This window comes from Ustilaginoidea virens, chromosome 6 (assembly GCF_000687475.1).
Source record: "Ustilaginoidea virens chromosome 6, complete sequence".
In the NCBI taxonomy this organism is placed as follows: Eukaryota; Fungi; Ascomycota; class Sordariomycetes; order Hypocreales; family Clavicipitaceae; genus Ustilaginoidea; species Ustilaginoidea virens.
This window is the reverse complement of record NC_057321.1, coordinates 471,617-543,705: the sequence shown is the minus strand read 5'-3', so window position 1 is coordinate 543,705 and position 72,089 is coordinate 471,617. Positions and strand designations below refer to the sequence as shown.

The 72,089-nt window shown below is 43.2% G+C and overlaps 8 protein-coding genes across 8 annotated transcripts; 3 read left to right on the top strand and 5 right to left on the bottom strand.

The window, feature by feature from the left end:
* Positions 1 to 19,655: 19,655 nt before the first annotated feature.
* On the top strand, positions 19,656 to 21,066 carry UV8b_07124 (uncharacterized protein; the record flags this gene model as incomplete). Its single annotated transcript, XM_043144621.1, has 3 exons — positions 19,656 to 19,679; positions 19,793 to 20,023; positions 20,134 to 21,066. The coding sequence occupies 3 exons, from the start codon at positions 19,656 to 19,658 to the stop codon at positions 21,064 to 21,066; spliced, it is 1,188 nt and encodes a 395-aa protein (XP_043000556.1).
* Positions 21,067 to 21,548: 482 nt separating this feature from the next.
* UV8b_07123 (uncharacterized protein) lies at positions 21,549 to 22,472 on the bottom strand (the record flags this gene model as incomplete). The annotated part of the gene is made up of 1 exon (XM_043144620.1): positions 21,549 to 22,472. One exon carries the CDS (start codon positions 22,470 to 22,472, stop codon positions 21,549 to 21,551), a length of 924 nt encoding a protein of 307 aa, XP_043000555.1.
* A 937-nt stretch (positions 22,473 to 23,409) lies between these two features.
* UV8b_07122 (uncharacterized protein) lies at positions 23,410 to 24,366 on the bottom strand (the record flags this gene model as incomplete). The annotated part of the gene is made up of 1 exon (XM_043144619.1): positions 23,410 to 24,366. One exon carries the CDS (start codon positions 24,364 to 24,366, stop codon positions 23,410 to 23,412), a length of 957 nt encoding a protein of 318 aa, XP_043000554.1.
* Positions 24,367 to 25,379: 1,013 nt separating this feature from the next.
* UV8b_07121 (uncharacterized protein) lies at positions 25,380 to 27,129 on the bottom strand (the record flags this gene model as incomplete). The annotated part of the gene is made up of 2 exons (XM_043144618.1): positions 25,380 to 26,916; positions 27,002 to 27,129. The coding sequence occupies 2 exons, from the start codon at positions 27,127 to 27,129 to the stop codon at positions 25,380 to 25,382; spliced, it is 1,665 nt and encodes a 554-aa protein (XP_043000553.1).
* A 1,907-nt stretch (positions 27,130 to 29,036) lies between these two features.
* Positions 29,037 to 33,192, top strand: UV8b_07120 (uncharacterized protein; the record flags this gene model as incomplete). The annotated part of the gene is made up of 3 exons (XM_043144617.1): positions 29,037 to 29,305; positions 29,394 to 31,636; positions 31,712 to 33,192. 3 exons carry the CDS (start codon positions 29,037 to 29,039, stop codon positions 33,190 to 33,192), a joined length of 3,993 nt encoding a protein of 1,330 aa, XP_043000552.1.
* A 354-nt stretch (positions 33,193 to 33,546) lies between these two features.
* On the bottom strand, positions 33,547 to 34,792 carry UV8b_07119 (uncharacterized protein; the record flags this gene model as incomplete). Its single annotated transcript, XM_043144616.1, has 2 exons — positions 33,547 to 34,340; positions 34,420 to 34,792. 2 exons carry the CDS (start codon positions 34,790 to 34,792, stop codon positions 33,547 to 33,549), a joined length of 1,167 nt encoding a protein of 388 aa, XP_043000551.1.
* Positions 34,793 to 35,009: 217 nt separating this feature from the next.
* Positions 35,010 to 36,239, top strand: UV8b_07118 (uncharacterized protein; the record flags this gene model as incomplete). The annotated part of the gene is made up of 1 exon (XM_043144615.1): positions 35,010 to 36,239. One exon carries the CDS (start codon positions 35,010 to 35,012, stop codon positions 36,237 to 36,239), a length of 1,230 nt encoding a protein of 409 aa, XP_043000550.1.
* A 172-nt stretch (positions 36,240 to 36,411) lies between these two features.
* UV8b_07117 (uncharacterized protein) lies at positions 36,412 to 38,038 on the bottom strand (the record flags this gene model as incomplete). The annotated part of the gene is made up of 3 exons (XM_043144614.1): positions 36,412 to 37,307; positions 37,374 to 37,457; positions 37,519 to 38,038. The coding sequence occupies 3 exons, from the start codon at positions 38,036 to 38,038 to the stop codon at positions 36,412 to 36,414; spliced, it is 1,500 nt and encodes a 499-aa protein (XP_043000549.1).
* Positions 38,039 to 72,089: the final 34,051 nt, after the last annotated feature.

Genomic DNA, 72,089 nt, shown 5'->3' with positions numbered 1-72,089 from the left:
CACCTACTGGGCTTAATTAGGCTACCACCTGTGCTGATGACTGGTCTGTTTCCAGTATAGTATTAAAAGTAGGTAAAATGCTTTTTATCGTTAATAATATACACCGTAGAACCAGTATTGTAGAGCAAAGAATCTATTGGCGTTTTCCCACCGGATTGTGCACTATAGCTAGTAGCTAGAAATTGCATATATTTGCGGTCCTGGAAGGAAGAATAGGCTGTCTTACTGGGTGTAAGACTTAGAGTATTATAATTCCCTAGTACGAAGGAATCAATAGTCTTTTCCTTTTCGTCGGTCTTTTGTAGGGTATCTGCTTTATTAGCTGAATCTTTCTTTTCTTTCTTCTTCTTATTTTCCGGCTTACCTTATATGGCTGAAGAAGACCCTTGTTGGGTAGAAGACCCCTGTTTCTTTTTATTGGCGTTAGTGGTAGTATTTTTACCACCCTTGCTAGTGTTGTTACTAGCTGGCTTGCTACTATTGTTAGTAGCGGCACCCTTGACCTTTGCGAGGTAGGTAATAGCCCTTACTACTAATAATCCTTTAATGCGTTGTTCTTCCAGTAAATCAACTATATAAAATTGCAGGTTAATATTTGATGTATTTCCCTAAGTATAGGCGATTCTCATCATTATGCGGTGCCGTTCTGCCTACTGAAAAAAGACCCCTTCTACAGCATGTAAATACTAGCTAATTTGGTCGAAAGGTTGTATATAGGAGCCTAAAATTTGCAGCCTAGATAGGTAGCTATTAAAGGAGGCGTTAAAAGATTCTAAGGTACCCTTATAGCCTGTAAAATTTAGTTGATGGAAGGCAGGGTATAGGTGGGTCCGCTATATGTCTGATAAGTAAGAATACTGTTTGGTGAATAACGTAAAGGCTGACTCTGGGTCAGTGCACTAGTTGATAGCGGCAGCTGGTCCTTCTATGCAACTATTCTTAATAAGTAATAGTAAAAGTGCTTGCTCTGAATCGTTGAATTTGCTAGCAATAGAAGGTTCTTCGATAAATTTAGCGATATTAAGTGCCCTAAGTTGAATCATAAGGGCCTATTTCTATTGGTCGAAGTTAGATGCCCCCCTTAGCTTTTGGGATTCCTGGAATCTATTGGCTATTTTGGCTAGTTCCTTAATAGCTATAGCGCTAACTTAGCTGCTAATGCTAGATGGAACCGGCAGGGGTTGCTGCTAGGCTTTAGGTAGTAATAGTGGGTTATTTCCTTTACCCACAGGGGTTTGGAAGGTATCTACATCCATCATATCCTGGGATGGTGGGCTAGCAGCAGGCTTGATTAGTCTATCCACTAAGGTACCCACCTTATCAGCCAAAAAATCAATTTTAGAGTTCATTCGATTAAATTTATGACTAAATTCTTTTCTTATTTCCTGTTGGTCTTCCTTAAGCTAGGCAATTTCCTAGTCATTATCAGATTCTTCTACCTCTGCCGTATTAGGGACTTGGTAGCCTGGGTTATTGGCGGTAGGAACGTTCTGACTAGCTATTATAGGAAGAGAAAAGGTGCCGGAAAGTCTTAAAAATACGAAGAAAATCAAGACTGAAAATCTAGAAAAAAAAATCTAGAAGAAAGCTGCGTTAAGGAATAACCTTAGAAAATCCTATTGCAAAAAGGATGTATTGCAGCTTAGTGTGGTAGCTAGGTTCCTAAATCTGGGATGATCAGTCCCTTGTTAGTAGATTTCTGGAAGGTTAGCTGCTAAATGCGTTAAAATCCTAAGTTAGCGTAAAAAAGTCTTAAGCTAGAAGCCTTGAGACACCGGGCTCATAACCTATTGCAAAATGGTGATTCAGAACACTGTTGGAAATGTACTGGATACCGATAGTGGCGTATAAGGCGTTGCAGAATAAAACAAAGAGCTGGTTAAAGATTTAAAGCGCACAAGAGGTTGACCAGAGCAAAGATGTCAGGGAAATCTGATTCTAATTGTTGGTGACTATTCTAGCTAGAAAGAGGGAATTTTGGGCATATTTCTACCATCTTAAAAAAATGGTTGAAAATAATGAAAAACCGCAAAAATAGCGAAAAACCCGACGAAAAGTCGGTCTGCCCAACCGTGCCCAGTCTGTGCCCAATATCCTACCCAATGCCTACCCAACCAAGCCCAGTGGCTTGTAGCGGTGTGCCGGATGCCCTACAACAGCCTGCCGTACGGGCCGGAAGCCCTATACCGGTGTGCCGTACGGGCCGGAAGCCCTATACCGGTGTGCCGTAAAGGCGCGGTGTAGCGGGTGACTGTATGTAGAAGGCCGAAAGTGCTGATTTGCCCATTTGGTAATCCCGTAGAAATGCGCCGCCTATTGTGGGCCCTGTGGCCCACTGTGACCGGCCGCTGTGGCCGGATGTGGGTCGCTGTACCGGTGCCGTGACCGGCGCTGTGGCCCACTGTAATCGGCGTTGTGGGGCGCTGTGCCCCACCATAGCGCCTGGTATAGCCACCGCGATATCTCAACGCAGAAACGTCGTATGGTGGCGAGACCAGTACCAAAATACAGCTAAAAAGGCGCTGATTTCAATAATGATAATAGTGAAGCTGACGTTATGGAAATCGACCAACCTTCTACCCCTATAAAATATAAGGGTAAAGAGCCTATTTATACAACGCCACCAACAACTATTACTAACTAAATTAGTGATGGGGCTATTAAAGAATTAGCTAAGACTGCCAACCGTTTTAAAGAGTCCCAAAAGCTAAAAAGCCCCTATAATTTCGACCAGTGGAAGCAGGCCCTTACTATACAACTTCGGGCCTTTAAAATAGCTAATTTTGTCAACGATCCCTCTATAGCAAGGCATTTTGATGAGTCTGAGCAGGCACTTTTACTACTAATGCTAAAGAATAGCTGTGGTGAAGAAGCTGCAGAGGCTATAGACTGGTATAATGACCCAGAGGAAGCTTACCTTTTGCTAGTGGCCCAGTACTGCCACTCACCAGAAGTACAGCGGGCACACTTATACCCTACCTTTCACACCCTTATACTTACCGGTTATAAAGGCACTTTAGAGGCTTTTAACAGCGAATTTAATAGCTATATTTCTCGCCTCAGAATCCTAGGTTCTAAGATCGACTCTTTCGACCAAGTAAACCAGTATCTTTAGGCTGTAGAGGGGGTATTTACCCGCTGGACGGAACGCCAACGCTCTATAATTAGGGCTTATAGCGCCCAAGGTGTTATTAACAGCAGCAAATTTAACCTCCAGTATTTTATGGTTGACCTACTAGAAGAACAGCATTCTAAAGGGTCTTCTAAGGTGGCTGCTAATAACCCTAAGCAGCTTAAGGCTTCCAAGGACCCTAAGAAAGGGTCTGCTAATGCCGCTTCTACTAATAATAGCAAGAATAATTCTACTAATAATAGGAAAAAGAAGCAGCAACAGAAGAAGAAACAAGACTCCAGCAATAATCAGCAAGATGTCGAGGCCTTTATTATAGGCAATTATAATACCTAGGATACTAATATATCCTATTCCTCTTCTTCTACCACTATATCTACTGATAACCAGCCTTTAGCTATAAGCTATAGTGCTAAATCAGGCGGTAGGACCCCTAAGGATGCCCTCCTTTACGATATAGGTTCCACTTATCATATTGTTAATGATAAGAAGTATTTCACTACTTTTCACCATTTTGAGAAGAATGATAAGCCTGTAATTACTACTGGTGGTGGCCCTATTTCCCCTACTGGTTGGGGCACAGCACGATTTACTGTGCTACAGGGCGTTAATCCTACCAAATGGGGTATTATAGAGCTCAAGAATGCACTATATATTCCTGCCTTAGATATTAACATCATTAGCGGTGTAAAGCACTATACCGCTAAAGGGGTACTAATTAAAAATCAGCTTTAGTCAGCAAGCCGTAAATGCATCGGCATTTTTAACTTCGAAAAATACGGCTTTTTCCTTCCACAGAAAGGAATAAATACACCACTACTGCATCAACCTTGCAGCCACTATACTAATAGTATAGTAGTAGAGGTCCCCAGCCCTACTAACCCTACTGATTATAGTGATCCTGAGGATACCACTATTACCCCCGTTCCTACTACTGCGACTAGTAAGGAACCTGTAGAGGCTACTAGCCCTATTACCCAACCTTCCGCTATTACGACTAGCGAAGACCCTGTAGAGGTTACTAACCCTACTCCTACTCCTATAGCTACTGATATAGAATATCAGAAGCTATTACAATTAGCCGGCATTTGGCATGTACGGCTAGGGCATATAGGTATTCAGCTGCTTAAAAAGACCTGTACTAATACCCCTGGTCTACCTAACCTTAATAAGGTTAAAGATGCTGATTTTCGCTGTCTAGCCTGTATATAGGCTAAGAAGGTTAGAAGACCTTCTAAAGATACGATACCTAATCCAGCTAAATGCCTGGATATTATAGAAGGTGATACTTTTGCTATATCACCCACACCATACAATAAACGACCTGTTGCCCTTATATTAGTGGACAGAAAATCCCGATTCCATTGGCTTTACTTACTGCCTAATAGGGAAGGCACTATTGTTTTTAAAGCATTACAGAGCTTTATACAGAGCCTACAGGTCAGATATGGTAAAACGCCTGTTGAATTCCACTATAATGGTGGAAATGAAATTAACAAAATGCTTAGTGATTGGCTTATCGAACAGGGTATAGCTTTTAATACCTCTTGCCCTTATATTCACGAACAAAACGGCCTAGCTGAGCGCTCTATTAGGGTTATAGCTGATAGGCTACGTGCTACTATGGCCTGGTCAAGGCTACCATCTAACCTCTGGTCCGCTGTAATTACTGGCGTTGTTATGCTAGTAAATATAACAGCAGTTACTAATAGACCTTCTAGCCCCTATCAAGAGCTACTAAAGGATTACGACCAGATAACACCGGAGCACTACCCTGACCTTATTAACCTTAGGGCTATTAGAGCAGCTATTGAAGTGCTTATACCACACGAAAAGCGTGTAAAAAGCCGCAAATTAGCGCCCTGTACCGAGCCTGGTAGGCTCCTTGCCACTCTAGGTAATAATACTTACCTAGTCTACCTTCTAAAGAAGAAGGTTATTACTAAAACAACTTTTATTACCTTTATTCATCAAAATGAAGGTATAGGCCCTATTTCTATTGGCCTAGAAGGAGACTTTCACAGAGGGCAAAATACAGGTTCAGAGGGGGTATCTAGCAGAGAACCTGCTATTTTACTGGATGACCTTGAAAGCATGCCGGACCCTACTAACCTTACTAATATTACTAATACTAATGTTATACCGGATGACCTAGAAAGCATGCCGGACCCTACTAATTTTACCAGCGTTACTAACACTAATGCTACCTTGGATAACCGTCCTATAATACAGTCCCCGGCTACTGCAAAGGATGACCTTATAGATATCCTTACTAGCCTTAATCCTACCGACCTTGCTGGCCCTGCTGGCCCTGCTAATCCTACCGACCTTACTGGCCCTACTGGCCTAGCTGGCCCTACCGACCCTACTGGCCCTACCGACTTATTCCCTTAGGAAGGTAATATCTTATACCACCTGATATGGGATTCCTGCTATACAGCTAAGCGTAAGCTAGCTAAAAAGGCCCCCGATGGTACGCCTAATAGCTGGAAGGATGTGCTATGAAGCCCTGAAAAAGACCTTTGGATAAAGGCATTATTTAAGGAATTTGAGCAGCTATTGGATACTAAAGTCTTCCAATTTATTCCTAAGTCTAGCGTTCCTATTGATAGGAAAATTATACGCAATAGGCCTGTTTTTCGGGTTAAAAAGGATGCTAATAATCAGCCTATAAAATATAAGGCTAGATTAGTTATTAAGGGCTTTATGCAAGTCGAAGGAAAGGATTTTCAGCATACTTATGCTTCTACCTCTATTCCACCTACCTGGAGGGTTATACTGGCTTTGGCTGCTAGTAATAACTGGGAAATAGAGCAAATTGACTTTATAGGTGCCTTTCTGAATAGCGAGCTTTCTGAGACTATTTATATGGATATCCCTGACGGATTTCTTGAATTTACAGAAAGCCTACTAACTAATAGCGATAGCAAGCTTTGGTCTGATATTCAGCGATAACGGCTACTAACTTTGCTTAAAGAAGTTGGATTTAACTCTTCTATTAAGCAAGCTATCTTACTAAAGAAGGCCCTATACGGGCTAAAACAAGCACCCCGCGAATGGCAACACCGGCTTAAAGACCTAATTTCTAGTGAAGGTTTTTTACCTTTAGCTTCTGATGCTGCCGTCTTTTATAATAAGCAAACCAGCACCTTTATCGTTACCTATGTTGACGATTGCCTATTAGTTGGTCCAAATATAACTTATATTAACCAGCTAAAAAGGAAATTTTATAAGGTCTATGCTATAGAAGACCGCGGTCCGGCTTCCTTCTTCCTAGGCGTATAAATCATACGAAATAGGAAGGAAGGTCTATTGTGGCTACACCAAGCCTAATTTATAGCAGAGGTCTTAGCTAAATTCGGCTTACAGGATACTAAACCTCAGCTTATTCCACTTCAACCAGGGATTCTAAATGAATCTAGTGGAAAAGATCTTAGCCCTACTGATCAGAGCCTTTATCAGAGCCTTACTGGCACTATAATGTGGCTTATGATGATGATTAGGCCCGACCTAGCATTTCCTATCCAATACCTTTCTCGGTTTATATCGAAAGCAACTAATATGCATCTAAATGCTGCAAAAGGCAGCTTTAGTTACCTTAAAGGCACTGAGAACCTAGCTATTTGCTTTAGTGCTACTAAAAGCAACCAACAGCCTATTATAGCCGCTTATTCTGATAGCGACTTTGCTGGCTGTAAAGAAACCTCTAAATCTACTGGAGGCTTCCTAACTACTATTAATAGTGGTCCTATTAGCTGGCGTTCTAAGCGAGCCTCTTTAGTAGTGCTATCTACTTTAGAAGCTGAATCTGATGTATTACTTGAGACTATCCGCGAGGTACAGTGGCTTTCTAACCTTTGTAAGGAGCTGGAAATTGATATTGTACGCCCTATACCGCTATACTGCGATAACCAGGGCTCCATTTCGAATTCTAACGACCCTAATCAGCATGCTCGCACTAAGCATACGCTATTAAAATTCCGGTATATTAGGGAGCAAGCCCAGCTGGGCTTGGTTAAAATTACCTACTTACCTACTAATAGTATGCCTGCTGATGGTCTTACGAAGCCACTGCCGGGCCCTAAATTTACTAGGTTCCGCGAGTTACTAGGTCTTAGGGCCTGCTAACTTATACTAACTTATATTAACTTACTAAGGTTTTTCCTATGTTTTTCCTTAGCACTTTTATTGCATTTTCTTTCACTATCCTTTATACGACGATTAGCTTGCTATTACAGTAGCTAATCAGAGGGGGTGTTAAAATCCTATAGTAGCCTACTAGGCTGCTGGCCTTATGCCCTACTGGCCTACTAACCTTCTGGCCCTTATACCGCCTCTTGGACTTATGGTAGTATTACCTTAGGCCTTTGCCTTTTACCTTAAGGATTTTCAGTGGATTATTTACTGTATATCAAGTAAGGTAGGCCTTGTTGAAAAGGTGTGGCATTGCTAAATTAGCGTGGTTGCCTACTAGCGTGGTGGCGGCCTACTAGCGTGGTGTGGCATTGCTAAATTAGCGTGGTTGCCTACTAGCGTGGTGGCGGCCTACTAGCGTGGTGTGGCATTGCTAAATTAGCGTGGTGGCCTACTAGCGTGGTGGCTAGTCCACTAGTGTGGTAGTTAGTCACTAGCGTGGTGACTAATTACTAGTGCGGTGGTTAGGGTGGTTGGAAAGGTCGGATATAGCGGGGTTGCTGACGTATCATAGCGAGCATTACGGGGAGCCCTCTTACTGGCTTCCCTGGATGCCTGGGCCCACCCCTCCTTCGTGTATATATAGGATAGCTTTCCCCCTTCTTTCTAGATAGCAGAAGGGCAGCATAATCGAGTCTGTTAATGCACTATATGCCTCTTAACTTCCACCTTCCCTGCGTTTCTGGTTATCTTATATTTGCCTTGCCTTTACACTTGCCTTGCTTTATAGCACTTGTATAGTCTTAGGACTTAGTGAAGAATCTAGTATTTATACTAAGATTAAGTCACAGGTCGCAGACAGTCTTGTGCCATCTAGCTAGCTAGTAAGGCTTTGCTTTATAGTGACCTTGAGAATTGCAATAAGTTTGATCTAAAGGTCGATAGATAAATCATTTCGTTAAATAATGCACCTAATCTCCCTATTTATAACCTTCGAATATTCTTTTTTCATAGTAGCAATAAATTCCTTGCGCTTAGGGTGCTTTTTAAGCTCCTTCTATATCGCCGGCTCTTTAGGCATATTCGTAATATATAATGCCTCTATTATAGCCAAAGGCTTCGCAATAGAAGCTGCGAATATATTATAAGTATTTCCTTTAAGCTTTATAAAGAATATATTATTAAAAAAAGTAATCGGCTCGAGTTTATCGTTAGGCTTAAGCGAAAATAGTAGGGATAGCAGTATCGCTTAAGCGATAGCTTCTTTAGGGTAATCTATAACCTTAAGATTAATTTCTATTAGTTAAGGGGTATTATTAGTAGCTTTATTTTATACCTCTAATGCCTATTTAATAATAGGATTATTAGTAAAGATATTTTCAATCGAATTCCCGGATAATATAAGTTTAAAGTCGTTAATAATAGGTATTTCTTTAATATTACCAATAAGGCTATTTAGGGCCTCTTTCTATTATTTAGAAATCGGTAAATAGTATTTATCTTAATAAAAAATAGTCTTATCGAATATAATATAGCTAGAATTAAACTAATAGCTTCTTTTTAACGAAGGCACCTAAATTAGGTACTAAATAGTCGAGATATAGCCTGCTAAATACCCAATATAAACTCTTTAATTAAGCTTTAGACCTTTTTGTAATATCCTATTGCGAGTTATTATAAAAGCCTTATATCTATAGGCGTAGAGGTAGTGAATTTATAGATGAATATCTACTAGTAGGTATTTCTAGGCGGGCTTATTATTATAGAGCTAAAGTTAAAGCATTTAAAAAGGTAATTTCTAGTTATCATAAGGTCTTTCCGACTTCCTAAGGCTTCGATTTAGCAAATATACCGCTACTTTAGCTATAATAGGCTATAACTCCTTAGGAAAGCCTACTTATATATTAAGAAGGGCTATCTTCGTCTTTAATACCCCCCTAAAATATTTAGTATAACCGTTCTAATATTAGTAATTAGGGCTTAAATTTCGAATTATAATACCTTTCTGTTTAGCTTCTTCCCAACTATTACTAATCTAAAGTGCTATTTTGTTATTAGAGATAACTATCGCGATCGCTATATCGTATAGGCATAAAACTTAATTCTCGAAGATTAGCTAATATCTAGATAGGTTAGTCTTTCTAAATATTATAAAAATATATTTTATTCCTATAAATCGGCAGGTAAATAACGCTATATATTTATCACTATTAAAAGCAGTAGCTTATAGAAATAAATCGAAAAAGACTACTTTAAAGGGTTCCTAAAATATCGAAAGCTTATAAGATAACTATAATATCTACTTTACGATTTTTATATTGCTATAAACCTTATAATTCGAAGCTTCTTTTTCCTTAGGTATCTATAATATATCCTTAAAGATATAATCTATCGAATCCCGACCTAGATGCCTAAAATACATATGCTAAATAGCATAAGGCGTTTTTATTAAAGTTTTAGGCTAGCGGCTATCTCTTTAAGCTAAATAGGCTTTATCAATATTTAAGGCTTTATTTTGAGCCCTTATAATAAATTTATCTATAGGTATATCGTTTCCGCTACTTTAGTAGAGGATATAGGGCCTTTTTTCTACCTAAGAAACTTAAAAAATAACTTCTTATTAACTATTTTTCCGTAGGTAAATCTTATCGACTTTATTATTCTAAAATAATCCCTTATTTCTTATCTTTTTTATAGTAAGAAGATTCACTATAATTATTAGATTATATAGAATATCGGTAAAGGTAATAGCCCTTCTATCCTATAATATAATTCGAATAGAGCTAATACTAAAGACTTTTAAAATACTATTATAAGCATTATAAATAAGGTGCTCGTCGATATTATACTTAATATTAGTAAACCACTTTATATCGTTAAAAATATACGTTAAAGCGCTACTATCGAGTATAATATAAGACTTTAAAAGACCTAAATTATCTAGATAAATTCCTATAGAAAGGATAGATATTATAAATACCTTATCTTCCTTTTCTTTCTCTATTAATCTATCTTTTTCCTTATTGTTATTGTCGGAATCGCTGTCGCAAGGTGCCCAATTGGGCACAATTGGGCACATTGCGACGGATGTGCCGCGCATACCCGTTGCGCACGATGTGGCCACTTTTGCCCCTTTACCCCTGAGCCCGGTAGGGCACGCGGGCAGCCCGGCCCGACTGCGCCGATGCACGTGATAACAGCATACGCACAAAAAGGCCACATCGTGTAATTACCCTCTTTTACTTCCTTTCTTTCCTTTTAGATAGTCAGTCATTAGTAAAGCAATCAAATCCTTTACTTAGTGACCTCACGGTATATAATACCACGCGCGCAACCCTACGTATAACTAGGTACCCCGAGTTTATATCAATACTAATCAGTGGTGATAACCACCACTCACAGGATAATTACATCCCGCAAAGAACGGTACATCATAAATCAGCAAGATTACTCTCAAAGAGACGATTTCCGTTGCAAATCATACTAATCAGGAAGGCAGATAACCTATTCCGTTAAACGGTTACACTGCCAACTAATTAGAAGAACGATATAGACCTCTTCTACCTCCGTTTATTACAAAGGAAGAAAATATACTAATTATCACGATCTTTAAAGATACCCTTAGTATATATAGGAGGCGGCTAACTTATTCTGTTGAACGGTCACCTGCTTACTATAGGAGGCAAATAACCTATTCCGTTGAACGGTTATCTTGCCAACTAACCCCTTCTTTTCTTTCCTTTACCTTTACCAGTAAAGGCCGATCTTACACTCCTTACAACACATCCCCCCTCTCAAACCCTCCTCTTAATACTATAGCACGATCACGATCATTAATATTACAACCAGCACTGCCTAAAAGGTTACAGCGATTTGCCCCCTTACTCGATAACAATTAGGCTACTGCGATAGAGCCAATTACCCCTAATGCCACCACTATAGCATTACATAACCGCCTGGCCTTCTTAATCTATACCTATAAGAAGGATTGTATCATTAACGACAACCTATAGGAACTATTCCACGAAGACTATAGTGAATGGGATGAACAACTATTCAACCGCGTTAATCCTCTATTCCTACGCGAATTCCGCACATACCTACGGGATTACGGCGTATATATCAGAACATTAGGCTCCATCACAATACCTACCTTAATGGAATACCTTCAATAATAATAGAACCCTAAATAACCTCAAGAAGAGATCGACCGTCAATTAGGGCGTAAGATATTCTAGTCACGCCTCAACCCTTATAGGGAAGCATTAGTACCTATCGGCAATTTCGACTAGGAAATCATAGGCTTACGGAATTTATTACAAGCACCTACTACAGTAAGGCCCTCAAGAAGATCCTCACAAGCTTCAATAATAAAGGACTTCATAACACCAAGGGTAGCATAATCACAGTCATAACAACCCATCATCCCCCCCTCTACATCAAAAAAGCCCCTTGCCCCTACCCCTACTAATAAAGAAAAGGGCCGGTCTTAACAACCAAAAGGGAAGACGCCTATTTACAATAGGCCGCCATTCGAAACAAGGGAAAACTTCTATCATTAATAATAATATACAACAGCCGACGAAGATTATAGCCCGACCGATTAAATATTACACCCTAGGGGTTATACCCCTAGCCGGGCTAGCCGAGGCGGCTATCTTAATGCCCCTCGAGGTCATAGCATGCCCAATAGAGGTCAGGTCATAGGCCCCAATAATATGCTTCCTTCTACAGAAGACCCTAATAATACCCTCCAAGCCAACGCCGCCACCGCCCGTAATACCAGATATCGGGCCCAAACGCCTCATCCGATAATGCCAAAAATAGGCACAGCACCCGGCCCTTCCCGTCAATATCGCCCTACCTAGGCCGATAAACGGACCGTCTTAACGGGAGGACCGGTAAACCTAGACCGACCCGGGTTATAGGATAACCCCGCCAGAGATCCCGCCAGCCTACCGCAAAGCTACCGACAAGCTATTCCGGAATACCCTCCGGAAGATCATACCCGGAAAGCCTACACAGAGGCCGGGTTTAACCAAGAAGATCATTCCCAAACCGGGTTTAATAATATATCTAAAAAGATATCCGACCTCTTATGCAGCTATCGTATAGAGGATAGATATAGCGGCAAAATAGATAATTTTATTATACCAAAAGTCATCTCTTTCAAGAGCAAATGCCGCCTATTAGGATTACCCGACTACGCATTCGCCAGAGCTTTTCAAATTATACTAATCGGCAATACTGAGACCTATTACTTTAATAACATCAAACGCATTCGCGATACCCTTACTTTTAACGATATAATCCATAAAGTTAAAAGCTATTTCGAAAATAAGAGTATAAAGCAATTCTATTTGCACCATTAGAATAGAATAACGCTCCAATTAATTATCGCAAAACATCCCAATAAGTTAAAGCTAGAATGCCTTAATATCCTATTGGAAGAACTTTAACGCCTATATCGTGGTCTTTTTCCCCCTTTTACAGCTAATATAAAGCTTCATCGGCAAATGCTTAACGCTATAAGGGATACCCCTAAGTATAGCCAGGCCTTATATCGTTATACCCCTATATTCGAAGGCCTTACTGCTGACCTACGGCAATCCCTTTCTATCTATAAGACTACCCATATAACTTAATAGCATTATTTCCTTCAATAATAGCCTTAGCAATATCAGGATGTTAAAGATATTGATATCGCTAATAATATAGCGTTATTCACAGATCGTAGATATAGTCAATCCTACAACCGGTATTAATACCCCCAATAATACAGACCCCCTCAACGGCAATAATAAAATCGCGCCTTTCTAGCTAGGCCCTATTAAAAAAGATGCTTCGTTTGCAATAAATTAAGATATTAGTCATCCAACTATACTAATAAAAAGCAATAAGAATCAAAAGCATAATGGCTAAAGAACCGCTCTAACCAGACCATTCCTAATAACAAGAAATTCCACGTTTTCCTACAGGAATACAAAAGGACCGCCGACTAAGCCCTTAAAAATGCCGATTTTAATAATATCGTTAAAGATATTAAAGTCATAATAGCAGGGGTTACATATTAGGATACAGAGGACGCTATCGCACCATAATTTATAGCCACTTAGTATTTCTTAGCCCCTATATAAATAGAACCGCTACCTTCTTCATCTATCGAGACATTATAAGCCTTATAAGATGAATTATGCCGATATACCTTCTTATAAATTGATCCCTTCCGAATACCCTCACCAGACCGTAATTCTATCTTTCTAGAAGAAGAATACTATAATAACCACACCTTCCGCAGAATCTTACTGGATACCGGCGCTTCCGGCCTATTAATAGTAGGCCTAGGTCAAGCAAAGGCCTTAATAAGATTAATAAAGACCCTAACTATCGAGACAACTAATAAAAAGCATACGGTAAACTTCGGCGCAGGCTCCGCTACCTCTTCCGGTATACTAAATGTCCTAACGATATTCGGTAATATCCCCTTCTACATTCTTAATAGCAGCACCCCCTTCCTATATTCTATCACGGATATAGATAAGATAGGCGTAAAGCTTAATAACATTAATAACCTATTAATCTAAGGGGATATTAAGGTCCTAATTATCAGGAAATAAGGACATCTATAGTAGACTCTTAATGCTATAAATACTACAGCCTTCTATCTATCGTTATAGGAAATCTATTAGCTATATCGTCGATTCGGGCACCCTTCTATCAATAGGCTTACCAAATTGCTTTAGCGGGCTAGTTATAATAATATTAATCGCAACATCATCGAAAGCATCACCTATATGTGCCATTAATGCCAAATGAACGCAAAGGCACCCAGCCGATTTAAATTCACACTTAAGGATAATAATACCAGCTAATTCAACTATAAAATTATTATCGATATCCTTCATATTAATAATCGGCCGGTATTACACATTATAGATGCCGCGATAAGCTTCCAGGCAGCTAGATTTCTTAATCCACAAAAGCAGAAGGCCCACAATATTTAGAATGCCCTTAAGGAATACTAAATTAATACCTACCTTGGCCTACCGGATTAGATAGTCCACGATGCCAGACCAAACTTTACTTCTGCTGAATTCCGTTATAATGCCCGGCTTTTATCTATCAATATAGATGAAATTCCTATAGAAGCCCACAATAGCATTAGCAAGGTCGAAAGATATTACGCCCTATTACGCCGAGCCTATACTATTATTGACAACGAAGTAGGCGACCTAATAATAAAGGAACAGAAATTACAGCTTACTATAAAGGCTATTAATAATTCCGCTAGACCCAACAGTCTAGTACCTATGTTATTGGTCTTTAGGGCATATCCTCGACTTATAGACGATTCACCTCCTAGCTTACTAGTATCACAATGCGCCTTAACATTACGAAAGGCCACTAATGAAGCTAGGAAATGCCTCGCTAAGCGACAAGTTCACAATACCCTTACCCAACGGAACGGCCCAAATACGTGGCCTATCTACCGACTACCCCTATAGTCCGACGTACGGGTATAGAGAGAAAAGGGTGGATAGCATAGGCCGTACCGGCTAATTAGCCTCGATAGTAAGACCTACATCATACAAATGCCATATGGCCCCATTAAGTTCCAATCAATAGTTATTAAACCTTATAACCACGACCTTAATAGTAATCCTACTGCCGATAATCCTAAAGATATCGTCTATAACGAAGGCCTGGCCCGCCCTAGTAGGCTAAAGGTTAGGATCCCGGCTACAGCCGCACCTCCAGCCGCAATATCATCGCCAACCCCTAACCCAGCCAGGATACCGGCATTACGGCCAGTATCACCATCACTAGCAAGGGTAGTATCCAACGTCATAATTAATAAGGACTAAAAAGAAGCTCTCATCAACACTATAGCTTCTAATACCGTCATTAATATATCTTTCCTAACCGCAAAAGAGCAAGCCGACCTATAGCTTACTAGTTAATTACGCCGGGAAGGAAAGATTATAATCTTAGGAGACCCCTTCGAATAGTCTGACCATACAAAGGTAGAAGCATTATAAGCCCGCGATATATTCCGATTTATTACCTTTAATATCGGCAAATATAGAGCCTAACGTCTATTTAACTCATATATAGTATAAGAGATTAAGGGTAAAGGCACGGATACGCCGTATAAGAAGTCACGACTCATCATATAAGGTCATAGTAATAATAAAAAGCAATTGATATTGACTCAGTCCCCTATAATCCAACGGGCTAATCAACGGTTACTTATATTATTAGCCCTATCACTATAACGTTCTCACGGCTTATTTCTCTAGATACGTGATATCACATAGGCTTATATGCAGTCATCCACCACCCTTAACAGATCGATTATCGCCAAGCTACCTAAGCAGATAGCGCATCAATACCCCGATAATACGATCATAAAAGTGGTAAAGCTATTATACGGAATAGCTAAGGCAGGCACCCACTAGTAGGCGACATACTTCCGGCACTATCGCGAGAAGTTAGGCATAACCATATCCACCTATGACCCCTGTTTGCTAATATCTGCCGGTAATAACCGTACTGACGTTCCTGACCGCACTAACGATACTAATGTTCCTGACCGTACTAGCGATACTATATGCTTCAGTATCGTAGGTATGCAGACTGATGATACCCTCGGCCTAAGTAATAATGCCTTCTTCTAATGGGAAGAATTAGAACTTACTAAAATAGGCTTCAATACCAAGCCCAAGACGAAGCTATCACTAACCGTACCCTTAATATTCAACGGATATATCCTCATAGTTGATCAGACTAATAGCACAATAATATTATGCCAAAAAGGTTAAAGCAAGAAGATCGCGACTATCGATAAGAATACGCCTACAGCCCAGCGTAATTATATCGAATAACGCGCTTGCGGTGCTTATGTAGCTATAGTCTGCCAGCCCGAAGCATCTTTTAACCTATCTATCGCGGCATAATACTAGCAACCTAACCCTAACGATATCGCGAGGTTGAATAAGCGCCTTTAATGGCAATGCGATAACCAGGATCGTGGCTTATGGTATATCAATCTAGCCCTTACTATAGCTAAACTCTTTATATTTATTGACGGATCCTTTGCCAATAATAAAGATTTAAGCTCCCAGATTAGTTACGTGATTGTGCTAGGGAACGAGGCAGATACAGCGGATAATACCTTCAACCTAATAGGTAATATCATTACTTATAGCTCTACAAAGAGTAAGCGTATAATACGTAGCGCACTCGCTTCAGAGCTGTATAGTATGGTACAAGGGGTTGATATCGCATATGCGATAGGCACGACCCTCAATATAATTACCAGCAGGTTGGGACTACCAAGGATTTCTATAGTAGTATGCATAGATTCTTTTTCGTTATACGAATGCCTTATTAAGCTAGGCACCACGAAAGAGAAGAGGCTTATGATAGATATTATAGCCTTGCGATAGTCATACAAGCGCCGGGAAATCTATAAAATTTGCTGGATTAATGGGAATAATAACCTCGCCGATGCAATAACTAAGGGAACGCCAAATAAAGCCCTTAAGACCTTCGTCGACCAAAATAGGGCTGTTATACGTGTGGAAGGGTGGGTAAAGAGGCCGGTCAATATCTGACTGCATTTAGAAGGTATTAGTGATGTCATATATGGCAAGTGGGTGGATTTCCTTATGTTCAATACTGCATTTGCTGTTTTTACTGCGTTTACTGTTCCCCCTTTGTTTTGGCTGCGATATTCAATATACCGGCTGTACGGTATAAGCCTGTACAAGCCGGCCGCGCGGCGCGATAGCATTATCGGCGGCACAACCTGCCGAGACCGCGCCGCACTTTTCTTTCTATATGTGCGCCTTATATCCTAGCGATTCCGATATTTGCTTCTATAAAAAGAGAAGCTGCCAGTATCGGAATCGCTGTCGTAAGGTGCCCAATTGGGCACAATTAGGCATATTGCGACGGATGTGCCGCGCACACCCATTGCGCACGATGTGGCCACTTTTGCCCCTTTACCCCTGAGCCCGGTAGGGCACGCGGGCAGCCCGGCCCGACTGCGCCGATGCACGTGACAACGGCATACGCACAAAAAGGCCACATCGTATAATTACCCTCTTTTGCTTCCTTTCTTTCCTTTTAGATAGTCAGTCATTAGTAAAGCAATCAAATCCTTTACTTGGTGACCTCACGGTACATGATACCACGCGCGCAACCCTACGTATAACTGGGTACCCCGAGTTTATATCAACAGTTATTATTATTGCTTTTACCTTTGCCCTTACCCTTATATTTATCTTAAAAGGCCTTAAATGCATTTTATACCTTTTTAGATTCCTTTTTTATCTTTTTATATATAGCTTCCTAGCTTTTCTTATTAATCCTATCTTTTAAGTAATTTAAAGCCATCGATAGAGTTAATATCTAATAATTCTTATAATAAGGCCTTTTTACTATATAGGGCTTACTATAGTATTTATAGGTCTTTTTCTCTACTAAAGATAAAGCTAAAGTATTACTAGAAGCGGCTTATAATAAAAGTTTAGTATCGTTAGTTATAAATACTATATAACTACTACTAACCTTCCCCTTCTCTTTTAGCTCCTATTTCTACTGAATATATTTAATAGTCATTAGAAAATCGAGATATTTATTCTATTTTTATATTTTTACTATTCGATTAAGGATTTTTTCCTTAAAGGTAGGATACTTTTAATAAAGAGTTTCCGCTAGCTATTTAATAGGCGTATTCCCATTAATAAGGATTAAGTCTATTCGCACTAATCGCTTATATAATATAGAGATTTCGTTAAACTATTCCTTTATATTATATCTTCCGAGGTTATATCTTATAGCCTACTTAAATTTTTCTTTAAGGTATTCCCAGATAATAAGCTAAACCGATTGTATATATTTTATTAGGCGTTAAATTTTTCCTTAAACGTTCCGATTGCCTACTATTAATATCTTATAGCTAGGGCTCAGTATTAATTTAAACTATGCTGTATATACTCGAAGATTCCGACTAAATATTATATAATAGTCATTCTAAAAGTTATACTAAATATTAGCTTATTTCATCTATTCTGCAGTATTAATACCACTAGGGCGTTATATCGGCTTGAAATAGTGGTTTTCTTTAATATTCTCAACTTACTATAGCTAGATTATTCTTATTCTCACTATTAGTGCTGCCGATAATGCCCTAGCTGCTAATGCAGCTTTAGTATTTGCAGAAGGGGCACGATTTATAGCTTCTATTAATAAATCGGCTATTACTGCCGATATAGGTGTTAATGCTAATGCCTACGTAGAATAGATAGGTTCATTTAATTCTTACGCCGGCAGAAGAGGCATATTTAGTATCGCCGAGCCCTTAGGGTCAATAAATATCTAAATATCATCCTCTAAAGCACGCTTTTAAATATAATCATACCAGATATCCTAATTATATCGGGATATTAGCCTAACTGCTGGTTTAGAGCTATTATTAGTAATAATACCTATTTTCGCTAATAACAATATTTAGGATATGAATTAATCTAACGAAAATAGCGGTTAAGATATCGGTTAGTTACTTTTAAAGGAAATATCGCTATTTTCCTCCTAAATAGCCTCCTTTTTAATTAACGAGGCTATATGAGTATATTAGCAATAAGGCTTTTGACGGATTTAATAGGGAACCCGGAGCTTGCTTAAATAGGATCTGGAAAATAGTGGCTTTTACAGCAAAATAAAGATAATAGTTGATCTTAAGGCTGGGCTATAAGGTAAGGGATAAAAATGAGGTTTTTGTTATGATATTTATGCAATTGCTACTATATTAGAATACATAGGGAAAATGCGATAATGCTTAATTGAAAGAACCAAGTCTTCTCTAAGAGACTTATATTCCCAGCTATTTATAGTGGGATAGGGGGTACCCCTAAGGGCTTACTGATCCAGGGAGAACTCGGCACATCCGACCTCGGATATGACCGATATCCATATTACAGACAAGCCAATTTCCCTCCAACACGAACCCATCTAGTGCGCGGCGAGCAAAGTCCGAGACTCCCTCCGAGTCTCTGACAGCCGGCTCTGCAAAGCAGGGACTCTGGATTGGAGGATGGGTAAAACACCGCAAGACATTTGCAGAAAAGGAGACGGATGGGCAAGTCGGACTTGATGGGCTGTTCTGCGCATCAGCTGCGTACTCCGCCTTTGTAGGTATCTGGGAGGCAGGAGGTATTTAGCAGGTCAATATTTACTGATACACGCCCGTGCTCTGTTCGCTCCTTCCTCCTCCTCCCCCTCCACACGCCAAATCGGTTAGCGCGTTGTCAAGCCCAACGTCTCCGTTTATTGGCCAGCACTTTGCTCTAGTCCAAGCATCGAGAGTCCCTCTTCGACAAACGCCATGGCAAGCTTCCGGTCATTTCCCGTGAGTTGCGCTGCGCATTCAGCCGTCCATGGCCTGGCAGTCTACTCTGTCACGGCGCGGCGGCGAGGCCATCCGATTGCTGACGCTGCGCGACTGCCTTGCACGGGGTGAAGCTCATCCTCGCGGCTGCAGTCGTATCTCGGCTCGTGTATCCTCGTCTCGAGGTGCTCTTCACGTTCTACAACGACGCGCCGAGCCGACTACCCCAGGTCAACACGTTCAAGCGCCACGAGATCAAGTTTGCCGACCGAGTAAGAAGCTGCGAGGACGCGCTTATCCTGGAGAGCCGCGGAGTCGCGATACTGGCCTGCGACCCGGGCCGTGAGCGCTGGAACACCGTCCTGGTAAGCTGGGGAGTTCCAGAGCCCTGCCTCAGGCCGCGTCTACTCCGTTTCCCGACGTTAGATGAACATTCTTTCTCAAGTGTTTAACCAGCAACGTGCCACGCGCTTAGGGCATCTTTCACCCGGATCCAGCCAGCGCCGGCTTGTACGTCTACGACTACAGAGACGCTTCGCAGCCCGAGGCGGAATCCCTCAAGACGGTTGAGCTGGTGGGTTTCCCGGGCCGAGCGGATTTCCACACGCTCGGGCTGGCGTATGATGAAGCGACGTCGACCCTTTTCGCGGCCAGCCACGCGCAGGCCGGCTCGCGCATCGAGCGCTTCAAGCTCGACGTGGACAGGCTCGTGGCGACACACACCGGGACCATCCAGCACCCGCTGATCCACGCCCCAAACTCGATCGCCATCGTCAGCCCCGACGAGCTCTACGTGACCAACGACCACCATTTCCTGGCCAGGAACACGAAGCTGCTGGCCAAGGCGGAAACGTTCCTCGCCTTGCCGCTGGGGTCCGTGGTGCACGTCAAACTGCTCGACGGCGACAGGACCCCGCAGGTCGGGGACGTCCGCATCGTCGAGCGTCTCTCTTTCCCCAACGGCATCGAGCTCCTCAACGACACGACCTTGGCCGTGGCCTCGACGACCAGGCGGGCCATCTACCTGTACGAAATACAGCGCGACAGGTCGCTCGAACCGAGGTCGACGATCCACCTGCCCTACCTGCCAGACAACCTGTCGGTGCACGGGGGCAAGCTCCTGGTCGCCGGCCACCCGCACTTCCCGTCCCTGGCCAAGTTTTCCGAGTCGCGCCACGTCTGCAACTATCCCGAGGTGCTGGGCGCGGCGGGCGCAGACAAAAGGGAGTACTGCGAGTCCGGGCTGGCGCCGTCGTGGGCCGGCGAGTGGAGCGAACGCGCGGGGCTGAGGATTCTGTACGTGGGCACCGAGTATCCGACCAGCGCCACGGCAGCGAGAGATGCGCGACGCGGCGTGGGGATCATCACTGGTCTGTATGCCAAGGGGATTCTGGTGTGGCGGGACTAGCAGGTCATGGGGGACTGAATCGTTGGCTAGGTTGCTGGTATGCCGCGATGGACTATAGCTTCCGTGGTATACAAGATCAGATGTGTGAGATGGGAATCATGAGATGTAGGAAGTTGGAGGCTTTTCATCTCAAGGCCCAGGCCCACTGTGAAGCATTAACTGGTTAAACACCATCATCCCGAAGAGCAGACCAAACACGGAATCTCGTACCCGACGAGAAATCAAACAAAGCAACCCCACCCTTGCCAACGTTCATGAATCTCGTTCAAACTGTGAGTGTAGACAGTATCATACACACAACCAAGCCGTCTCAAACCATGGAACATGAGCTTACAGTATTGAAAAAAAGAAAAGAATGCAGAACGTACAATTAGATATATGAATCAAATACCCCAGGTCATGTACTTGGGCGGGCCTAATTAAACTGGTATCTAGTGCTTCTCATATATAAATAGACAAATAGGTGGAAAAAAAGACAACGGTCAGAGAATAGATTGCGCCAAATGTGAAGCAGGCAAACTCGTCTCGGCTGCTTCCCCGTCCGTCTCTGGCTTCAATGTAAACGGAACGCTCGCCCTGCAAGGCGCGTTCTGCAATTCGCCCCCCTGCTTCCAACTCTCCGGCAAGACCAGGCGCGTTTTGACGTAGAACCGATAGTCGCGTTGTGCAACCTGTGGCTCGATTCCCAGCCCGCCTGGTTTCTGCAAAAGCTCGGCTCGCTGACGAGACAGCCGCATAATCTTCTTGAGGTACATGAAGCGCTCTGATATGTCCTCCTTCAGCCAGGCCAGGCAGAGCTGCCGCGCGTGGGCTTTCCTGGCCGGCATCGAGCGTCCCAGGACACCCTGCAAGCCGCCAGCGTCCCCAGCGCCGTCCGAGTCGTCCCTCACATGTTGGAGAGGAGCGGGGGTCCTGTCCTGCCTGGCCCTGCGCAGCTTGATCTTGGCGTCTAGCTCGTGGTTGACGCCGTACATGACGAGCAGCTCATCCCACAGGGCGTCGTCGGTCGCGCAGTCGGAAACCCACTCGCAACGGAGTCTCTCCAGGTTGCCGAGGACGAAGCGGACGAACTCCATGCCGTAGTCGTCGTGGTACGGGGGGCAAATGGGGCCCAGGCTGGTGCGGTTGAGCCACGCGTGCCAGATTCTCCTGCCGGCGCTCACGGTTAAGCCCAGGTCCCAGAGCGTGGCGGGGGAGATGAGCGTGGCGGGTAGGGTTTCGAAGAACTGGCCCTGGAAAGCTGTTCGGATGTCGGTTATGCGGGCGAGTGGCAGGTTGGGGTGGACGTCCTGGGGGTTCTGGACGAGGAAGTATTTGTGCACTTTGCAGAATCCGCTTGGAGTGCAGTGACTGGTGAACTCATTTGCTCGTAGCCACTGCCAGTCTTCTGGCGCCAGGAGGGACATGGTGAGGGATTGCAATTGAAACTTTCCCCTGGTATTCTTCTGACGAGAAGATGATGATGATGAGGCGTGTGAAGTTATGTATTACTTCGTATGATGCTTGGGAAGCAGGAGATTGAACAGAATGTTCTGTATTGATTCGAAAGGTGAGCATCCATTATGGAATGAATGATGTTTTTTTATAAGTTCCTGGCTGGACGTGGAAAGAGTTTGGTTTTCCTCTGGGTTTGAAAGCTAGAATTCTGGTAAACGTTGATTGTAAGTGAATCTTGCACCGTTGATGCTTAGAGTTGACAAGTATATTTTGCCCGAAACTCTGTTCATCATATGTGTAGTTCCCATCCCAAGCTCAACGCCTTTGAATGGAAAAACCTTATATCAAGTGGAGAGAACGCATGCTGAGTTGATATGAAAATCAAACGTTGGGAGTCACAGGCTGGAATGCCATGACTGCAGACCTTTCCTGCAAGTCTGCAGACTTGAAAGGGACTTCCCAGCCGCCGCTCCCACGCGTAGAATTTGATATGTCAAGAACCGGAATACTAGAACGGACTGTCGTAGATGTGCATACTATTTTCGCTTGCATGGGAGTAGGGAAAAAGACTGTCATCAAGGCTGCTCCATATTAGACCCGCCTGTCTGGTAGTGCCCTGATTAAAACCCCGTGCTCCTCCAAGAAGTCAGCAGCTCGGTTGCTCTTTAATAAGGCGGAGCGAATCTGGTAATCATCTCGGTACATCTGCAACTCGAATTTGCGAAGAACGCTTCTATGCTTGGACATACTTGGTATGATCTGCATATTTCCGTCCTCGGCAACAATCCTTGATGGTCAAAATAACACCGACCGACGGATTGCATCGCCATGCCATATAGACAAGCAGAAGCCACGATAGATCAAGTGATGACACGAATATCCCACCGGTTGCGTAAAGTAGGCGATTCATCTTGAGCACGACAACTCAAAACGCCTCGGGGGCTGCGAACCCTCCATCTCCGCTAGGTAACAAGCACGCGCAGGCGCACTTGTTGCATCCATTTCGAAAACAGGTCCTCGAGTGGTGGAAGCCAGAGTACTTGTAGACTGGTCCGGCCACACCGGCGGAAGCTCATGGGGAGAAGCCGCATACGGTCCAGTGCCCTTGACCTGGCTATTCCCATTCGAATATCCCGGCGAAGGACTCGACGTCCATGCATGCTCCTTGTACGATGTCAAGTCGCTCAAGCCAGACAGAGGCTCGTTGGGAGGGAATGTAGTTGGGTTGTCTGTCTTGTGGTTGTCGCCATCCTCCTGGCCAGGAACGGGTTGAGCGATGCATTCTGCCCGTCTTTTGCGTTTGCGAACCAGAAACACGACCAACCCCCCGATAACTGCAAGGCCAGCGGCAGCTGCACAGACCGAGATGGCGATGATGGTCCCCTTGGAAATGCCGCTTGACGTATCCTCAGTTTCCGTGCCTGCTTGAGAGGAAGTAGTTGCCGACGGGTCTGAGCTAGTCGAGGTTTCAGTTTCAGCCGAGGTCGCGGATGGGCTCGTCGTCGTCTTGCTCCTGGCATTGGCCGCATCGAAGAAGGCTCGCTGGCTGATGCTTAAAGGGGTCGACGAGTTGGCACAAGCCTCAGACATGGTGATGTACACTGCCGGCAGTTCGGACTTGGCCCACTTGCCGAGACATTGTGAGGAGCTGATGATGAAGTTGCCGCCGTTGCTACAGAGGCACGCGTTGAGGGCTCGAGTATCGGCACCAGAGCACTTGGACCATGTCAAGGCGGAGATGAGGCACGACTGCGCAACTTTGGGGAAAAGAGAAAAGTCAGCCTCCACGGCCAAGGCGGAGGGGACGAGGAGGAAGAGCAAAACCGAGGAGCTGGAGAGCGGCCGGGTGCGTTTCCGGTCCATGGTCGGGCGGCCTGGGTCAGTCCCGTCAACTGCCACAGCTGTCGCAGGGGTGCCAGCAGCTGCATCAATGCCTACCTTGGGTAAGTATGTACGCAGCAACTACCAGTTGACAGCCAGTTGACAGCCAGTTGGCAGTTTAGATAGAGAGATAAGACCCGAAAGAATCACGATCAGCTAAAGCCAGACTGGCTCGAGAAAAGGGGACTTTGGTACAAGGAAAGGAAGAGAACAAGCAAGAAGAAAGATGAAGAAGAAAGCCAGAACGCTTCCTTTTCAACAAACCTGAATTCTTGTGATAGGACCTTACGGGGCAACTAAACCGGGGATTATACGCGCCTTGGCGATAGGGTGTGCAGACCTGTACTGTGAAAGCGTAGTTGTTGTTAGGCAGCCCGATGGCCAGTCGACGTCTTTCCATTATATTTGTAGCTATGATCATACCTGAGCATCCGCTGCTTGCTACATCTCACATGATGATGCCTGATTCCCTAGTCATGTTCACCACGGCTTCGGTCGTCGATATTTGGAGAGAAAAGAACCTCGGATGATGGATGTTCTGATTGGTTCACGTCGAGTCAGGAACCCAGGCAAAGTCTTGGCATTGCCAGAGGAACAAAATATCCAGTTGAATTGCAAGAACCGATGCAATCTTGCTCCATGAACAGAACTACTATAAGGCTTTCTGTAGGCATCGTCATGATTTGCTAATAATGATGGTGGCTGTTTATGGATACACGGCAGCATCACTGTCAGACCTTTCGCCCAAACTTCTAGACCTTGCGTGCTCTTTCCAGCGGTCGGCGTGGTCCCAAGAGGATCAGATCAGTTCCTGTGGGATCCGCACTCTTCAAGTTCTTCCCGGATCAGGCAGACGGTACCAGCACTGCATCTTTCCCGTCATGTCAACGCTTCGGGGATGACGCATCTACAGTTCAAACTGTCCATAGGAAGAAAAAACGAACCAAGCCTTCATTTGCAACGTCATCATATCTATGTAAAACTCGTCAAAGCAACTAACCGCCGCCGTCGTAACGGTAGTAGTAAGTCTTTTGGTTGTTTGCCCTCTTACCATACGACCAGTCGGTCCTCTTGGTGTTGAACTGCTCCAGGTCCCGGCCGCGGTGCTCAGACTTGCGCACTGCCCGTTTCTTCTCGTCAGAGACATTGGTCAATCCAGCAACCCCTCGGGGGACTATGTCACGCTTGAAACGCTGGCCATTGCGAAGAACAACGCTGCCATCCTTGTGGCTGCCCTCCCTCTCATCTGAACCTGCGCTTTCGATTGCGAGACGTTCTGCTCGTTCTTCCGGTGTGGGGTGGTTTGTGAGATTCTGGCGGAAGTACTTGTTCAACGAGCGATGCCCGACAGACTTTCCGGAAGGCAGGTGCAGTTCGAAGTCGTCGTAGAAGGCGGCATGTGTGTGCTTGTGCGCGCGCGAGTGCCAACCATCAGCTTGGTGGTGGTTCCGTGGATCGCGACTCGAGTGATGGGGATGTTTCTCGAGCCTCTCGTACTGATGAAGGTGCCCTTCAGCAGGTACAGCCGTCAGATCTGCCGAATCAAGCGACGACGCCGAGCTATCCGTTTCCCATTCTTCAGCGTCCTCATCCTCCCTCATCTCCTCACCATCTTCCCCAACAACCTTTGCTGTTCTTTTTGAACCAAGCTTGGCACCGCCACGTTCCTCCTCGGTATCCGATGTGCCGTCGTCGTCGTCGTCATCCTCCTCCTCTCCATCAGAGTAAGTGCTTCGAAAATCGTAAAAGTCACCAATGGCGAGTTGCTCTTTCTCCGTGCTGTACGGTATCTTGCAGTGTCCCTTGTCGCGCATGTGTGTCTGCACGCCAAATACTGTAGACTTGATCTTACTACAGGTTAAGCATTCGTGGTATTCCCTTACGTTGCGCTGCAGTTGCTTTACGAGGCCTTCAAGATCGGCAAGGTAACGCTTCTCAGGAATAAACATGCCGTGGAATCGTTCCATATGCTGAACAGAAAGCGTTAATGAAGGAGACTCGAAATTGCAAAATATGCAAGAGTTCAGGGTCCAAGAAGGCTCAACCAGGGAGTGCGACGGCGCGGAGGACTCATCCTCTTCCTCATTCGCATCTTCCTTGGGGGTTGTGGGCTTGGGATTGGAAGGTCTGCTGACTGGCGATGGTCGTTGTTCAGCTGACACTTTGGCCTTTTGCAAGCTCTCGATTACTTGATTGAACTCGGCCTCGGCGTCCAAATCCAAGTCTTCTCTGGCTACCAAAGTCGGCTCGCCGAGGGAGAAAGTTGAGCTAATGACAGAGGTGGTCTCATCGTCTTGAACTCGGCGTGAGCCATCAGCGGCAGCCTCGTTTGCCTTGTGCTTCGAGCTCAACAAATGATTCTGATACGCATTTTCACTGTAGTAGGACTTGTTGCAGGCTTCACAGGCGCGTTCGAAATAAGCCTTCTCAGCCTCGGCTGTGGACGAAGCACGGGCTTGCAGCACTTTTTCGCTGAAAACTTCGGACGATATTGGTGGAAGGGACGCGACTCGGCGCTTCAAATTGTACCGACTAGGCGAGCGCGTCAGAGGCAAGGTTTACAGCACGTCAAGACCAGAATCCATGTCCATAAGTGCGACACTTGAGCACAACTTACTGCCAGTCACTCTTCATATGGCCTTTTTGCAGGTCGATGTTGCGGTAAGCGACTTGGCACGTGTTACACGTGTATGGATGAGACGCAGGTGTGCCCACGCCTGCAGGCGCGGTGGCAACACTGGCCATATTCGCGAAAAAAACAGAGGCCGGCGAGGAATCTGCGTAAAGTTGGATCGAAAACACTGAGGGAAATTCCAAGAAAGAGTAGTGACGTGCAACTGGGAATACGTCCGCCAACTTTGAGGCGATGACGGGGCCTTTTCGAAGGGCAGGAATGATTAATTTAGTGGCAGACAAAGTTTTTTGGTGGCGGGGTTTAAAGAAGCGGAAGCGGCATCTGGCCCGGCAGGGGTCCACTTTGACAGCCCGCCGCACACAAGTGACAAGAGTGGAAGGCGGTGGAGAGTGGAGAGTGGAAAGTGGAAAGTGGAAGTGGAATGTTGAAGCGGAATGTGGAAATGGAATGTGCAAGGTGCAATGTGGAAGGTGGCATGTGGCACAGGAAAGTGGAACGTGCGACGTGGAATGGCTCAATGAAGCGAGTGGCAAGGAGGAGACTTGCCAAGGACGACCTTTGCTGGCTTGCCTTTTTAATATGGCCGTAAGACTACAGCATGGCTTCGGTTCTCTTCTCAGGCAAGCCCGAAGACCAAGTAGATAATATAGCACATAAATGTCGGCTTTGCATCGTATTATTCGTTGAAACCTAAGCCTCAGGCTGGGATGCAGAAGCAACGAATGAATTTGCTCACAGCTGCGGAATACTGTACTGAGTCAGTAATGCTTGTTTCGATTTCAAGCTGGTATCTCCCAGGTAAACCCCATGGATAGATAGAATCGCTTTGTTATGGGTTCGAACGGGTAATAAGGCCCGAGGCAAAGAAGATCCAAGGTTATAGCTCCTGATTAACTTGCAGTTTACTCTATACATTCGTCGCTTTTTTTTATATTTTATTTTTATATTTATTATATTTATTTTTTCATGCTCACTCCTGAAACCCACAGGTTCTGGTGACGTTAGGCTCTGTGATTTGGAACATCGGGTCAGACGTGCAATGTTTGAGACTTGAGGGAGTGAAGGCCGAAATCGTCTTGGCCCGAGGTGTCTCAACCGTCTCTCTTTATCCCTTGCTCATACCAGACTTTGGATATTTAAATGGCAAAAATGGTGAGGCTTGGTTCATAGGCTGCAGGAATGATGGCGATTAATGCGCGTTAGCATTTTGGGAACAAACATGACAAATTACGGAGTACGAGCCGTCAGGTTGGATGTAGCCGGTACGTAGGCAGGTACCTATCAGGGTTTCAAGCGTTAGGCGTCTGGTAGGCGAGCGGCACAAGTATTCTCTACGTACCTGAGGCAAATCAAGTGGGCCTTTCGGTGGGGACTTGTAACTGCAATTGGCTTGGCATAGCCGCCGCCTCCCTTGTTTAGATCCCAGTGCCATCTGGATTCTGAAAACGGTCCGGAGTGCTCCTCGTAAGTACAGTTCTGCTTACGTCACACGGCGTGGTGTAACCATGCAGGCCCGACATTATTAGTAAACCGTGCAGTTACCAGACTTGACATCTGAAACAAAACGATTTGATTGCGAGGGACCGCCCGCTGCCTCGAATTCGACCTTGACCATCCACTCCCAAGCTTCATTGCGTTCCCCTCCCCTCAAGCCTTCTCAGCAGACACGGGACAGTGCACCGATCCAACCAGACCATCTGCTCAACCCTTCCCGCCAGGCAGGCGGCTTCAGGTTTAGGCCAGGCCCCTGTCAGCGAAATTTTACCAGCTGCCATCTGATGCTTGGTTGCGTCGAAACCTTTCAGCCGAGACGAGACACCACCAGACCATCCATTCACCGACTGGGCAAGCCTTTTGCAGCTGTCCGTCCTCCCTTCCGGTTACCAGAACCCAAAACCAACGCAACAATCCTCCCGCGACAGTTGATGCTCACCTCCGTTTTTAAACTGTTTCATTTCAGGAGCCTCCGACATATCGTGTAGCCGATGCATCGCCTGATCCATTCGCTCTTCTCAGCATGAGCGCTTCGGCGCGGCCTGACGCAGGTCGTGGTGTTGATGGTGCTTTTCAGGGCCTCTCCCACGATCCAAAGATCAACAACCACCCTGCTACCCAGGATTCCTCGGACTTCATCGCCGGCCTCTGGAAAGAGGCGCCGTTTGCCCTGATGCCAGACGATGCACCCTCTGAGCTCCGTGAATATGTGGAAGACGTGGAAAATCCTTCTCGAGTCTATGCCATCCATCGAGCGAGCAGGCGTCACGATTTCCAGCTTCTCGTCGACCTGTATGTTCACTTGGACACGCCATCCCAATTCTGCCATATGCCTCGCCTTATTTCCCCGCATGTCGTGCTAACGCGCTGGCTTCGATAGATACATTCATCAACTTCGTGTCGGATGCGGGTCTACGCTATGCTTGACTGCGACCTGCTTCACTTGCCGGAAGCGGCTCGTCGGCACGGCCCCTATACGTCGATATAGCTCTACCAGCGCAAGAACGCTAGCAGTTTGCCTAGCCAGCCAAGACCATCCTCACAGAGGACTGTGTCCTTATCTACGACGTTCAATTGACCCTCCACCAGCCGTTAGCAGTTTGATGTTCTCCGTGCCACCACGCCCGCGGTCTCATACTGCCGAACCGCCGTCCCCTCAAAGTCCCGGACATTCTCGCAAAAACTCTCTTGGTACCCAATCCAAGCCCATTCGCCCATGTCTTGCCAGAAAATGCCAAGCGTCGGCTATTGACTCACGCGGAGCCACTGCGAACCAAGATACTAACCAGAACCAGCATCCGAAAACGGAGCCCCGAGCAGGCAGTGATGATGAAAATCTTGGAAGCGACCCGGATGTGCTCGAGGTCAAAATTACAGAGGGCCCTTTGTGCAAAGACCACAGGTCGTTTGTGGCCACGACGTTTGGAACTATGGCCTTCAAAATGCTGGAATGGCTTACACCGCAAGGCCTGCAGGCAATCTCCGATAATTACTCGGAAGCCAGAAAACCCGAGTTGGAGCGCCAGCATGATGCTGCGAAGAAAACGGCAGGCCAAAACGTAGGTGGGCCTGTGCAGATCACGTCAAATGAACACCGTCCTCGCCTCCATCGTTCCTCGTCCAAGTCAGTACAGCCTGTATCGACACCTGGCCAGGAATCCAGCGCGCATCCGCTACGCGAGCCCCTTCGACATGACGATGCCATCATCGCCCGCGATTCTTCAAGGCTGAAACGCACTTCCAGGGGTTCTGTTAAGACCGGACCTGCTTCTAAGCCTCAAAAGAAAGCAAGCTTAGAGCCTTCAATACCGTCGAACCAGTCAGACGGGCTCAGATCCACTCCGTTAAACAATGCCTTTGCAGATAAGAAGGCACGCAATCCAAAACTGACCAACGGTGTGCTCAGTCGGACGGTGCCGGAAATTCCGGTGACGCCCGCCTTCTTCGAAAATGTCCCGTGTTTGTCCTCGCCCTCTGTCGAAGAAGTCGATCGCCTGTCCTTCGACCGGGATGCTCAAGACGAATATGCATCCAAGAATGCCCCCGCTTTGGTGCGAAACCGGAAAGCACGGCAGAAACGAGCCGGGCAGGACAAGGTTCTGTCGCAAACAAGACCAAGTCCCTCCTGGACCCTTCATCCCCTTCCACAAGCTCTCAGTTATTTGAATGTTGAGCTAATAGACTTCATCTGTGATGTGTTTGATGAAGATGGGTCCAGCGAGAAGGAATTTTTCGGTCCATTGACCATTGCAGAGAATCATCCCAAACCACTAAACGATTCAAAGAAACTAGCAAGGAAACCGACGCAGAAGACGGAAGCTTCTATTCTGCGGACTCAATGGAAGGCGTTCAACGAACAGACAATCTTCAGCGTGATGAGCGACCCACCTTCCTTGGTCAAATCTTTCACCAAGGATGGCAAGCTCTACGACTCCCACACGCTGTGGTTTTGCATGATGCGCATGACACGAGCGGCACCCAGTGTCGTGCTTCACAGTCTCTGGCTCGCCGCGAAAAGTTTGTTTGTCCCCCCTGAATCGCTTAAACCTGGACGGCGGCCGCCGTCGACCGAAGTCTTTGGGCATCATGCAAGTTTGTCCAATTTTGAAGCAGGCTGCATCATGTCCATATGCTTGCACGCCCTGGTCGCCACTGCACCCTGTGCGACAGACTCGAAGATGCTGTATGAAATGTCTCGCATTCGCTCCGGTGGAATGGCCCTGCCCAATCAATCGACGGCCGCACGCCAGCGACTTCCCACCTGTCTGGAATACGACGATGTATTCTCCAACGAGCTTGCGCTGCGGTTAGCGCGACGTGTTTTCTGTGCCATCACCGCTCGCGAGTGCTTTGCCGAGATGGCTAGCTCTGATGTTGACCTGGAAGACACTGCGACCGATATGAACGCGATGGGGCTGGTACTCGATCAGCTCGATATATTTAGCAGCGACGACGCTCGAATCCTTGAGTTTACCCAATCTGAACGTTTCCTTCACGAGGCTCGTGTGCCAACCCTACTCCTGGACTGGGCTAGGGCTGTGCTTCTTCAAGAGTGGAACGGCCGACCGGAGTACTCCAATGATGGCCCGTTCCATGGGGCAATGTCTTTATTCAACACTCTCTGTGAGTTTGCCCAAATGAAGAATCAAACACGGAATCTACCGCTGAAAGCTCTTGCTGACAGAACAACGTGAAAAGACATCAACAGAAACAAGCTTCTCCTTGGAGACGCTCAATTTCGGGTGCATTATTTTTCCGAGCGTCTCGATGCCATGGAGGTTCCCGTAACCTGGACCTCGTTCACTCCAACCAGACAAGTGCATCACATTTTGGATCACCCGTACCTCTTTAGTCAGGAGACAGTGGTTTCCTATTTCCGTTCAATCAACTTCTCGCGCATGAGCCGGACGTACGAGGAATCTAGCTCGCTAAAGACTCGGATGGCTGCGATTGTCGATCCAGGAAGCCTGGTCACCAATCCCCACCATAAACATGTGCTGCAAGACTTGCTCCAAACCGCATCATCGCAGTATCTCGTGCTTACCATTAGCAGAAAGCACGTGTTGCGAGACGCTTTCGATCAGCTGTGGAGGAGACAAGAACGGGAACTGCTACGACCCTTGAAAGTGCATTTGGGAGAAGGCGCAGAGGGAGAAGAAGGATTCGACTCTGGAGGCGTTCAACAAGAGTTTTTCCGCATGGCAGTTGCCGAATGCCTGGATCCTGACTTTGGCGCGTTCACGGTGGACGGGAGGACTAGGATGGCTTGGTTCGTGCCCGGGTCTCTCGTGGAAGAGTGGAAGTTTGAGATGATTGGGCTCCTCATGTCACTCGCAGTCTACAACGGGTTGACACTACCGGTCACTTTCCCCAAGGCCCTGTATCGGAAACTTCTCGGCGAGCCCATAGAAGAGCTGCACCACATCGCAGACGGCTGGCCTGAGCTAGCGAGCGGCCTCGCAGCCTTGCAAGAATGGGACGAGAGAGACGGATTAGTGGAGGACGTGTTTGCGAGGACGTACGAGTTTTCCGTCTCGACTCTTGGAGGGGAGGTAACAGTTCCTATGACGGAGGGGGGGTCGTCTTGGCCTCAAGGCATCCCAATTCCTTCGACAAGGAGCTCTGTTGCTGCCGCTGCGGATTGCGACGACGCAGAAGCCGTCACCGGCGACAATCGCTACGACTACATAAGCGATTACCTCAGCTATCTGACAGACGTGTCCGTCAACCCCCAGTTTATAGCCTTCGAGCGCGGCTTCAAGGCGTGCTTCGACGCGAAATCCCTTAGTCTTTTGACGCCGTCGATACTGCAGTCCATCGTCGAAGGGGTCCAGGAGATTGACATTGGGGAACTACGTCGATACACACGCTACGTTGGCTGGGACTCGTCTCACCCAACGGTCAGGGACTTTTGGTCCATTGTCAAGCGATACGACGATGAAATGAAGCGCAAGCTGCTCGAATTCGTAACCGCGTCGGACCGTGTGCCGGTGGGCGGCGTGAGAAACATGCAGTTTGTGCTGCAGAAGAATGGGGAGGTAGAGGGCGACGGAGGTCATTTACCGACGGCCTATACCTGCTACGGAACGCTTCTGCTGCCGGTGTACCGAGACAGGGAAGCTCTGCGGGAACGATTGGGCATGGCGCTAGAAAACGCGCAAGGATTCGGCTTTGCATAGAGCGTGGGATGGGACATGGAACTTGTAGCGATGAGGCAAGATGGGCAGCGGATAAACACAGTCGTAGCGAGCTGCATATCCTGCTGTCTGCTGCATTATTCATGTGGTCCTTTTGCTGCTGTACGTGTATCACATATCTGCCGGGAAGGGTGCCGCAGTCCTTGGAATTATAACGTCATGAGACTGGGTTGAGATTCGATTCTGGAAACTTGAGCTCGCGCCCTGACGCACATACATGCATGGATCGTGGCGGATACAGAGTTTTACCTGACGTCTATTTCTCTCGTATGCACATCCGCAGTGCAGGTTTTCATCTTCACAATCACTCGTTTGCTCATGACGGTGTTTCTTTGTTCATTCGGTCATTTGCCTCACGTTTAAATTGATGCGCTTATTCTTCATCCACCCTTGCCACTCTGCATACTGCCCGTTTTCAGCCGGCCAGTCCTCCAGGTAGTCAGGGCACGTCCCCTTGATGACCTTTGGCACGCCATGCCACGCATACCTCGACTCGGCGGTCATGTAGACGGCGTCGCCCGACCGCAGCCTCAGCAGCAGATACTGCTTCCCCCCGGGCCCGGCGACGCGCGATCCACCCCCGTCCGCTTGGCCCGGCGAGCCGCTCGGCGCAATCATGAACAAGCAGTCGCACCCGAAGCTCAGACTGACGAGCCCCTTGTCCGTGTCCTCGCTCACGTCCCTGTGCATCATCATCGTGTCGCCGGGGCTGTAGAAGTTGACAATGGCGGCTTGCGCCTGCGTCTCGGGGAACAGCTCCTCCAGGAACCCCGCCAGGTCGGCGGGGAACTTTGGCGGCTGCTGGTCCGGATACGCGCGGTTGGTCCAGTCGTACTGCCCGCCGAGGGTGAGCCAGTGCAGCCGGCGGTCGAGCACTTGCCTCGGCGTGAGGGGCTTGTGAACCCCAGGGTCCTTGGGGACGAAGCACGGCGCCGAGTCCGGGGCGAGGGAGAAGAAGGACCGGGACCGGGGCGGGGAGGGGGGGTCTGGCGGGAGGGAAGGGTACGGCAGGGCGTAGTGGAGGTGCATGTTGGTCTGGTGGGCGGGGTTGGACAGGTCCCGATGGAGCATCTTGGCGAGCAGGCTCTTTTGGACCGGCGGCGGGATGAGGTTCGGCGCGATGAGCAGGCCTTGTGATGCGACGGCGTGAATTAGTCTTTGCAGGTGGAAGCAAGTGGAAGCAAGTGCATTGAGGAGCAGTCAACGTACCAGGCAGCAGGGGATGGAAGAGGACGGGCGCGTGGTCGTCGGCGAGCGCGGCAAGCTCGGGGTGTAGGTGCTCAAACGCGCTGGCGAGCTGGCGTCTGTCGATGCGCCCTGCTGGGCGGAAGGAGGTGCCCGCCGCGCACGGCAGCCGGGGGTCGTCGATCCTCGGGTCCTCGGCGACGAGATGCTGGTCCAGGCGGGAGACGGCCTTCCATTCCGCGCGCATTTCGTCCGAGGGCTGTTCGTGGGCGTCGAGCCCCGCAGGCGAGGCCGCCATGGCGTCAAACTCGGGATTGCCAGTCGCGGACAACCACACCCTTGAGCAGTCGCTACACGGAAGGACGGTGTGCGCAGACGACGAGACTTCAATTTGCATGGCACGGGGGTTCGGGAATGACGGGGCCGATGGCGTGAAGGGTGCAAAGTCGCGTCGTGGGTTACGTAATCCAGACTTTTCTGCCGTCCGTGCATGCAGATTACGCAGCAGCTTTCAACGTCATCCCGTTTGGGCGAGGAAGCCTCGCTGGTCCATGCTGGTGAGAACTTTTAGCTATGAAGGTTCCCGCTGAGCCATTTTCACCGTCACAGCCAGCATGCCGCGGTTGCCGCGCATCAGTCCCAGGACGCCAGGTCCCCGGCACGCAGACTCGGCTCGGTTCTCCGTCTCGGCGACGCAGAGCGTGAGAATACGGCCGACCAGGCGACCCGTGGCCCGGCCTGCGCCTAGTTCCTCCTCGGGCGAAGCTCTACAGCTCGCAAGAGACGCGACCAAGGACATGCGAAGCGATCGGGGCCCTTTGTCCGGCAGCACCTCGTGTAACATTGAGCCGTCGCCGTCATCACCACCACCAGTCGCGGTTCCAGTTCTTGACACCGGCCTTTCGGGGCCCTATAAACGCGTTCTCCTCTCTTCCCAGACCATCGTGCACTGCTCAGCCGGCCAGCCCCTCGACAAGGCGCGGCACTCCCCCCCCGGCCGCCTCACAACCTGCACCACAAACCGCCAGCTGCAGCAACTCGCCGCGGCGGACAAGTTCTTCTCCCACCCCTGCCGGTTCCTCTACTCGGCAGAAGTCCTCCGCCACCACGCGATCAACCACCACGTCCCCGAGGTCGTCGTCCTCGGCGCCTCCAACGTCGGCAAGTCGACCTTCCTCAACGCACTCGTCGGCTCCGCCACCGCCGCCAGGGTCAGCCAGAAGCCCGGCCGGACGACATTGATGAACGCCTTCGGGGTTGGCCCGCTGCCCAAGATCCCCAGACAATCTGTGGCGAAGGGGACGGCCCCGCCGAAACACTCCCTCGTGCTGGTGGATACCCCGGGGTACGGGTACCGGAGCCAGGCGAGCTGGGGAGATGCTATCCTCAGCTATGTCCGGGCGAGGAGCATGCTGAGAGGCGCTGTGGTGCTGCTGTCGTCGGAGAAGAGGCTCATGCCGGAGGATCGCTGGATTCTGGGGGCTTTGGCGGAGGCGAATACCCGTACGGTGGTGGTGGTGACCAAGGCGGACAAGTCGAAGGGTGCGTGGGTGGTCAAGGCCACCGCGCTGGCGGACTCGGTGCAGCGGGAACTGGATAGATTCGATGGAGAGTCTGGGTATCGATGGAGGGTTTCTCTGGGCGCTGCGGCGCATATTTACGTCACGTCCGCCGGTATCAGTAGCCCTGGGAAGCTGAGGAACGGAGGGGGGATGGGCGGCGTGAGGTCAGCCATCTTGGAAATGGCTGGTTTCGCACTGGATAATACAGTGTCGAGAAATGCGCAGTCACTCACGTACGGCGGGCCTATTGTGTCCTTTGACGATATTCAATGGAAAAAATAGAACTTGCATATCTACATATTGCCGCGGCGGCTCCTCTTCCGCCGTCACACTCAACAGAAATTTGTTTCGTTTGGTTCTGTTGAGAGTGTATGCCGTCGATGTAAACTGTACAAATCGCTTGCTTGTATATTTGCTTCACTTAAAAACACTTACCACGCCGCATCTCAAGCCGTCAAGTGCCTGTAGTAGACCTGTTGGGCTCGACTGCGCCGGCAGCAACCGGCGCGCGTCTCGCCTTTCTTGACGCTTTGGTGTCAAACAAACTCTTCACCCTCCGTAGCCTTGCCCAGCGCTCCTTGTCTTTCGCCTCTCTTAGCTTTTCATCCTCTTCATGCCCGGAATCGTCTTGCGGTGTCACTGCGATCCGCGCATGATTCGCGCTCGTCTTGCCGGTTGGTGTTCGTGGTGTTGGCAGCTCTGGAGTATTTGAAGCTTCACGTGTCGGACTTGCGGATGCAATTCCCCCCTTCCTTAACTGGCCAACCCTGCTTGAATTCTCGCTGCAGACATTGCGCAAGTCGGACTCGTTCTTGATTGTCTGCAGCAAAGCCTTCCAAGCCACGGTTGCTGGTGCTTTCCCAGCTGCGACCATGCCCTGGCTCTGAGCTTCCGCGTTCCTCCACGGACAAAAAAATCGGTGCTCACGAAGAGGGTCTAAATGATCCATCGGAGCGGGGACAATAACCTCACCCTGTTCGCCAACTTGTTTACTTTTGAACATCCAAAGGCCCAGACGTCTCAGGCAGGTATGGCAAGAGGCTGAGTTGGGAACTGCCCCGATCCGCTGGTTCGTCAGCCCCTGCCACCCCATCAGTGCCAGTAACAGCGCAACACGATTCGGCGGCCCGCCCGCATGCCCAGTCCCCGATTTACCTATGATAGGAGGCGGTGAGGTAAAAAAGTCTGATGGCAGTTGTGCGAGAATGTTATCCAAGTTGATCTCAACCGGCAATCGGAGATTTGCTTCGTATGGGAGAAATGGGCTTCTGGAACAGAGTTCGTCGTAGCGTTGTCGAAGAGCGGCCAGCGTCGCCGTCGCCTTGGAAAAGGAAAGCCTTAGAAGCGTGTCTGCATCGTCTTTGTCAGTCCATGTGCGGCAGCCCAGGTAAGCTTTATCGTCCAGACACTACATACCATCGCAGCCACGCTTGCGCCATAGACAATCTTCTAGATGGGACGAAACTATTAGAGCAGAGTATCTGTCCACCAATGCTTCGACTAAGTGCTGTCAGCATTTACATCCCCGTGCGAGTATCGCGCAATGCAGGGGACTACTGACCGATGGCGGATGATGACGAGACTTGAGCCTCGGCAACGTCGCTTCCTTTCTTGTCCAGCTTGACGAGGAGCTCCCTATGGCAGAGAACGCATCTGACCTTCTCCTTTCCCTGGCATATCCAACCTCGCTTCGCCCATGCAATCTCGTTGACCTTGTCCGGTTTTGGCGTCCAATCCGTGATCTCTTGAAAGGTTGCCAGCCGCTTCAGAAGTTGATCGCGATCTCCGGGACAATACTTGGCCGGTGGATCGGTCGCTGAGCTGCTGCTCGACTGTGTCGCAGATCTCTTCAGCACCACGCTCGACAGTGACCTTTCCGCCGGTAGAGCATCATACAATATTGGGGCCGTTGATTCGGGGAAGCCCAGCCGCCGTCTTTTTTGCAGAAGAGCGTCGTTCGTGGCGACATCTGCCCCGTATCTCCTGGAGGCGCTCATGTCATCGGTAGTGTTGGGTGTTGTCGGCCGAGGGGTGCTAAGTCCTTGAAGCAGGGCATTGAATTTTCGCTTTGTAGCGTTCATAACGCGATTCCAACAGCTGTGATTACAGAGCAAGACCCGAGCAAATGGCTGAGTAGAGGATGTAGAGAGAGTAGTTTAGCTTAAGCCGTGATCTAAGTAAGGCCCATATCTATTGCCGGGGATATCGATGGATTCGTATATTTGTCAGGAATGTTCGGCCACTGTAGTATATGGCACGTGCCTGTCACAGGCCAGGGCACGTGACACGGGATCAGATATTGTCGGCGGGGATACCGGTGGATTCGTATGTGTCAGGAATGTTCTGTCGCACTATAGCGGAGGCACTACCACCGCTCCACTAGAGCTAGTCCACTCATTTGTATGATGCGTAGCAAAGGCCACGTATGACTTATGCGTAAGTCCTTACTAGATAGGCCTTTAGCGCAGTTCTCCTTTGTTTCATATGCACTATCATATATGTATGCTAGATATGCTATAGAGCACTATATATAGGAGCATACATCGCCCTTGCTTAGATAGTAATCAAGGGCTATTATACACCTTCGCTAGTGAGCCCTGCATATTGCGATAGTTATGAGCCTGGGAGGATCTTACATCCTATAATTTCTATTGCGTACTATTATTTATTATAGTAATCTACTGCTATACTACCCCCCTATACTGATTATTACTCAAAGAAACCCCTATTATCATTATCTATTACCCCTATTATTATTATCTATTATATCCTCTTATATTTGTTCAAACCGAGCATATAATAGATAAAATAAAAACAGCTAACGCGTCCTTTAAGACAAATATTAAGCTACTAATATATGATTAATAGGAAGATTGGTATAACTAGCTCTAGAGTTACGCCAATAGTGTGAGGTTCTAATAGGCAGTTAACCTTAATGAACCAGATTAGGAGTCTGACCTTTTTGATATGCTGTCTAGACCTAACTATCAGCGAATTGCAGCTAATATTACGCAATATTGATAACTTCTAGGTATGGAAGATATATTAATTAAAGATATCTTCGACTTTGAAAAATCCCAGTATATTTAAGATAAAGAAGAGTATAATATATATCTCGCACGCGTAAATAGCATAGAAGTATAGATATTAAATACGCTAAGCCCCTTACGGTATAAGAGTATACATAAGACTCTAGAGGCACGTTATCTAAATAAGATCTATTCAATATACTAATTTATATAAGAAATCTAGACTATTCTAGCACTAGTCGAAAGCACTATATACGAAAAAGCATACAGACATTATATATCTATGCTTAAAGAAGCCACCCATGCTAATACTAAGCTTAAGATATAGTATTAGAAGTAGTTAGAGGCATTCCTTAAGGCAGAAAAATATAATGTGCTTAAGATTAAAGGCAATTAAGTAATTAAGGATTTTTTTAATATAGTTAGTGCTCGATTTCTTCTAGATTAAGTGCAGAAGGGGTTAGACTAAATCTCAGATAATAAGGCAATTAGTCACCCTATCGATATAATGCTGGAAGTAATAGGCCGCCAGTTTATATATAATTATGCAAGCAGGAAAATAGATTATATAAATAATAAGGAAGGAGTATATGCGACCTTAGGAGACTGCTCTAATAAACTAAATACTAATTCCGAATAACCGAAATAGAGCTTTAATAAGTCTATAAAGTCTCTTAAGACTAGGAAGAATAAATTATACCCTTATAGATAAAGATATCTATAAAGCCTATAGATATACCTTTATTTAGTATATGCTCTTATAAGATAAAAATCAGAAAGGATAAAATAGATACTAATAAAACAGTTATGCATAGAAATTAAATAGCGATATAATAATAGCAAATTCGCCTTTATGAAAGAAGAGATAGAGAAAGTAAGTAAAAGCGCTACTAAAGAAAAGCTATTAGTTCTACCGACTTCTATTAATATAGCTCTTATAGATCTTTCTATAATCTATACTTTAGAGTAAGCTACTAGAAACTTCATACTACTTAAAAATAATAAATATCCGCTTAGTAAGAGCACACTTCTTAATAACTATTCTGCTAAATATATCGTTAATGATATTAACCTTCTTAAGCCTGGGTCCTTTAAACTATACTATGGCAAGTATATAGAAGGAGGAATAACTTCATTCTTAATTAGTAGAATAGGGAAATAAGTGCTTAAGAATATATTATATAGCCCGAATAGTAATAATTTAGTCGACCTTATCTTAAGCGATATTGCTATCGTTAAAGGTTTCTATATCAATATTATATTGGAATGCCATCTATAGGATAAGAATATTTAGAGCTATAGAGCGGATTATATCCTCTGCTATAGGATAAAAACTGCCTACCAAGTAGTCGTACAGCTAATTAGAAAGTTTAATATTATATTCCTTAAATATAAGCTATTTTCTTCTTATCTTTGCATACTATTTATATCATAAGTGCTTGTTACAGTATTAGCAATTATACCATTAAGTGGTAAATATCTATAATATCTAAGACCAAGTAGAGACCCGGCCTAACTACGACTTAATACCCCTAAGTTATAGCACCTACAAATAGGGCACCTAGGTAAAGCTGCGCTTAAGAAGTTACCCCTTAATGCTAGGAATATCTAAATAACCGATATAGAGTGTAAAGATTGTAAAATATGCTCTTTAATATATGCTTATCGGGTTATTTTGCGTAAACCACTAGAATATATAGCGCTAAGACCCTTTTAGTGTGTTTATTGGGATTTATAAGACTACGAACCTAGCTATAATGGTATGAAGTAGTTAATTATACTAAAAGATAAGTATAGTAAGTTACTCTCTGTAATACTATTGCCAGATAAGACCTAGAAGTTAGTGTTTAGCACCGTTTATTTATTTAAATGCTGGGTCTATAGGCAATTTAGGCTTACTATTTGCAAATTACGCTATAATAATAAAGCAGCTGTGATAGGTAGCGCGGGACGCCGTATAGTGTACCAGCTATAGGCAATTGCAGAAGGAATTAAGCTTGAATTTACACCCCCTAATATATATAAGCCTAATGGTTATACAGAAAAGGCAGGCTAAACTATTACTAATAGATCTATTGTAATGCTCTATAGAGTAAATCTTCCTATAGACCTATGGCTAGAAAGCATGCAAGCCGCAGCATTCCTATACAATAAAAGCCCTAATTAAGGCTTATAATGGTAAAGCCCTCTTTAATATCTTAAGAAATAGTACTAGGAAAACGCTTATCTATTAATTAGAGCGCCTTTATCTGACCTAAGACCTGATTAGAGTAGTATATACGCTTATAGTTATAGAGCGTACCTCTTATAAAGAGATAGAGAAGTAGGTAAGCTATAAAGAGTATATAAAATACATCCTAAAGGGTATATTGGATATCTCGTTGGATATACTATAACTAATATTTACCGCATATGGGTCCCTTGCCTTAATAGAGTTATAAGTACAAAAAACATTACGTTTAATAAGAATATCTTTTATAATCCTATAACTGAAAGCTTAGAAGAGCTATTAATAGAGGAAATAAATTAATAAGTGGATCTTCTCCTAGAAGATTTAATATATACTAATATAACTGAACTATAGCCAAATTTATATTAATTGAGTGCTTTATTATCAAAAGATTCTATTATAGGAGGGTTACTTAAGCTTTTAAGCTTAGGGGTGGATTATTAAGATAAGGAAATAAGTATAGATTTAGTACTAACTAACTTATAAAACTTAGGTATTCTTTTCTATCTTGGCCTCTTAATACCATTAATAACTATAGGAAGTACGAGTAATTCTATGCAAATTATTTATATGATAAATACTCTATAAAGGAGTCTGGCTACTCCCCTTAAGCTACTAGGTATACAGTCCCAGTATAAATAATAAGATCTAGTAGTCTACTAACCACTGGATATAGTAGAGGAACTATTAATAGTATCGTCGCCTGCTATAGAGACTTATAATAGTCTCCTTTTGCTATTGCCTATGCGATAAGCTTAGCCAAATAATATCTCAGACGATTATAGTATATATAGTATCGTTTCTATTTAGCCGAATGTAATATAGGAAGAAGGAATGATATAATCCCTATTACTATAGAAGAGGAAGTATACAGATAGCTACTCTTCCCTTAGGAAGAAAATAAAATTAGATTTATATCTAGCGAATAGTCTCTAGCAAATAATAAATCTCTTCTCACAATCTGATCAATTGTATAATAACGATTTTAATATATAGAGCTATTATATAGCATTCGTAGTGATTGATACTTACTACAATAAGAGGAGTAGGGTATCTAATAAAAACCTTCTATAGTTAAAAAAGCCTAATATTAAGGATCTACCTAAACCCCCTAATTATTAGCATAAGATATTACACCATCTAATGCGTATTTAATTTATTAAGGTAGCATATAGAGAAGTAAATGCTTTGCGATAATGCGGCACTTAGAAGGAAATTATCACGGGCTCGGGCTACGCCCGCGCCACAATGTGGCTAGGACTCGGGCTGCGCCCGCGTCTAGCCTAAGAAGGGCAACAGACGGGGTCATAGGACTATACTAGGACTCCAATACGTATCATAATCGGGATATAAATAGACTAGATAGAAGGTTCCTATTTAGATCCTTTTCCTTCCTCTTTAGTCTATTTAATATTGTTAAAATCCTATAGTAGCCTACTAGGCTGCTGGCCTTATGCTCTACTGGCCTACTAACCTTCTGGCCCTTATACCGCCTCTTGGACTTATGGTAGTATTACCTTAGGCCTTTGCCTTTTACCTTAAGGATTTTCAGTGGATTATTTACTGTATATCAAGTAAGGTAGGCCTTGTTGAAAAGGTGTGGCATTGCTAAATTAGCGTGGTTGCCTACTAGCGTGGTGGCGGCCTACTAGTGTGGTGTGGCATTACTAAATTAGCGTGGTGGCCTACTAGTGTGGTGGCTAGTCCACTAGTGTGGTGGGTAGTCACTAGCGTGGTGGTTAGTCACTAGCGTGGTGGCTAATTACTAGTGCGGTGGTTAGGGTGGTTGGAAAGGCTGGATATAGTGGGGCTGCTGACGTATTATATACGTGGCATAGCGAGCATTACGGGGAGCTTTCTTACTGGCTACCTTGGATGCCTGGGCCCACCCCTCCTTCGTATATATATAGGATAGCTTTTCCCCTTCTTTCTAGATAGTAGAAGGGCAGCACAATCGAGTCTGTTAATGCACTATATGCCTCTTAACTCCCACCTTCCCTGCGTTTCTGGTTATATTATATTTGCCTTGCCTTTACACTTGCCCTGCTTTATAGCACTTATATAGTCTTAGGACTTACTAAAAAATCTAGTATTTATACTAAGATTAGTTCACAGGTCGCAGACAGTCTTATGCTATCTAGCTAGCTAGTAAGGCTCTGCTTTTATAGTGACCTTTAGAATTGCAATAGGTTATAAGCCCGGGTTTTTAGTTCTTTGTTTTTACCCTACCTCTTTTGTGTTCACCCCTTGGTCTCTCTTACTTATTAGTACTACTAATATAGCTATCCTTTGGTATCTTCGGCTTATCCTTATCACCTTTGGCTTACCCTTTATTACCTACGGTATTACCCTGCGGCAATCAACGGCATACCTAACGGCAACTTACGGCGTAACCTTACGGCACTTTTAGCGTAAACTTACGTTATTTTCGGCGTAACCTACGGTACCTACGGATTTTATAGTGTGATATCTACCACATTATACCACTGTATAACACTTTTACACCTAGTGCACGATACTTACTGCACTATATGGCACCTGTTATACTCTCCTACTTATAGCACCTTTGGTACGGCACTTACGGCACCTTTTATATTACGGGACCTACGGCACCTACGGCACTTACGGCACCTTTATATTACGGCACTATATAAGCACCTTAAACACCAACGCTATAGTACGGACTTGCACAATGCCTACGGCATCTGTGCTTTTATACTGAGACCTGCCGCTATACTCTGCGGTTATATTTTATAGTAGGCTACTAGCTACTATATTTACTAGCTGTCCAGCTAGTTACTCGACTATTTTGCTAGCTATTTAGCAGGTTATTCATCTGTTCTTACAGCTATTAGCACCATTTTAACGACTTTTAGTCACTATAATGGCACAGTCTAGGCCTTCCACTTATAAGGCCACTTTGGATTCCGACTCTAAAGCTGATCTTACTGTACAACTACAGCTAGATATGGACTATATAAAGTCCCAGATGAACACCCTAACTATCCTTTTACAAGGCTTAGTTAGTAGGCGAAATAGTAACGTTCCTACTATTATAATTAGCAAGGAACTGGTAGAGGCTACTAGCCCTACTATCTCCGGTCCTACTAATATGAACAGCAAGGACCCTGTAGAGGCTACTAGCCGTACTACTACTAATGCCGCTTCTACTAATAATAGCAAGAATAATTCTACTAATAATAGGAAAAAGAAGCAGCAAAAGAAGAAGGAACAGGACTCTAATAATAGCAGCAAACAGCAAAATGTCGAGTCCTTTATTATAGGCAATTATAATACCCAGGAGATTAATATATCCTATTCCTCTTCTTCTACCACTATATCCACTGATATAAGCTATAGTGCTAAATCAGGCGGTAGGACCCCTAAGGATGCCCTCCTTTACGATACAGGCTCTACTTGTCATATTGTTAATAATAAGAAGCATTTCACCACTTTTCACTATTTTGAGAAGGATGATAAGCCTATAATTACTACTAGTGGTAGTCCTATTTCCCCTACTGGTTAGGGCACAGCACGATTTACTGTGCTACAGGGCGTTAATCCTACCAAATGGGGTATTATAGAGCTCAAGAATGCACTATATATTCCTGCCTTGGATATTAACATCATTAGCGGTGTAAAGCACTATGCCGCTAAAGGGGTACTAATTAAAAATCAGCTTTGGTCAGCAAGCCGTAAATACATCGGCATTTTTAACTTCGAAAAATACGGCTTTTTCCTTCCACAGAAAGGAATAGACACACCACTACTGCATCAACCTTGCAGCCACTATACTAATAGTATAGTAGTAGAGGTCCCCAGCCCTACTAACCCTACTGATTATAGTGATCCTAAGGAAACCACTATTACCCCCGTTCCTACTACTGCGACTAGTAAGGAACCTGTAGAGGCTACTAGCCCTACTACCAACTCTCCCGCTATTACGACTAGCGACGAGCCCGCTATTACGACTAGCGAAAATCCCGTAGTGGCTACTAGCCCTACTCCTGCCCCTATAGCTGCTGATACAGAATATCAGAAGTTATTACAGTTAGCCGGCATTTAGCATATACGGCTAGGGCATATAGGTATTCAGCTACTTAAAAAGACCTGTGCTAATACCCCTGGTCTGCCTAACCTTAATAAGGTTAAAGATGCTGATTTTCGCTGCCTAGCCTATATCCAGGCTAAGAAGGTTAGAAGACCTTCTAAGGATGCAATACCTAATCCAGCTAAATGCCTAGATATTATAGAAGGTGATACTTTTGCTATATCACCTATGCCATATAACAAACGACCTGTTGTCCTTATATTAGTGGACAGAAAATCCCGATTCCGCTGGCTTTACTTGCTGCCTAATAGGGAAGGCACTATTATTTTTAAAGCATTACAGAGCTTTATACAGAGCCTACAGGTCAGATATGGTAAAACGCCTGTTGAATTCCACTATGATGGTGGAAATGAAATCAACAAAATGCTCAGTAATTGGCTTATTGAACAGGGTATAGCTTTTAATACCTCTTGCCCCTATATTCACGAATAAAATAGCCTAGCTAAGCGGTCCATTAGGGTTATAGCTGATAGACTACGTGCTACTATAGCCTGGTCAAGGCTACCATCTAACCTCTGGTCTGCTGTAATTACTGGCGTTATTATGCTAGTAAATATAACAGCTGTTACTAACAGACCTTCTAGCCCCTATCAGGAGCTACTAAAGGATTATGACCATATTACGCCGGAGCACTACCCTGATCTTATTAACCTTAGGGCTATTGGAGCAGCTATTGAAGTGCTTATACCACACGAAAAGCGTATAAAAAGCCGCAAATTAGCGCCCCGTACCGAGCCTGGTAGGCTCCTTGCCACTCTAGGTAATAATACTTACCTAGTCTACCTTCTAAAGAAGAAGGTTATTACTAAAACAACTTTTATTACCTTTATTCATCAAAATGAAGGTATAGGCCCTATTTCTAATGGCCTAGAAGGAGACTTTCACAGAGGGCAAAATACAGGTTCAGAGGGGGTATTTAGCAGAGAACCTGCTATTTTACTAGATGACCTAGAAAGCATTCCTGACCCTACTAACTCTACTAACCTTACTAGCATTACTAACACTAATGCTATACCGGATGACCTGGAAAGCATGCCGGACCCTACTAATACTAGCGTTATTAATACTAATGCTACCTTGGATAACCGTCCTATATTACAGTCCCCGGCTACTGCAAAGGATGACCTTATAGATATCCTTACTAGCCTTACTCCTGCCGACCTTGCTGGCCCTGCTGGCCCTGCTATACCTGCTAGCCCTACCGACCCTACTAGCCCTACCGACTTATTCCCTCAGGAAGGTAATATCTTACACCACCTGATATGGGATTCCTGCTATGCAGCTAAGCGTAAGCTAGCTAAAAAGGCCCCCGATAGTACGCCTAATAGCTGGAAGGATGTGCTACGAAGCCCTGAAAAAGACCTTTGGATAAAGGCATTATTTAAGGAATTTGAGCAGCTATTAGATACTAAAGTCTTCCAATTTATTCCTAAGTCTAGCGTTCCTATTGATAGGAAAATTATACGCAATAGGCCTATTTTTCGGGTTAAAAAGGATGCTAATAATCAGCCTATAAAATATAAGGCTAGATTAGTTGTTAAGGGCTTTATGCAAGTCGAAGGAAAGGATTTTCAGCATACTTATGCTTCTACCTCTATTCCACCTACCTGGAGGGTTATACTGGCTTTGGCTGCTAGTAATAACTGGGAAATAGAGCAAATTGACTTTATAGGTGCCTTTCTGAATAGCGAGCTTTCTGAGACTATTTATATGGATATCCCTAACGGATTTCTTGAATTTACAGAAAGCCTACTAACTAATAGCGATAGCAAGCTTTGGTCTGATATTCAGCGACAACGGCTACTAACTTTGCTTAAAGAAGCTGGATTTAACCCTTCTATTAAGCAAGCTATCTTACTAAAGAAGGCCCTATATGGGCTAAAACAAGCACCCCGCGAATGGCAACACCGGCTTAAAGACCTAATTTCTAGTAAAGGTTTTTTACCTTTAGCTTCTGATGCTGCCGTCTTTTATAATAAGCAAACCAGCACCTTTATCGTTACCTATGTTGACGATTGCCTATTAGTTGGTCCAAATATAACTTATATTAACCAGCTAAAAAGGAAATTTCATAAGGTCTATGCTATAGAAGACCGCGGTCCGGCTTCCTTCTTCCTAGGCGTACAAATTATACGAAATAGGAAGGAAGGTCTATTATGGCTACACCAAGCCCAATTTATAGCAGAGGTCTTAGCTAAATTCGGCTTACAGGATACTAAACCTCAGCTTATTCCACTTCAACCAGGGATTCTAAATGAATCTAGTGGAAAAGATCTTAGCCCTACTGATCAGAGCCTTTATCAGAGCCTTACTGGCACTATAATGTGGCTTATGATGATGAATAGGCCCGACCTAGCATTTCCTATCCAATACCTTTCTCGGTTTATGTCGAAAGCAACTAATGTGCATCTAAATGCTGCAAAAGGCAGCTTTAGTTACCTTAAAGGCACTGAGAACCTAGCTATTTGCTTTAGTGCTACTAAAAGCAACCAACAGCCTATTATAGCCGCTTATTCTGATAGCGACTTTGCTGGCTGTAAAGAAACCTCTAAATCTACTGGAGGCTTCCTGACTACTATTAATAGTGGTCCTATTAGCTGGCGTTCTAAGCGAGCCTCTTTAGTAGTGCTATCTACTTTAGAAGCTGAATCTGATGCATTACTTGAGACTATCCGCGAGGTACAGTGGCTTTCTAACCTTTGTAAGGAGCTAGAAATTAATATTTTACGCCCTATACCGCTATACTGCGATAACCAGGGCTCCATTTCGAATTCTAACGACCCTAATCAGCACGCTCGCACTAAGCATACGCTATTAAAATTCCGGTATATTAGGGAGCAAGCCCAGCTAGGCTTGGTTAAAATTACCTACTTACCTACTAATAGTATGCCTGCTGACGGTCTTACAAAGCCACTGCCGGGCCCTAAATTTACTAGGTTCCGCGAGTTACTAGGTCTTAGGGCCTGCTAACTTATACTAACTTACTAAGGTTTTTCCTATGTTTTTCCTTAGGACCTTTATTGCATTTTCTTTCCCTATCCTTTACACGATTAGCTTGATACTACAGTAGCTAATCAGAGGGGGTGTTAAAATCCTATAGTAGCCTACTAGGCTGCTGGCCTTATGCTCTACTGGCCTACTAACCTTCTGGCCCTTATACCGCCTCTTGGACTTATGGTAGTATTACCTTAGGCCTTTGCCTTTTACCTTAAGGATTTTCAGTGGATTATTTACTGTATATCAAGTAAGGTAGGCCTTGTTGAAAAGGTGTGGCATTGCTAAATTAGCGTGGTTGCCTACTAGCGTGGTGGCGGCCTACTAGTGTGGTGTGGCATTGCTAAATTAGCGTGGTGGCCTACTAGTGTGGTGGCTAGTCCACTAGTGTGGTGGGTAGTCACTAGCGTGGTGGTTAGTCACTAGCGTGGTGGCTAATTACTAGTGCGGTGGTTAGGGTGGTTGGAAAGGCTGGATATAGTGGGGCTGCTGACGTATTATATACGTGGCATAGCGAGCATTACGGGGAGCTTTCTTACTGGCTACCTTGGATGCCTGGGCCCACCCCTCCTTCGTATATATATAGGATAGCTTTTCCCCTTCTTTCTAGATAGTGGAAGGGCAGCACAATCGAGTCTGTTAATGCATTATATGCCTCTTAACTCCCACCTTCCCTGCGTTTCTGGTTATATTATATTTGCCTTGCCTTTACACTTGCCCTGCTTTATAGCACTTATATAGTCTTAGGACTTACTGAAAAATCTAGTATTTATACTAAGATTAGTTCACAGGTCGCAGACAGTCTTATGCTATCTAGCTAGCTAGTAAGGCTCTGCTTTTATAGTGACCTTTAGAATTGCAATAAATATATATCATTAACGCCTATTCGCAGTCGCCCTAGGGCCAGTCCTTCACATTTAAATAGACTCTCTTAGCTTTGCTGTTATAACTCTGTGTTATAGAACTAATGATGTAAGCGTTACACGATATCGAAATAAGCGCGCCTAATAAGATAGGGACAGACAGCATAAGGCAGCAGCGCCCCTGACGTAATATACATACCCAAATGCAGCAACTTTCCAAAGGTATGCAACAGATTCAATTGCAGATGAACTCTTTATAGGCTTATCTCGCAGAGCAGGCGAGCAAACCCTAACTAGAATACCAACCAGTCCCAATAATACAATAGGGCAGACCTATCCCCCCCACTACTTTTAATGCGGCTTATACCCAACCTAAGCGTAAGCCGATCCCAATAGGGGACCCCTTTAACGGCAAAAAGATAATATTTACTGCCTAGCGAACCTTTATATAATATAAGCTCGAGGTCGATAAGGACTTTATTAGGGACAAAAAGATGTAGTGGATATTTATCTTTTAAAACCTATCTTCTACAGTCTAATTATAAGTCGCAGCCTTTTTTAAGAATAGCGAGGCCTATAATTATAATATAGTAAAGTTCTTTAAATACCTCTAATATCTCTTTAAGGATCTATATCAATAGGACTATACGATTACTAAACTTAAGCACTCTTTACGCTAAGGCCCTAAAGAACCTTTTGCTGCTTTCTTTATCTAATTTAAGGAAAAACTAGCACTTATAGGAGGAATTAGCTAGCCTAAGGAAGTAAAACTTAAATACCTTTATTCTATATTAAATACCAGGATAGCCAATAAAATCATCAGACTTAGGGTCTCCCGTAATAACTACTATATGGCAGTTAACCACTATCATTAAATTGCTATTAACCTTAAGACTAGCCTAACCACTAGGCGCTACCTTAGTCCTCCTTGCGATCAACAAAATAATAACTAGGATGCAAAGGGTAATATGCAGATAATAGGTAATAACTAGCTTACTTTAAAGAGTAAGTAATATATAGCCGAATAGGTCTTATAGGAGGTCCTTAATAAGCGATAGGAGAAGGACCTTTATCTTTATTATGGTACTTCTACCCACTATATATAGAAATGCCGTTTGCAAAGGGCCTGCAGATTAGGAACAATTAAGGTAGCTATAGTAGACTCCCAAGCCACTAAGGATAATAATAGCAATAACTCTTAGGGAAAAGACTAGCTTTTAAGCCTAGTCTCACAAGAGAGCTTAAAATACACACCTAAAACCCCAATCGATTACAATAAAGACTTTATATAAAAGAGATAAAAGAGATTATAGAATATATAGATAGGCACCCCTTTTTAGTACCAATATTATATAAATCTCATACTTTTATTAATACCTTAATCGACTCAGGTTATAATTACTATAGCGCTATAAGCGAAAAAATGGTGCAATAGTTAGGTCTCCAACCTATCCGCCTGCCACAATATAGGAAAATCGGAACAGCAGTAGAGATTTAAAGCCGTTTAGGGGAATATAAGGAAGCAACTTCTTCTATTATGCATATTATTTATGTAGATATTAATATTAATAGCTGGCCTTCTACAGTTATGCTTTATATAATCCCAGGCCTTACCCGTGATATTATCTTAGGTCTCCCTTAGATGGAATACCACAATATTATATTACAAGCGAAACAATATTAGATATAGATCAGAGCGGCAGGCAATCTTATCGTCTAGAAATCAGCAATATAATAGTCTAGCCCTACTGCAGTTAATATTCTTAGTTCAGTCTTCCATAGTATACTCTAGCAGGCAAAGCATTCTAAAGACCAATCGACCTCTTTTATTACTACAAGCCTATAAGAGATAATGCATATTCTCTGCATTATGCTTCTGCTATATTAGGACCCTATATTATCTCTGCAGAAGCTATAGGTGTCGGAATCGCTGTCGCAAGGTGCCCAATTGGGCACATTGCGACGGATGTGCCGCGCACACCCGATGCGCACGATGTGGCCACTTTGGCCCCTTTTGCCCCTTTACCCCTGAGCCCGGTAGGGCACGCGGGCAGCCCGGCCCGACTGCGCCAATGCACGTAACTACGGCACGCACAAAAAGGCCACATCGTGTAATTACCCTCTTTTGCTTCCTTTCTTTCCTTTTAGATAGTCATAGTCATAATCAAAGAAGTAATCATACCTTTGACTGGTGACCTCACGGTACTTGATACCACGCGCGCAACCCTACGTACAACTGAGTACCCCTTGGTGAAACCAATACTGATTAGTGAAGTTGAAGTTCACTTCACAGATTAGCTAGGACTAGTAAGAAGAGACGATTTAATAAAGTTATACTAATAAGGAACGTGATCTAGCCTATTTAGAGGAACGGCTATGAATGTTACGAACTAAGGGATAAACTGATTATATCTAACCTTCCCTACTCGTCTATCACGAGGAACAATTGCTAAATATCATACTGATAGTGTAACAGCCAGTGAATACAATTAGCAGGCTAAAACGCGGGTTCTTACGCAAGCAACCCTGAACCGCAATAATATCTACGGTAAAGAGCCTATTTACCGTTACATTCAATAGTTAAATAAGCAACTAGAACGCCTACAACATCCTGCCCGACTATTGCTTCCTTCCTTACTTCCTTCCTAACCTTCTTCCTTACTTCCTTCCTTCTTTCTTTTATTAATTACTTCCTTCTAATACACACGCCTACCCCTATCAACATCACAATAAAAGGATTACTACCTAAAAAGCTTAGGCCTCACGCTAATACCATTACAGAGGACTAGGTAAATTCAAAAGGGCAGATTAACCCTGCTAATACTACAGACGAACAGTTATACAATTATATCGCCTATCTTATTAATAACTACTCAATAGGCGATAAGATGGATGATGATCTATAGGAATAATTCTGTAAAAATTATGATAAGTAGACCAAGGAACTATTCAGCTGTATTAACAAACGGCTTCTATAGGAATTCCGAACAACCCTATAGGAACGTAGGGTATATATTAGAAGCACAGGATCATTAGCAGTTAAGACCCTTACCTACTACCTCCAATAAGAGACTATACTTAAGTAGCCTCAAGAGGAAATAGATCTCTAATTTGCATATAAAACCTTCATATCCTGGTTAAATCTAGATAAAGAACAATCAGTCCCTACTGCTTATACCGAACAAGAGATGCAAATGAACTAGAATGCCCCCTCTATTATAAGCTTAAGGAATTTACTTCCTACTATAATTGTTTAAATACCTTTACGGATACTATTATAAATACCCTTACGAATACCCTTGCGATTACCCTCGCGAAGACCTTTATAAGCCTTTTCAACCCCTAGGGACTTTATAATACTAATAGCATAATAACCCCTTATCCCTCTATCTTATGACGGACTGGCCCTAGGGCGACTGCGAATAGGCGTCAATCGGATATATTGATAAAACTAAGGAGGAAGGGAGAAGAGTCCGAATCGGGTCCCTTCCGCAGTCTATATATATCCATATATGGCGCGGGCTAGAGCCCTAATATTGCCCTTATAGGCCCGCGCATCTACCTTATATTATCCGTTCCGGACTAGGCACGGGCATAGCCCGAGCCTCAGTCAATCCATAATATAGGCATAGCCTAAGTCCGTAATATACCCCCTTTTGCTAAGAAAAATTTCATCCGGTCTGTATTGGGGTTACTATAGGGTTCGACCGGGTCTATTATATATCCAAATATCCCCCTATTTAACCTTAAATGCCTCCCGCGCCGTAATATTCTTAAAGTTCTCTAGTAGTTCCTAAATTGGCGAGTTATACCCCTTCCATTTTACTAGCATATTACGTTTGCCGCTATGACCCTAAGCGTTTTTAGCAGCTAGTATCTCCTTGACCTTAAATTCCTCGTGTAGGGTATTAGAGTCCTCTAGTAAGACTAGTAGAAGACCAGGCCTAGTATCTATAAGTATTTAGCTCGGCAGCGGGTCGGAAGCGGTATATTCTATAAAATTAATGTAAAAAACTAGGTGGATACCGTTGGGAATATTAAGTCGGACATTAAGCAAAAACAGGACGGCCATAATAGTATACTTGGTAGATACCCAGTCGAGCTTCTTATAAGGCCGGTTGGTCTTAATATTCCGTAGGCTTAGCTAGACTTAATCCCCGACTTAGTAGTGTTCCGCTAGGCGTTAGGAGCGGTTTATTACGTCCTACTGCTGCTATTAGGCAAAGGCGATAGCGGCCTAAGCGAATTCGCCCCCCTCCCGTATTATAGCTAGGAAGCGCGCCGCTCGCCCCTTAGGGGTCGTTAAACTTAATATAATATCGGAGGGAGGTACCATAATAGGAAAATTAAAGCCATTCAGGAGATAATTAGGATTATATCTAGTAACTAAAGAAGTGCGGTTATTTAGAGCGTATTAATAAATCGCAAGATATTAGGGCTAGTTATATTAGTCGAATGCTACCTTAACGCATAAAATAGCCTAGACCTCCTAGTTTATACGCTTTATACTACCGTTGGTTTATAGATAGTATGCGGTCGAGAGGAGTTATTTAGTCCTAATAGCCTTATATATTGTAATCTAGAATTAGCCTACCTAATCCGAGCCTCTATTACTAATAATCTAAGCGGGGAATCTATAGTACTACTACTAGCAGTCGAGAAACCATTCTATATAATCCTCCGCTCGCATTAAATATATCGCTTTAAGCTAAATATACTTAGATAGGCGGTCGGTAATAACTATTAGGTAATACGGGTCGGAGGCATCTTAGGCTAGGAGGTCAGTCATAAAGTCAATAGAGATCTAAGACTAAAAACGATTTAGGATTAGTAAGGGCTAGAGTAAGCCCTATCGCAATTAGCGGCTCTTATGCGCCCCATAGTATTAGCAATTCTAAATAAACCGAGCCACCTCAGACGATATATTATTAAAGTAGTAATCCTATTATAAGAGTTAGAAAGTCGTATTCTTCCCTAAGTACCCCGCAGTAGGGGAGTTATAGTATCATTAGATTACTATAGTTATTAGCGGCTCGAACGAAGGGAGCTAAACCTAGCCCTAGTAGAGTAGCGCTCTATAGGCATTTAAGGTATAATCTACAATCTACTCTCTAGTATTCGCCTCTATAGGGAATTATTATTCTCTATTCGCTATAGCCTTCTATTAGGCCCGATATAGTTCGTCCTTAGCTATAGCCTAGTCCTAAAGCGCCTATAGGTATATATTGGCGAAGACCTAAGAGCTATTAGGTAAAAAGACTCCGGTCGATAAAGCCGCTATTGGCCTATCCTTTATTATACTTAGGGCCGTAATCGGCCGATCTCCTATTAGGTCTAGCTAAACCTCTATTGGGTCTGCCTCTACAGTAGAGATAGATAGTAGTTAAAAGACTTGGCCAAACCTTAGTGCCGCGCTATCTGCCTTTTACTCCTATCGCAAGAGGGCATTAGGGCGTTAGGCCTATAAGCTAGGCCGGTACTAAAGGTAGAAGTTAAAAAGGGCTAATATCTCGGCCTATCGCGCCTAGCGTTCTAATATCTCCTTTAGTCGGGTAAAGTACTTAAAGTTCTTATAGTCTATAAGGATCGTAAATAGGGCAGTAATAAAATAGAATTCAGCCGACTATGCTTTAAGGCATATAATAACAGTAAGTAGCTCTTTATTGTAGATAGTATAATTCTATTTAGCCTTCGTAAGCTATACTAAATAATATGCGATTAGGTAAAGCACTCTATTTTCCCCGATTTAGGAGAGGTAGCTACTAAGAGCTATACTAAAGCTATCTGCCTTAAAGATTATTTCCTTCTTAGGGTCCTATTAGGCGAAAACCAGATGCAAGATAAAGTACTACTTAAGCGCTTAAAAAGCCTTTTCCTCTTCTTTAAGCTATTAAAAGGGAACACCCTTCTATATTAATTAAACTAAAGGCTCGGCTAAGTAAGAGAAATCTAGAATAAAATCGCAATAAAAGTTTGCGAAATTTAAGAAGCTTTAGATACCTTGCAATTTTGTAAGGGCTTCCCACTCTTAAATCGCCTTAATCTTCTTAGGGTCTAGGCAGATCTCCTTCCCTACCGTTATAATATAGCCGAGGTAGTATACCTCCTTTACTATAAAATCGTATTTATCTAAATCTAAATTTAGACTAGCATCTTATAGGCATCTAAAGATAACCCTAATGCAGTCTATATATTCCTTCCGTAAGCCGCCGGTATAGACTAAAACATCATCTAAATAAGCGGTAGCAAAATCCCCTAATAAGTCCCCTAAGGCCCTATTGATATAACGCTAGAATATCATAAGGGCCCCAGTCAGGCCAAAAGGGGTTACTAACCACTTAAAGAGGCTAAAGTAGGTCTAGAATGCAATCAGGTATTTATCGCCCTTAGCGATATAGATCTTATAGAATACGGCTTAAATATCTACCTTTATAAACTACTTCGCCTAGGATAGGGAATATAGCGTCTCTTTAATTAAGGGAAGGGGATACCGGTCCTATATTATAACCTTATTTAGGGCCTGATAATCTACGTAAAAATGCTATCTGCTATTCGCCTTTTTCGCGAGTAAGACTAATACTACTGCCGATAAGGAGCTTATATAGATCTATCCTTTATCTATAAGGTCCGTTACCTATCTCCAAACCTTAAGTAGCTGGTCCCGCGGTATATTATATAGCGGTCCCTATAGGAGGTCGGGTGGCCCCCTATCTAGGGTCGGTTTAAGCTTAATATAATAATCAAGCGTGCCCTAGTGCGGTAAAAGGCCGGCAGCCTTTGCCTTATCGAAGAGGTTAGCGAAATCCTAGAGCTCCAATAGTAAGGTCTATAGCTAGGCCAGAGGGGAAGCTAAATTCTAATATAGCAGGAGCATAATATAGAGGATGCATATAAGCTCCTATAGGCTTGTAAGGAAGAAAAAGGTCGAATTATCTTAAGTATATACTGCGCGTTATAGTATATCGTAAAAGACCGATCTGAGAATATTAATCGCAATAGGCCTAAAAGATTAAGTAATCGATTCCCTTATAAGGAGGCTACTAGTAGCTCTAATTCTTAATCGGCACTACTTCGCCTATAGTTCGATATCGCGATACTCTATCTAAAGCAGCCCTAGGATAATATCGCAGGTAAGGCCCGGGACGATATATAGTATTATAGCTAATAGCTATCTATCGATATTGATATCGATATAAACGGCATAGGTAATCGAGGGGGTAATCTATCGCTCCCCCGATCGACTCTTTATATCTACTATAGTCCCAAGTTTCCTATAAGACGGTAGGCAAATAGGCTAAAGTCTTAACCTTTAGATAGTTCTTTCGCTTATCGCACTATAGCAATTACAACCAGAATCAATTAGGGTATTAATAAAGGTAGAATTATTATATAATATTGGGACTAAAAAGGGGTATCTATCTATACGGTCCTTAATATTATTAATCTCCTTTATATAGTATTCCTATTATGACCTAGCTAGGGGCTAGGTGTGTTTTTTAAGCCTTTTTGTAAGATTCGGCTTAAGGGCTAGTCTTTCCCCTAGGAATCGCTATTATTACTATCTCTAAGCTCGGCAATTCGTAAGGCTTCTATAGCCTTTAGGTCTATAGAAGCTATAGTTGTCTTTAGTAGAGGCCGGGCCAGCCTTAGCTTGTATTCCGGCATTTTATAGCCGGTATCCCTATATCGGGTATAAAGTGATTTCTAGTAGTGCTCCTTAAGGACTTCTCTTAAAACTTATACTACCCTTTTAGCGGATGACTTCTTCTTACCCTTTGAATCTAGCTTATTAACGCCCATTATAGGCATATCACTATCCTTATCCTAAGCAATCGCCTATAGGTCCCGGGCATTATTATTATAATTCTAGTAAGGATCCGCATAGCGTTTCGCGGTAAGGCTTATCTCTAGGTCGATAGCGATTTCACGGTACCGTATAACGGCCGCATTATAGTCCTTACGGGAGACCCTTAGGCCGATAATCTTTTCCGATATATAAAGGTTAAGGGCGGATCGGAGTATTTCTAGCTTTACTAATTTAGGCCAACTAAGCCCCCCTATTAATACTAATTTTTCCTTAAAGTATATGAAGAAGGCTAAGAAGGGTTCTTTTGGCATCTAATAGAGGGTATACTTAAGCTTAGTAATCGCGTATTCCTCCCGATATAGATCCTTAAAGAGTTGCTATAAGTAATTAAAGAAGGCTATAAGGCGGTAATAAGAGGCCGCGCTATTCTTAAAAAATACCGCTACTTAGGATTAGACTATAGCCGAAAGGTTCTAGTAGATAAACATCCATTAGGTCTTATTATTACCAATAAAGTCTCAATCGATCTCTAACTTATACTCTATAAAGGTCTTCTATACAGTAAATATAGCCTTTTTGCTATTAAAGGGTTCCCCAACCGGTATCAGCTTGCATTTTTATTAGGTTTCCTTTAGGATTAAGATAGAATTAATCTAGGATCGATCTAGGGTCAATATAGGTACTAACGATAATTATTACTACATCTAGTCGATAAGAGCCTATATCCGATGCTCAGTCTGCTTAGCCTGGGCGCGTATCTAGCGCTCGCTCTTTTAGCTTTAGGATAGCTATTCTTAGAACCTCGCATTAAGTACTTCTATCGCATTCGTAATTAACTCTAATTATACGGCCTATTATCGAGCGGGGGCGTATCGGGCATCGTCTGAGCTTATAATATTCTATAAGGGGTCTATATCTATTATCGGCAGTTATATAAGATATAACAATAAGGGTTGAGAGAGTTTTATTAATTATAATAGATTGGCCCTAAGGCGACTACGAATAGGCGTTAATCGGATATATTGATAAAACTAAAGAGGAAGGGAGAAGAGTCCGAATCGGGTCCCTTCCGCAGTCTATATACATCCGTATGTGGCGCGGGCTAGAGCCCTAATATTGCCCTTATGGGCCCGCGCGTCTACTTTATATCATCCGTTCCAGACTAAGCACGGGCGCAGCCCGAGCCTCAGTCAATCCATGATACGGGCATAGCCCGAGTCCGTGACATATCTATATCAAAAAAGGCCCTTATTCCTACTAAAGAAGCAAGGGGCCGGCCGCTATAATAGAAAGGGAAAACGCCTATTTATAGGCCGCTATTTAAGATAGGGAAAAGCTCCTAACAACAGCAATATTCAACAGACGATAACTATAGCCTAACCAACTAAATACTTCATCCTAAGGGTTATACCCCTAGCCGAGCTAGCTAAAGCGGCTATCCTAATGCCCCTCAGAATTATAGTATGCCCACAAGGACCAGAGGTCAGGTTATAGGCCCTAATAATGTGCTTCAATCAATAGAGAGCGCCGATAGCAATACCCTTAAAGTTGCTAGCGATACCCTCCAAGCCACTAATATTAATATTCCCTAACATACCGCTACTAGCGGCACTGGGCAAGCCCCTAATATTGATAAAATAGCTGCCCCTGATGCCAGATATTACGAATCGTGGTATTATAGCCACAACCTACAGGCCTGGATGCCTTAACTATAGGCTCAAATGCCTTAACCACCGGCTCTAATGCCTTACCCAATAATACTAAAGATAGGCATAGCACCGGACCCCTTCTAGCACTATCGGCCTACCTAGGCCGATGAACGGACCGTCTTAATAGGAGGACCAGTAAATCTAGACCGACCCAGATTATAGGATAACCTAGCTAGAGATCCCGCCAGCCTATTGTAAGGCTACCGATAAGCCGTTCTAGAATATCCTCTGGAACAATAATACCACTAAAAAGATCATACCTAAAGAGCCTATATAGAGGCCGGGTTTAACGATGTTTCAAAGAAGATATCTAACCTACTGCGCAGCTACTGTGTAGAGGATAGATATAGCAGCAAAATGGATGACTTTATTATACTAAAAGTTATATCCTTTAAGAGCAAATGCCGACTACTAGGATTACCCGATTATGCACTTACCAAAGCTTTTTAAATCATACTAATCGGCAATACTAAGACTTATTACTTCAATAATATCGAGCGTATTTGTAATACCCTTACTTTTGACGATATAGTCCGCAAAGTCAAAAGCCATTTTAAAAATAAAAGCATAAAGCAATTCTATTTGCACCGTTAGAATAGAATAATGCTCTAATTAACTATTGCGAAACATCCTAATAAGTCAAAACTAGAATGCCTTAATATCCTACTAGAGGAACTTTAGCGCCTATATTATGGTCTTTTTCCCCCCTTTATAGCTGATATAGAGCTTTATCGGCAAGTGCTTAACGCTATAAGGGATACCCCTGAGTATAGCTAGGCTATATATCATTATGCCTCTACATTTAAAGGCCTTACTGCTAACCTATAGTAATCTCTTTCCATCTACGAGACTACCCATATAACTTAATAGCATCAATTCCTTTAACAACAGCAGTATTAATAACAACAAGATATTGAAGATATTGATAATAATATAGCGTTATTCATAGACTGTAGATATAGTTAATCCTATAACCGGTATTAACGCCCCTAGCGATATAGACCCCCTTAATGCTATTTTAAACAATAGAATTATGCCCTTCTAGCCAGACCCCGTTAGAGACGATACTTTATTTATAATAAATTAGGATATTAGTCATCCAACTATACTGCCCAAAAACAATAAGAATTAAAGGCACGATAGCTGAAGAACCGTTCTAACCGTACCGCCCCTAACGATAGGAAATTCTGTATTTTCCTATAGGAATACGAAGGGATTGCCAACTAAGACTACCTTAACGATACCGACTTTAATGATATCGCTAAAGATATTAAAGTCATAATGGCAGGGGTTATACATCGAGACACAGAGGACGCTATCGCACTATAATTTACAGCTATTTAGTATTTCTTAGCCCTTACGCAAATAGAACCATTACCTTCTTCATCTATTGAAACATTATAAGCCCTATAGGATAAATTATACCGATATGCCTTCCTATAAATTGACCCTTTTTGAATACCCTCACCAGACTGTAATTCTGCCTTTCTAGAAGAAGAATGCTATAGTGACTATACCTTCCGCGGAATCCTACCGGATACTAGCGCCTCCGGCCTATCAATAGTAGGCCTAGGTCAAGCAAAGGCCCTAATGCGATTAATAAAGTCTCTAACTATCGAGATAACTGATAAAAAGCATATAGTAAATTTTAGCGCAGGCTCTGCTATATCTTCCGGCATACTGAATGTCCCTATAATATTTGGGAATATCCCCTTCCACGTCCTTAATAGTAGCACCCCCTTCTTTTATTCTATTACGGATATAGATAGAATAGGCGTAAAGCTTAATAATATCGAAAACCTACTTATCTAAGGGGATATTAAGGTCCCTATTATCAGGAAATAGGGACATCTATAGTGGACTCTTAATGCTATAGATACCGCAGCCTTCCACCTATCGTCACAGTAAATCCGCTAGTTATATCATCGATTCGGGCACCCTTCTATTAATAAGCTTGCAAAGGTACTGTAAAGAGCCAGCTATAACGATATTGACTGCAGCATTATTGAAAGCATTACCTATATATGCCATCAATGCCAAATAAACGCAAAGGCACCTAGCTAATTTAAATTCACACTTAAGGATGACTACTAATTTAACTATGAGATAATCGTAGATATCCTTTACCTTAATAATCGGCTAGTATTATATATTGTGGATGCCGCAATAGGCTTCCAGGCAGCTAGGTTCCTTGATCTATAAAGACAGAAGGCCTAAGATGTTTAGAATGCCCTTAAGGAATGCTGGATTAATACTTACTTTGGTCCATTAGATTAGATTGTTCACGATGCTAGACCCAACTTCGCCTCTGCCGAATTCCGCCATAATGCCTGGCTTTTATCTATTAATATGGATGAAATCCCTGTTGAAGCCTACTACAGCATTAGTAAAGTCGAGAGATACTACGCCCCGTTACGCAGAGCCTATACTATTATCAATAAAGAAGTAGGCGATCTGATAACAAAAGAATAGAAATTACAGCTTGCTGTAAAGGCTGTTAATAATTCCGCTAGACCTAACGGTCTAGTGCCTATGTTATTAGTCTTTAGAGCGTATCCCTGACTCACAGATGACTTACCCCCTAGCTTACTAGTATTATAATGCGCCTTAATATTACAAAAGGCTATTAATGAAGCTAGGAAATGCCTCGCTAGACGATAGGTTCGTGATGCCCTCGCCTAATAAAACGGCCCGGATATGTGGCCTATCTACCGACTATCCCTATAGTCTAACGTACGGGTATAGAGAGAAAAGGGTGGATAGCACGGGCTATACTAGCTACTCAGCCTCGATAGTAAGACCTGCATTATGCAAATGCCTTATGGCCCCGTTAAGTTCCAGTCAATAGTCGTCAAACCCTATAACTACGACCTTAATAATAATCCTATTGCTAATAATCCCAAAGATATCGTCTATGCCGAAGGTCTGGCCCGCCCTAGTAGGCTGGAAGTCAGGATACTAGCTGCGGCCGCACTTTTAGCCGCGATGATACCTGCAGCCGCGATATACCTATCGCCAGCCACTAGCCCTGATTAAGTCAGGCCAGTATTACTATCACTACCGCCAGCACGTATAATATCTAACATTATAATCAATAAGGACTAAGAAGAGGCTCTCGTCAATGCTATTGCTTCTAATATTGTTATTAACGCCTCTTTCTTGATTGCGAAAGAGTAAGCTGACCTGCAGCTTACTAGTTAATTATGCTAGGAAGGGAAGATTATAACCCCTAGAGACCCCTTTGAGTAGTCTGACCGCACAGAAATTAAAGCATTACAAGCCTATAATGTATTCCGATTTGTTACCTTTAATATCGGTCAATATAGAGCCTAATGCCTGTTCAACTTACGTATAGTATGAGAAATCAAGGGCAAAGGCATAGATACGCTATACGAAAAGTCTAGGCTTATTATTCAAGGGCATAGTGATAATAAAAAACGATTAATATTAACTTAGTCCCCCATAATCTAACGGGCTAGTCAATAGTTACTTATATTAATAGCCCCTTTATTATAACGCTCCTACGGCCTATTTCTTTAGATATAGGATATTATACAGGCTTACATGCAGTCATTAACTACCCTTAATCGGTCGATTATTGCCAAGCTACCTAAGCAGATAGCTCACTAATATCCTGATAACACTATCATAGAAGTGGTTAAGCCATTGTACAGAATAGCTGAGGCAGGTACTCACTGGTGGGCGATATACTTCTGGCACTATCGCGAGAAATTGGGCATAACTATATCAACCTACGACCTCTGTTTGCTGATATCTGCCGGTAATAACGATACTGACCGTACTAATACTCCTAACCCTGCTCGCGATACTAGCATATGCTTCGGTATTATAGGTATATAGACTGATGATACCCTTAGCCTAAATGATAATGCCTTCTTCTAACGGGAAGAATTAGAGCTTACTAAGGCAGGCTTTAACGCCAAGCCTAAGATAAAGCTATTACTAACTGTGCCCCTAATATTTAACGGGTGTGTGCTAACGGCTAATGCTGACGGTATAATATTACGCTAGAAAGGTCAAAGTAAGAAGATCGCAACTATCAACAAGAATGCGCCTACGGCCTAGCATAATTATATTGAATAACACGCTTGCGGTGCTTATGTAGCTACGGTCTGCTAGCCTAAGGCGTCTTTTGACCTATCTGTCGCGGCACAATACTAGCAACCTGACCCTAACGATATCGCGAGGTTGAATAAGCGCCTTTAATAGCAGCTTAATAACCAGGATCGTGGCCTATAGTACATCAATCTGGCCCTTAATACAGCTAAGATCTTTGTATTTATTGACAGATCCTTTGCCAACAATAAAGATTTAAGCTCCTAGATTAGTTATGTGATTATACTAGGCAATGAGGAATATACGATGGATAACGCCTTCCAGCTAACCAGCAATATTATTACTTATAGCTCTACAAAGAGTAAGCATGTGATACGCAGCGCACTCGCTTTAGAGCTGTATAGCATAGTGCAAGGGGTCGATATTGCATACGCAATAGGCACGACCCTTAACATAATTACCAGCAGGCTGGGATTGCTGAAGATCCCTACAGTTGTATATACAGATTCGTTTTCGCTGTATGAATGCCTTATTAAGCTGGGTACTACTAAGGAAAAGAGGCTCATAATAGATATTATGGCCCTACGATAGTCATACAAGCGCTAGGAGATTTATGAGATCCATTAGATTAATAGGAATGATAATCTCGCCGATGCAATAACTAAGGGAATGCCTAATAAAGCCCTTAAGACCTTTATCGACTGAAATTAGGCTGTTATACGTGTGGAAGGATGGGTAAAGAGGCCAGTTAATATCTGACTGCGTTTAGAAGGTATTGGTGATATCATAGGTGGCAAGTGTGTGGATTTTCCTATGTTCAATGTTGTGTGCATTTGCTACTTTTATTTGCTGCTTTTACTGCATTTACTGCTGCCCCTTTTTGCCCCTTTGTTTTGGCTACGATATTCAACATACCGGCTGTACGGTATGATGCCGGCCGCGCGGCGCGATAACGTTATCGCCGGCACAACCTGCCGAGACCGCGCCGCACTTTTCTTTCTATATATGCGCCTTACATCCTAGCGATTCCGATATTTGCTTCTATAAAAAGAGAAGCTGCTAGTATCGGAATCGCTGTCGCAAGGTGCCTAATTGGGCACATTGCGACGGATGTGCCGCGCACACCCGATGCGCACGATGTGGCCACTTTGGCCCCTTTTGCCCCTTTACCCCTGAGCCTGGTAGGGCACGCGGGCAGCCCGGCCCGACTGCGCCGATGCATGTGACTACGGCACGCACAAAAAGGCTATATTGTGTAATTACCCTCTTTTGCTTCCTTTCTTTCCTTTTAGATAGTCATAGTCATAATCAAAGAAGTAATCATACCTTTGACCGGTGACCTCACGGTACTTAATACCACGCGCGCAACCCTACGTACAACTGGGTACCCCTTGGTGAAACCAACAGTAGGGACTACCCCTAAAGTTATAGGAATTTAGCGACCTATTTAATAAGGAAAAGGCCTCTAGCCTTCCTCCATACTAGAGTACATTAGACTATTATATTCAGCTTAAGAAGGCCCTAGATAGAAGCATACTAGACCTACCTTAGGGCCTATTATATAATATGCTATAAGACCAGCTTCTTAAGGTTTAGAGATAGGTAACCAACCTTATAGATAAAGGATAGATTTAGGCAAGCTCCTTATTAGTAGCAGCTTTAGTCCTCCTAGCTAGAAAAGGGAATAAAGGGTGGCATTTTTGCATAGATTACTAAGCCCTAAATAAGGTTACAGCCTAAGACTAATACCCCCTCCTACTAATTAAGGAGATCCTATAATCTTTATCCTAGGCAAAGTAGTTTACTAAAGTCGATATACGTACAGCATTCTATAAAATCTATATTGCAGAAGGCGATAAATACCTTACTGCATTTTGCACATAATTCAGCCTCTTTAAGTAGCTTATCATACCTTTTAGCCTTACTAGAGCTCCTGCAATATTCCAATAATATATTAATAGGGCCTTAGGAAATACACTTAAGGATTTTGCGACTGCATACCTTAATAATATCCTTATTTATACCTTAGGATCGCAGGAGGACCATATAGGATGCATTAAAGATATACTTTAACGACTTTAAGATACTAGTCTTAACCTAGACTTAGAGAAGTATGATTTTACTATAATAAAGGTCTAGTATCTAGGTTATATTATAATAGTAGGAAAAGAGATCCACCCAGACCCTAAAAAGATTAAAGCTATCTAGAACTAGGAAGCCCCTATAAAACTAAAGGGGGTCTAAAGCTTCCTTAGCTTTACAAATTTTTACTATAATTTTATCCCTAACTTCTCCTAACTCGCTAAACCCTTAATTAAATTAATAAAGAAAGGGGTTCTCTTTTAATAGTTAGATAAAGAAAAGGAGGCATTCTAGGCGCTTAAGCATTACTTTATCTTATACCTAGTTCTTGCTTAATAGGACCCCAATAAAGAGACGATTCTTAAAGCAGATAGCTTTAGTACTGCTCTTAGTAGCTGCCTCTCTTAAATTAGGGAGGATAAAGTCCTCCACCCTATTATATACTATTCCGCACACCTAATAGATGCCAAACAGAACTATATAATTCACAATAAGGAGCTTCTTACTATTATCTCTTATCTTAAGGTATAGTCAGCTAAACTCTAATTAGTGGCCTCCCTATTTACTATTCTTATAGACTATAAGAATCTAAAGTACTTTACTTAACCCTATAAGATATTAGAATAGTAGGCTAAATGGGCTAAAACACTAGCGCTCTTTAATTTCTATCTCTAATATAGGCTAAGGTCGCAGGCTTAACGCCCTAACGCACTATCTTAATGGGAACAGGAAGCTAGCAGTATAACACTAAGGATTAGCTAGATCTTAAAACTACTATCGATCTTAATACTCTACCTAGACTTAACTACTAAACCGGTTCCTACAACTATACCTTCAGGATTTAGCTTACCTAATAGCTTATACATTTTTGCCGACTCCTACCTCTAGGCACTCTAGGATCAAGCTATAGCTAAGGATAAAACGTATAAGGCACACTAGGTAGCAATAGCAAAAGGCGAGAGATGCTTTCTAACTAAGGCTTCAATAAGGGAATAGATTGCAGATTGCACTCTAAATGCCTATAGCGCGCTTCTCTACTAGAGGCAGATATAACTCCCTTCTTTTAAACCCCTAACCACTATAGTTATACAGCAATGCTATAAATCACCTACTGCAGGCTATCTAGAGAAGAATACCACATTCTAATTATTATATTAAGACTACTACTTTGATAATATATCTTCAGCAGTAGCAAAATATATCTAGAATTACCAATACCGCAGGGCATATAAGAGCCGATAATTGCGCTAGGGCCTACTACAGCTATTACCTATTCTAGACCAATTTTAATCGCAGATTTCCATCGACTTTATAACAGATCTTCCCATACGCAATACATCCAACCTACAATTCCTTATAGTTATTACTAATCGCCTATCGAAGTATATCCAGCTTAAGGTAATATACTCTATAAAAGCAGAAGACTATACAGAATAGTTCTAATAGTACTAGTAGCGTTTCTATAGGTTCCCTAAAGAAATTATTAACAACTGAGGATCTAACTAGGTAGGACAATTTTAGACTACACTTTACAATTTAGTTAGGACCAAACAACTCCTCTTGACTATATATCACCCCCAGACTAATAGTAGTATAGAACAGATAAACCAAAAGGTCTAGGCTATCTTATATATTATAGTCTCCTTTAACCAATATAACTGGCCAAAACACCTTATAGCATGCCAACTAGCATTAAATAACCAGATATTATTAGTAACTAGTTTTAATCCTAACCGGCTCCTTAATAGATTTAATATTCTAATAGTTATATCGCCTCTAGATATAATACTAAGTTTAATAACCCTAAAGGGGCAGGCCACCCTATTTTTAGCCACCCTCTATAAAAGATAAAAGGTAGCCTAGGCCGCTATTGCTTTTACACAACAGAGGCAGTAGGACATAACTAACTATTCGCACTATCTAGCAAAACGTTTTTAAGTTAGGAATCGGGTATAGCTTACCTTACGCAATATTAAGATAAACCAGCCTTATAAAAAGCTCAACTAGGTCTCGGCAAAATATATAGTTACAGCTATACTATCCCCACTTAATATTCGACTCAATATCCCATAGGGTATTCACCTAGTTTTCTATATTGATCTAGTTAAATAAGCGGCTTCTAACCTACTACTAAATCAGAAGGTAACTAATATATAACCTAGTCCCCTACTTATATTACCCTAGGACTTTAATCAACCACACAAAAAATACAAAGTAGAAAAGATTTTAGCTACAAAAAATACTTAAGGTTAGGGATAGAACTACAATATGCTTATTAAATAGAAAGGATATAACTTACTTATATAAGAACCTCTAGAGAACTTCTTAAAGATAGCAGCATAAAAGGCATTTAAGGCTAAATAAGGGGATATTTAGACGTATAATAGACCTATACAGCCTTAGGATTAGATTTCAGACCTATAACCTTAATATCGTCTAATAATATAAAAAAAAAAAAAAATATTAATCCTTTTCCTTTCTAGCAAAGCAATCTAGCAAATTTTAGCGTTTATCTTTCATTTCTCAGCAACTCTAGCTCTATTCCTATATTTATTAATTCCTACTCCCTTTATTACCCTCATCCTTATTAGTATTCTTCTGCCCTCCTATAGGATTCAGTAGGGGGGCATATAGAGGAAGGGGGGGGACTATTGCATAATAGGGCAGGAAAGGCAGCAGCAGCATTAGCAGCATAATAGGCGGATACCAACTAGGAACAGTATGGCTCGCATACCTATAATGGGGTGTGATAGGTCTAGAGGGATACACTTATAATACTAGGCCAGCAGTAATAAAACCAGCCTCAGCTGGCGGCATAGTCATTAGTATAGGAGCCTAAGGCGAGGCTATACCGGCATATAGGGAGGACGCTAACCAAGGGGAAGCAGGCAGAGCATAAGGCATAGGCATAACGGGGGTAACCTAACACGCAAAGCTAGTTATTACTTCTGCTATAATCCGCATATCTTATTATTGCTCCGCAAGCAGTTATATAATAAGCGCCATAGAGTTGCTGCCAGCCTATTAGGACCCAGTAGTTAAGGCAGAAGGAATAATAGTCGTTATAGGCGCAGCGGGAGTCGACCCGCCAACATTAGCCGCTAAGGCATACACAAAAAGGGCCGTCATAGTATGCTCTTATACTGCAGCCTATAGTTTATCCCATTAACAATATAGCATATTAAACTTAGGGTAAAGACAGGCCTTTCGGCCTAGGATATCTCCTACCTTTAGACAGGCGGCCTCCTTAATGCTTTATTTCTTTTACGCTATATAGACGATGCACTTTATTACCCGCCGCAATTAGGGATTTATCGATATCACACGCTCGCACTAGATATATATCTTGTATTTCTAATGGCATCAAATACAAGCCTAAGAGCGACCAGACCATATATAGATAATATATTCTCTAGTATCTATAGTATACTGTATGCAGGCGATATAGGCACACTCCACCTCCTTAATATTATTAGCACTTAATCCCTTAGAATCCCCCTAGATGAAGAACTCTCCTATAGCGCGCTTCTTCTATAACCACTAATATAACGATCTAATAGTAGGCAAAAGCAGTATTTTCCTAGCGCGCGAAGGGGTCTAAGGCATAATAGTAGACGAGGAGGGAGCTAATATTACTCTAGATAGGATCTTAGGAGTAATAGCTATTAAAGAAGAAGCTTTTATTAGTATTACCCCTATTAACAATAGGACTCTAGTATAAGAAGGGGCAGAAGAACAAAAGGGTAATAATAAGGCTCCTACATTAGGCAATAAGGGCTCTATTAGACCCTTATTATTATTAGAAATAATAATAAGCTTAAAGCTAGGGGGGGAAATATGCGATTAGCCTAAAGAAGGTATAGACTATAGCGGCTGCAATAGTATTTCTGGCTAGGAACCTCCTCTGCACCTAGCACCTCTAGAGCCTCTAGCAGACGCTTGGGATAGACCTAATAGGGTTACAGAAGGGTCCTAGGCGATAGGTATATTCCTATCTACTAGTCCTCCAGACGACATAGCGATAAATCTAACGTAATAGCAAACAGGGGGGGGACCTAAATACCTATTAGTACCAGACGATTCACTATATAGACCCAATACGAATAATCTAGGAACTTTCAATAGCGCTACTCTATTAATAGGGACAATTCTCACAATAGTAGTAATACTGCAGACTTACTACTAGGAGTAATAGCCTTAGTAATAATAGGTATAAAGATAGAGAGAGGGAGAAAGAAGTATAAAAGAGAAGTAGATAAAGGAAGAAGCCTTAGTATAAATAGATTCCTGACCGATAGCTAGCGATAAAATTTTTTCTGCTCTACGATAGCTGCAATACCATTCCTTCCAGCTAATAGCACTATAACCGGCTTTGATAGGATTCTATCACATCTGCCTAAAGCATACCGACTCTAGCCCCCGCTATATTCACATCAGTTACATATTAGCATATCTACTCGCCCGATTAATATCCTATATATCTAATTAAGGTTATTTTTAAGGGCTATAGGAGGTTTTAATTAGGGGGCAATATATAAAGGGGATGACTTTAGATGGTTTATTCTTCCGACTCTAAGGAGGAGGAGGGGGGTATATTATAGGCTTAGGCTACGCCCGCGCCATAATATGGCTAGGACTCGGGCTGCGCCCGCGTCTAGCCTAAGAAGGGCAATAGACAGAGTCATAGGACTATACTAGGACTCTGATACGTATTATGATCGGGATATAAATAGACTAAATAGAAGGTTCCTATTTGGATCCTTTCCCTTCCTCTTTAGTCTATTTAATATATATTATTAACGCCTATTCGCAGTCGCCCTAGGGCCAGTCCTTCACAGAAATCAAGCATAGAAATGCCCATTCTATACCCTTACTATTTAAATAGGTCTTTATATATAAGACTAACGAAAATGGCACTCTTATAAAGTATAAAGCTAGAATATATATACGAGGCGATAAGTAAGAATGCTTAATTATCGATCGAATATATATAGTAATTCTAGTAGTATATACTTTTAGGGTATTTATTGCTTTAGCGGTATGCTTTAACCTTAAAATAAAGCAATTTGATGTAAAGAACGCTTTCCTCTATACCAAATGCGGTAAGAATATAGAACCTATAATATATAAGCTACCTAACGGTTTTAAACGCATAGGAATATGCGTGGAATTACTTAAAGCTCTATATAGCCTTAGAGACTCTCTAAAGCTATAGTTTGAGGAATTAAGCTGTACTCTAATAAAATATAGGCTTAAATCAAATAAAGAAGAGCCTTATATCTTTTATATAGAATCGCAAGATGTGATTTTAGTCTTCTTTATTAATAATATTCTTATTGCTTTTTATAAAAATATAGTAATAGCGGTAGAGAAGATTATTAAGGAACTAAAGGAAGTATATAATTTAGATGATAAAGGCGATGCCTAATATTTCCTAGGTATTTAAATTATTAGAGATAGGCCTTAATATCGCATTTATTTAAGTTACGCTATATACATTAGGAAGATAAGCAAAAAATTTAATTAAGTAGGTAAAAGAACATTCCCTTTAATACTAATAATAATTATAGAGCTTTCTCCCTTTAAAGAAAAAGCTTAGAAAGAAAATATATATATATTTTAAGTAAAGATTAGCTCTATTCTTTATATAGCGATTATAGTGAGACTAGATGTAGCCTATATAGCAGCCAAATTGTATCAATTTATGACTAACCCTAGCCCTAAGCACTATAAAGCTGTTAATTAAGCTATTAGATATCTCGCTATAACCGAGCACCTTACGTTATATTATAGCAGTAGCGCTGAGATATAGTCTATATAAATCTCAAGCGATGCTTCTTATGCAGACGATATTGCTACTCAGAGATCTTCCTAAGGATATATAATCAAACTCTTTAGCGGACCTATTATATGGAAAGTAATGCATTAACCTATAGTAATAATATTAACTACTGAAGCTGAACTGCTTACTTTACAGTAGGTAGTAAAGGAGATTATGGTATTAAAGTGCCTTTTTAAGGATTTATGCTTTTAAATCGATGGGAATTAGACTATTGGTTGTGATAATTAATAGACAATTCGCTTAATTACTTGCGATACAGAATGCATTAATACTAAGTTGAGATATATTGATATATATAATTTATGGTTGAAATAGAAGTACTACTGAGGTAGCTTTAAGATATTATACCTCCTAATAGTGGAAATACCATCTGATGGATTTATAAAGGCACTTGATAGATAAAAATTCGAATACTTTTGAGGAATACTTAATATAGTAGATATGCGCATATAACCGCACATTTATAATATTAAGATGGCATATCCGAGCAATCACTTTGTGGTATAGATAGAAGGGGGCCTAAGATATATTAGCCTATAAGAATATTAATATGCAGTGCCCCCCCTCTCCTAGTAAAGTACTATTCGAGGCAAATATAATATATAAAGCAATAAATAAAGTAAAGTAAAGCGATAATAAGCAAACTATCTACCTAAGTAACTCGGCGAGTTGCCTAAAGAGGTCCCTTGCCTTAGCTTTCCTCTCTTTATTAACTACTAGCGTGCCTTTAGTAGTAGTGCTAGCCCCCCTAACGATAGGAGCTTCCCTATATACTAAGTTAGGCTTGGCAATAAGGCGAAATTATAGCCAAATTGATATTTGGTATTAATTGTATAATTGCTTAAGCGTTATTATTTAAGTAAATAATATATAAGGAGGATAGCTTACCTTCTTATCCCCTTTGTCTTTAGTATATAGCATCTATATGATAAGGGGAACTAACGACGGATAACTAGCTATTATTAGCAATAAGCAATGCGTTAGAGTAAATATTGAGCTTACTAAAGCCAGTAAAAGTGATTCCTAGCCTTGTATGCTATATAGCATCGAGAGCGACTATTACTCTCCTGATAAGGCCTATAGCTGCCTTTACTAGCAGCAATCGCATAAATATACCCCTTATAGGGGATTACTCAATGAGTGCCTAGCTTAGGCTGCGTAGGCTATAATAGTATAGTCAGTAATAAAACGCATTCGCTAATAAATAATAGTGCTAGGAAGTTCTTACCTAAGCTACCTCCGGCTTAGCAGAAGAAGCCTTGGCCGAAGCCTATTGCTTTAACCTTTTCACTAGAGAACGCTTATAAGCTTCCTTAGGCGGAGGGGGCTGTAAGTCCCTTACTAAAAGCTCATCTATCGGGGGCAAGCCTAGCGATAGTATATCAAAG